Source organism: Falco biarmicus, chromosome 12, assembly GCF_023638135.1.
Source record: "Falco biarmicus isolate bFalBia1 chromosome 12, bFalBia1.pri, whole genome shotgun sequence".
NCBI classification, from domain to species: Eukaryota; Metazoa; Chordata; class Aves; order Falconiformes; family Falconidae; genus Falco; species Falco biarmicus.
In genome coordinates, this window is record NC_079299.1 from 1,157,443 (window position 1) to 1,227,194 (window position 69,752).

The 69,752-nt window shown below is 54.9% G+C and overlaps 1 protein-coding gene across 3 annotated transcripts; it reads right to left on the minus strand.

Moving 5' to 3' along the window:
• Positions 1-1,833: 1,833 nt before the first annotated feature.
• RRBP1 (ribosome binding protein 1) lies at positions 1,834-27,657 on the minus strand. 3 transcript variants are annotated; one of them, XM_056357336.1, is made up of 25 exons: positions 27,514-27,603; positions 25,419-26,349; positions 20,790-21,491; positions 16,927-17,075; positions 16,580-16,702; positions 15,412-15,564; positions 14,969-15,087; positions 14,027-14,180; positions 12,277-12,415; positions 11,746-11,933; positions 11,533-11,570; positions 10,259-10,349; positions 9,481-9,573; positions 9,024-9,116; positions 8,839-8,919; positions 8,648-8,737; positions 8,124-8,216; positions 6,587-6,658; positions 6,304-6,399; positions 5,774-5,857; positions 4,395-4,493; positions 3,472-3,555; positions 2,895-2,993; positions 2,240-2,383; positions 1,834-1,954 (listed from the first exon to the last, which is right to left on the minus strand). In XM_056357336.1, exons 3-25 carry the CDS (start codon positions 21,469-21,471, stop codon positions 1,916-1,918), a joined length of 3,003 nt encoding a protein of 1,000 aa, XP_056213311.1. In that variant the 5' UTR covers positions 21,472-21,491; positions 25,419-26,349; positions 27,514-27,603; the 3' UTR covers positions 1,834-1,915. The 3 variants fall into 3 exon arrangements, with proteins under 3 accessions (XP_056213311.1, XP_056213309.1, XP_056213308.1); XM_056357334.1 differs by lacking the exon at positions 4,395-4,493 and having other exon boundaries at positions 27,514-27,609; XM_056357333.1 differs by lacking the exons at positions 4,395-4,493; positions 25,419-26,349 and having other exon boundaries at positions 27,514-27,657.
• Between the last annotated feature and the right edge of the window lie 42,095 nt (positions 27,658-69,752).

A 69,752-nucleotide genomic window follows, 5' to 3' on the forward strand; every position in this document is an offset into this window, starting at 1 on the left:
GCCTATGCACGTACAACAGGGCTGGGGGATGCAGCAGCAGCAGGGCTTGTAAATGAGTGTGTGGGGTCTCAGCTGCCACGCAAGGGGCTGGGGCCACCACCTGCCGGGGACACACAGCCCTCTGGCCACGTGCGACACTCCACCAGCTCCTGTCCCGCAAGGGACTGCAGGCAGTGATGGAGGGGTGTCACCGAGCCACCCACCGAATCTGGGGAGGCGGGGGTGGTCCTTCTCATGGCTCACCGTGACCCCCCGAAGGTGCTCAGCCCATTTCTGCAATGAGCACTGACGAGCTCAGCACTGATGGGTGCCCCACGTTCTGGGAGCGGCAGCCCTTGCTTGCTCAGCAGAGCCCCAGAGAGCTCGGTGCCTCTGGACAAGGGTGGGAGGCAGGTCTGGAGGGGGGTGGGGGGTGGGGGGCTCTCAGCTTGCCGTTCCCTCAGCCAGAATTCAGCAGGACCCCTTTTTCTTGCCTGATCAGAGACAGGTCACGCACATACCCCACAGCCCAAGTGTGATTTGCACATCCCTTCTCCATCATGACCCCAAAAGCTGCAGTGCTGGGGGGACAGGACACGTGTCTACCCAGTCCTGCCTGCGTGGAGTCTGGTGTGTCTAACATAGAGGTTGAGCACACACTGACATCTCTAGGAACAAAACGGAGGCGGGTCTGGCCTTCATCCCCCTTCCTGGCCTTGGTTCTTCACACACCCCAGAGGCATCAAGTACTTTGGGGGCCTTTTCCCCCCACCAGCTCCTCAAATCCCGCTGATGTCAGTGCCGGGCTCAGCAGCTTTATTGGGAGGAGGCAGGCACCGAGCTGTGACGTGGTCTCTGCCATTTCCTAAGAAACCAACTTGAAATAAAAAAAATAAAAAAAAAAAAAGAGAGAGAAAATAAAAAAAAAAAAAAAGGGAAAAATAGGGGAAAAAAGGGTAAAAGGGTGGGTATGTGTGGATTTTCAAAAGGAAAGCCACAACAAGGGGCGAGCAGAAGGCTGGAGAGCATACCCTTGGGCAGTACCCAAGGACCACCACCACACAGGACCCACAGGGACAGAATTTCAGGGGTGCACTGAGGTTCAAGCGAGCAGGAGCAGCCTGTGCTGGGCTGGCATGGCTGTGCTGCTGTGCCCTGTCCCCATGGCAGGGGACCTCGGGTGCACCGTCAGCGTGAAAACTCACGTGGCTGGAAGGGAAGGCTTCTCTCCTTTATGTATCTTGGAGAAAAAACAGAGGGGATGGCTTTTTGCAGCACAGCAAGCAAGGTGGGGAATAGAGGATCTGCTCCTGGCCACAGCAGGGTCCTTCTTCACTGACCCCAAGCACCTGGCTGGCTTGCAAACTTCATAAAAAATTAATAAATAATAACCGGGAAAATGAAGCAAGGATAAGCTCTTTTCACTACATCATTTTAATTGCATCGACACCCAGAAATACACAAAAGGATACGTGCCAAGAGCCACCCATCAAAGAGAGGCTTCCTTCCATGGTGGGTCTCACTTTCACACTTCTTTCACTCCAACAAACAAACAAAACAAAACAAAAAAAAAAAAAAGAGAGAAAAAAAGGAAAATAAAAGAAAAAAATAATTGCACCAGTTGATGTACAAACACAGTCTTCCCTTTTCACACATTCGTGGGTTCTGCCTGCCCCAACGTGGTCAGTACGGCGCCCTGGGGAACAAACGGTAGTTGTACAAAACAGTATGAAGATTTTCTTATAAACATATGCCTGCACTGTTTACTGGCTGGGTTTTTTTGTTTGGTTTTTTTTTAAGTTTCAAAACTAGGTTTTAAGTCACTAATGGCTTGTAACTTTTATCTACAGTAAATTCAGCATATATTTTTATTTTAGTTTTAGGAATGTGTAAGGCATTTTGGTAAGGTGACGGTAAGGTCTAGGTCACAGACTCGTCAGACTGAAGTCCCTTCCTTCAAACTGTCCTCTTCCCCCTGGAGAAGGAAAAGAGAGGTGGGTTACTCAGCTGGGTCTCAACCTTATCCTCGTGGCAGCTCAAGCATCAAAGCGTTTCACAGATGGGCCAGGTCCTGCCTTTTGAGCAGGGAGAACCATGACCATCATCTCCTGTGCTCCCAGACCTTCCCAAAAGCCACCCAGATGGTTTCTGGCAGCAAGTGCCACCTTGTCTCTGGTTTTCAACCACTGCCTGACACGCGCTCCCCCCTGCCCTCCACCCCAGCACCAAGGGGAGGGATGACTGTGGCCACCACAAGTACCGTTTCCTGAAGTTGTTCTTTCAACTTCTTCACTGTTTCTCTCTCTTTGGCCAGTTGGTCCTGGGTAACCTTCAGTAGCTCCTGTAGCTTGGTTGCTGCCTGGCCCAGGTCCTTTGTTAATTTTTTTTCTTTTTCAAGTTTTTCCTACACGGGAGACAAAAGAAGGCATCTGCCTGAGCCTCCCTTGGCCGTCTGGTGACATTCCCCCCTCCAAAACATCTCAGGTCACCTCAGATCTGCACTGAGCCACCTCGGCAGCCAGAAGCCAGAGGAGCACCCAGCTCCCTCCCTGCTGAAGGAGCTAGGTATCACCCCACCACACCGGCTCCCTTGGAGATGCCATGGGCCGAGACAGCCTCGTGGCAGGAGAATGGTTTCCCGAGATGTGAAAAGCCCAGCCTGGTGAAAGTATCGGCTCGGATCATCCGCCTTCTCTTGGTCAACATGGACAAAGTGGCTGTGACTTGCCCCCTGCTGTCCATAAGCCATGCTGGAGCTCACAGCCAGCCCTGGGCAGGGAGCAACCTGCAGGGGAACCATCCACCTTGCCCCACCAACCCCAGGAAGGATAAGCTATGCCCCTAGTCCTGCCTGGAGACAGCTTTTGCTGTCTTGGTCAAACCCCAAGCACAAGAGAGCAGGGCAGCCAAATCACCTGGAGATGCTGGGCCTCCTCCGTGCCTGGAGCTGCTGCATTTTCAGCTAGTCTCAGCTTTTCCAGCTCTGCCTGCAGACTGCACGCCAAGCTCTGGGCCTGGAAGGGGGACACAGACCCGGTAAGCGGCAGGTGCCTCCCACACCCTGCCCCTCACCACCCCTGGTCCCACTGGCCCTGCCTCGAGGGACCAGGTGGGTCACGCAGCCACTGTCAGACGGCTGGATGCTACATGTGATGCGCCTGTGGTTGCTGATCCATGGGGAAGATGGCACTTGTCACCAGCAGCGGCGTGAAGCCTGGCTAAAGCCCTGAACCTTCAAGGGAAAGAGCTGGCAAACCCCACGGGTGGGCCAGGAGAGGGGCAGTTCCAGGGACCAGCAATGCCACGTGGCTTCAGTACAGCTGCTGCCGGAAGCTCTTCAGATGCGTGAGGGAGTGCAGCCATGTCTGAGATGCAGACAGGGATGGGGAAAAAACCTTCAGAGCAATTCTTCAAATTAATTCTTGAGCTTCATTAGCAGCTAAGAAACCATAATGGCTTTGTAAACCCTTGTATCCTCCTCACCACACCCACCTCCTCCAGCTCCAGCGCCAGCTTTTGCCGCAGCACTTGCTCCTTCTCCACTAGTGTTTCGTTTTGCTCCAGCTGGGTTTTCAACTGTGTTGAGAAAAGGAGAAAACACCCAGAAATAAAATTAAAAAAAAGACCCAAGAGTGAGCTGGTGGGGACATCGCCAAGAAGGCTATACAGAAGAAATGAAAATTGAAGCTTTCCCCAGGGCATCAAATGGCAATAGGTACCAGCATCCCCGCCCCACAGAAAAGCTGGGATAATGCTGATGGCAAGCCCAAGGCTTGGCTTTGCATTGCCAAATTTTGCCTGCCCCTTGGGCAGCGCCAGCTGGGACCTGGGACGAGAGGTACCCCATAGCAGAGGACTTGCCCGGCAGATGCCCATGCCAGGCAGAAGGCTCCACACTTAACTGGATTAAAGGAGATGGAGCCCGGCTCGCGGCAGCAGCACCACTGGTGAAAGGGAAGGGCCACAGCTAATGCCCTCAGCCCAGCTCCAGCAAGACTTACGGAGCCTCTGTAATCCTAATCCCTGCCAGCTGGAAAGGGATCCTGGCGCAGCTGTCAGGCTGTCCCCTTCCTCCAAGAAAACCCAAGCCTGAACCCAATGGGCCACCATCGTGTGACCATGTTGGCCCAAGGGCTTGCAGCATCCCTTGCCTGCCTCCCCCAAAATCCTGCCAGCCTACTGCCAGTGGCAGAGGGCTCCCAAGCGGAACAGCCTGGCAAAAGCCGGCTGGCGACGTGTTCCCAGCAGGAATAGGACGAGGGGCTGGCTTCCCCCCCCCCCCACAGGACAGGAGATGACAACCGTGACAGCCCTGAGCAAAGCCATGTGCGGTTCTCCATGCGGTTAGAGACTGTCAGACAGGACAAGGGACACAGTTAAGGGTCAGGTCAGTGCCCCATGGGCAGCACTCTCACCACCCTAACCTCGAGGGGTGCAGGCTCACTTGGGTAAGCTTGTGACCCTACTTCTCCATCCTGTACATGACTCTTCATCTCACTTAACTGCTGCCTGACCTGGAAGGAGGATCAGCAAGCCTGGCTCAGTTACGCATCTCAACACTGTAGCCGTTACAAGACCCACAAGGACCTACAGGTAAAGTTCGCTAGCTTTTTTGCTTGCACACGAGCTAAAACGTTTGGAAAACCATCTCAGTTTCTGCTGGACGCAGGACAGTGGTACCTAACACAGGCAGCCTGAGGCACAACAGTTCCCAGGGGTGCAGAGCACATGCTTGCGCCTCATCCGCTCTCCTTTGATCACTCAGCATCTTGGTTTAAAGCCACTGCTGAGGCTTTGTACTAACATAGTTGTGTTAAAAAAAGCAATCAAGGCAGGGTAACAGGTCCCGTTTTGCCATAGATCACAGCTGGGGTGGCTGGGGAGGCAGTTACTTGACCACCACCACCTCAAATAAACCCCCCCAACTCCATCCACCAGAGCTCCATCCTGCATTGCAGCAGCACCGGCAGTCACACTGTAAGCTAGCAGCATGCCTCGGCCAGAAGAAAGGGCAGGTTTCTGGATAAGCCCAAATGTGTTCCACACTCAAAGGCACCTGCCCATCTAATGAGATTAAGGCTAATGACAACCCTGCGCCACATTCCCTCAGGAGCAAGAGGCTGAGTAATAGCAGCAAGGCTGGGAAGAGTCACGGCACCCAAGGGACACTGCACTCCCAGCTTGTTCTACTCCAAGTGGCTCCACCAGCCAGCGGTACCCCCAAGGACTTTAAAAACAACCTCCTGAGCCTCTCACAGTGAAATTACGGATTTAAACCCAACAGCTCTTGTGGTTTTGGCAGATCTGGCCCTATATCCCAGTCCTCTCCCCCACTTACCTGCAGAAACCTAGCCCCATCCTTCGGCTCCCTGAGTGACCCCTACACACGGGCTGCACAGCCTCAGCCCTCCCAGCCAGAGGAGGATGGATGGATGGATGCTTAAGGCACCCAAACCCCTACCCCAGGGTGGCGGTGGGGCAACCAGTGTTCAGTGGTGGGGTGGCTGGTTTCTTCTGCTACATGCCAGCTCACACAAGCCTTGCTGCTCTCCCTTCCCACGCCCATCACGGAAGGAAAGGCGGGTAAAAAAAATTTTCTCCTGGGTCTTCAACATCCCCTCTGAAAGCTGGATCAGCCTGGTGCCTGGCAGCACCAGGTTCCACCGTGCCCTGGCCGTGCCTTCCCCCTCTCCCTGAACCTGCAGGGAGGATGCTGGCCCCACCACAGGGCTCGTGAACCAGCCGCACGCAGAGCAGCCAGGTCCCAGCTGGGCAGCTGCAGGATCCCCCTTACCAGGGTCAGCTCCTTGCTCTGCTTCTGTGTTTCTGTCTTTGCTGCCTCCAGCTGCTCCTGGGACTCTGACAAGAGCTGCCTCAGCTGTTGAGGAACAACAATAACAACAAAAGTCCATTTATGCACTTGGTTTTGGAGCCGTTTGGCTCAAGGAAACATTTTTACGATGCAACGTCTTCTCAAAGAGGCCGTGATGGCGTTACTTGCTAACGTAACCTGCCTGCTGATGCCTGCTCAGAGAGAGACAGCTGTGACACAGCTCCGCCTCACCCAAGCCACAGAAATCCCACAGGCCACCGTGGAGCAGCAGACAGCATCTCCTCACAGATCTGTCCCATCACCTTGCCAATGGATCTCCTGAATTCAGGTGTCTACAGCCCAGACTGGAGTGAACACCTCCATCTGTTTTCTCCTGCTTTGCAAAGCTGCAGGTCCCCGATGCACCCCCCAAATCCCTGAAATGTGGATGGGTGGCGAGTCAGGCTTAGAAGAAAGAAGCGTTTAAGAAGGTAAATGGCCGCCACACTTACAACTTCAACTTCTTTTGTGTAGTTCTGGCGTTCGGAGCTGGCTGTCTCCAAGTGATTTTCCAGTTGCCTTTCCAGAAGAGACGTGTATTCCTTTAGCTGGATGAAAAGGGAGGAAAGCATGAGGGGGCTGATTGTCTGTGGTCCAACACATCCCAAACATCCCGTGGTCCAAGCCTGCCTTTCCCAGGGCAAGTCAGGAGGTGGGTTCCGACTCAGCCCAAGCACAGTACGCATCCATCTGGCACCTGCGCGGTGACCTTCTCCCACGCCCAAAAAGCAATACCTGATCTGTGCTCTGCAGATCTGCTTTCAACTTCTCCACCATGTCTTCAAGAGGTTTCAGCTGGAGTTGTGACTAAGCCAGAAAGGATCAGAGAAGGTCAGTGAATGGCACCTCACATGGACACTGAGCATCTTTCATTCAACCAGAAATGGTCCAGCGTTGCACTCCCACCTCCCCCACTTCATCCTGTACCCCAGTGCAGAAGGACCTGACACCAAAGTGGAGCTCCACAGCCTGCAGGGCAGGAGCTCCTCCTCCAGGGAAAGACGAATCCAACATTACATCCGATGCAATTACAGCTTGGGCTGTAAATCATGGAGCAAGGTAACAGCTTTTGCCCACAGGACCAGCTGGCTGTGGTCAGCTTTCAACACCTGAGAAACCGGCACCAAGCTCGGTGCAAGTTCCCTACCGAAAGCACCTTTGGTTTGGAAGCGGCAAGGCAGACATTCCAATGAGGTGTCCGAAAAAGCACAGAGTTTGCATTTAAACCTGGCCTGATTCTTGAAGAGAACTCCACAGTTGCTGAATTTTTTGGAAGGGAGGAATTCACCTCTTCTCCACAGAGAGGCAGGACTGCTCTGGGACCTGCCGAAGCCAGCAGCCATCCATCCCACCACGAACACCCTGCTGCCAGCAGCCACCAGCAGCCACGTCACCCTGCGCAATGAACAGTGCTGCTCCAGGAGCAGCCACCTGCCGGCAGACACCACAGATCTCTCGTACCAGAGCTCCCCCACCTCCCTGCAGCCCCACTTGACTCCAGAATCCCGTGTGAGCGGTGGGGAGCCAGGCTGGGGAAAGCAGCTCCATCTCCGTTCTGCGTTCAAGAGGGAGGAGATAAGTCTGCTCTGCAGAAAAGGCACAGCTGGCCAAGTTCTCCCAGGCTCCAGCTAAGTCACGAGAGCTCGTGAAACACGCTCCTCACTCAACCCCTGGGCAGCAAGGGCTCTCTGGCAGCTGCTGGCTGGCTGGCTGACTAGGGAGAGCGGTACCGAGAGCTGGACAGACAGCTGGACCCAGAGCTATGTGCAGTGCGTGGCTTGGACCTCTCCTTTCCAAAGGCTGAACAAACGCCAAGGTCAGCCTGGGTTTTGAGAACAAGCCAAGTTCCTCTGACAGCGGGAGCCCCTGAGCCCCGCACGTGCTCTCCTCCCGCCAGGCCACCCCCGCCAGCAGGGCTCAGCCCAGCTTCCCAGCACTGGGTCACTGCAGCGGTGACAACCACCATGCCCAAACCCGGGAGCTGCGCCATTCCTCCCGCTCCGCTGGCAGGCTCTCGGCACCCACCAGGCAGGGAGGTGGCATCCAGGAGGAAGAAAAGCTTAGCTCCTACGTGAGGTGGGCTTCTTGGCGGCTGGTTTGGTGACAGGAGGGGTGGGTTTGGGGTGAAGAGAAAGTCCCCGTGTCTCAAGAGTTCGAGGCTGGCAGGAACAGTTAGGGCCATCAGCTGATCTATAGCTCACAGCCCCTCTGCTCCCCCCCCGAGTCTGGCCCCACGCACAACAAACCCGAATGGTGTGCCCTGAACACGCACCTTCTGGAGTTCCTCTTCAGATGCTGTGAGCTTTGCCTTCCACACCTGCTCCTCCTCCTCCACACTCTTCTGCAGGTCTCGCAGCATCCCTTCCTGTTGGCAAAGCCTCAATGAGCCCAAACCTCCCCCGGCCCCCCCCAGGCTGAGCAGTGTCAGGGCTGGAAGCCCTGGCATACCCAACACCTCTCCAAGGATCTGGGTGACAGAACTAGGTGCCTCAGGTGGGGCTAGGGGCTCCCAGCTGCCAGGCTGGCTCAACCACCCTGATCACCAGAGCCTCTTGCCGTGCCATACCCCACCACCACCAGGAAGGTTTCCAACACAATTAGGCTGAAGAAAAGCTTTAAAAATCCAGACTTCTCCTATTCCCCTGTCTCACTCACTGACAAACAGCTTTCCACACAGCACCCACCAATACACCAAGAAATGCCCACCATGAGCTCACGGACAGCCTGGGCTGCCAGAGACCTCTCAAGAGGTATTTCTAGTGGAAGGACACCCCAGCACAAAGGGCTGCAACTTACTGTCTCTGCAAGGATAGCTCTGTACTGCTCGCATTCTGCTTGTAAAGTGCTTTGCGCTTCCTCTGCCTCTTTTAATTTAAGTGCTGAATCCTGAAAAGAGAGGGAAGGGATGGAGAGAGAGAGGTGAGGAAAAGGAACGAGTGACCCTCAGGCATTCCCTCGCCCTTCCATTTTCCACCCCCTTCACTTACCAGTGGCTCTGTTGCAATTCTCTGCTGCTTTAACGCATCCATGGTCTTTTCCTTCAGCTCTTGTAGCCACATGTCATAATCCTGAGTTTGAAAAAAAAGAAGACAAGGAAGAAAAAGGATGCTTAGACACTTGTCCTTCCCATGCGGTGGAGGCTCTGCGGGGGGCTGGGAAAGCCCGTGCCCACCTGCTGCGAGGACACATCGACCCCAGGGAGGACAGAGAGCAGCGTCTCCTTGGTTTGTGTCTGGAGCACATCCAGCTGTTGGGCCAGCTCCTCCTGTAACAGGGAGAAAGTGGCATGGGATGGAGATCTTGGCCGCCTGCTGTCCAGGCTGCCAGTGCCAGTCCTGCTTTTTTACTGGGGTGAGCCAGCACCGGGACACCAGCCAACAGAGAAAACTGCTGCCGCTGAGAACCATGAAAACATTCTTTCCAGTTCAGCCGTCCCCTGGTTCCCCCATGATCAGTACCAGGACACAGGGCCCTCAAGACAAACTCTGGAGATGCTCGCAGGAGGGTTGGGCCAGCGCTGTGCCCAAGAGGAGGCAGGCAACCCAGGGCAAGCATCTCTGGTGGCTCAGGGAGGCTGAATGTTCCCTTAAACCACCAGCACCACCACTACAGAGAAATCCCAGGCTCACCTTTGCTTTTGTAGCAGCAAGTAGTTTTTCCTCGCACACCTTCTCCACCGTGGCCAACGCTTCCATTGCTTTCCAGTTCTTCTCACGCAGGTCCTGCCGAGACCACACACACAGAGGCCAATAAGCCACACATCACGCCAAAGGCCACCAAGCTGCTTGTTGGCACTGTGGAGGATTCAAAGCCTCCGCTCAGGAAGAGAAGCAGCAGCCAGTTGCTTTGGCCAAGGCTCTTCCATCCCACCGCCCACGTGAGCCCCCTTCCCCTCCATCCCTGCAGCCACCCAATGCACCGCACCGTTCAGGGGGGGACTCAAGGGAGCAGAGCAAAGCTGGGTACAGGCAGGAGCCCCAGGAGCAGCTCTCAGGGCGCCTGCAGAGGACACAGGCTAAGTGGAAGGCTGCAAGGCTGCCTCCACACAACCGATACCACCTTGTAGTAGAGGGATAAGGAGCAGAGGGACCCCTGCTCAGGGGCTGCCTTGACCCTGCTGGGGTAGGATCTCCCTGATGTACCACGTCTTAAACCTCCCAAGAGAGCTGGGGGCGGACATCTCCACCCAGGCAGCCCACCAGCTCAAGCTGCGCAGCCTGCCGGGGAGATTCCTGCTCTGGCAGACGAGGCAAGCCACCAGTGCTCCACGGGGCTGGAAGAGCCTCTGGCCGCACCATGGAGCCATCGGTAGCTGACTACAATGGGTGGTCATTCAATCTCCAGAGATCTGGGTTTTGGAGGAGAAAACCGTGAGCAGCAAAAGCTGAGCCCAGTTAGTTCACTCACATTGTTTTTAATCTTCTGTTGCTCCATCGCCTCTCGCAGCTCTGTGGCCTCCCTTTCCAAGGATGACAGTTGGTCCATCTTCTCCTGGAGCCTGGAAGGGCAGGATGCAGGAGTGAGTCTCAGCATCTGCGTTCCTCCCAGGTAGCAAGCTCCTGAGATGGGGACCACAGCCCTTCCTATCCCGGTCTGCTCCAGGATCTATCCACAGCAGGAGGAAGAGGGAGCAGGACAAAAAACCACAGCCATGGCAATACTGGAGGGAGATCTAGTTTTCTACCTGCTTATCAGCAATAACCAGCCAGTGAGTAGCTGGCTGTACACCCAGGACAAGAGGAAGAAGTAACCTGATCCAACGGCTAGAAATTCCAACTTACACAACTGGGACTGCTCCCAACACACTCCCATCCACGGCTCACTAGGCTAAGAGAGCCCACAGTGCTGCTTTTGAAAGCATCACCCTACTACCTTGAGCGACCATAAATCAGGGCTGTCGACCAGCCACCTGAGAGCCTGCAGCTTCCCCCCACAGCCCCAGATCCACCATCTGCCCTGAAGGGAGCCTCAGCTTGAGCAGACCAAGGAAGTTTCAGGTCCTTGACAAGAACCACTCAAGTCTCTTGAGGGTCCCAGGACAACTGAACAGCTGCCCTCCTTTAAAGGAATGCTGCATGCTCGCTGGCAGTGAGGGCATCTAAGAAATCCTCCTCCTGTGCAGACCCTGAGCCGGTGGAGGTGCCCAACACACAGACAAAGGGCAGCAAGCACAGGTCGTGACATGGGAAACTCCAGTGAAATGCCAGGAAACCTTTCTGCACTGGAGGGGAGGGCAGAGGTTGTTGAACACTAGGACCCAGAGAGGAGGTGAATTTCCACCCTTGGAGACACCTGGAAACATCCCCCGAGAGCCTCCTCTGGCTGGCCCAGCTTTGAGCAGGGGCCTGGATCAGAGACATCCCACCCAACACCCCATCCCGCCACCACCAGAACCCCCTTATTCTGCAGGACCAGCCAGCTTCCATGTGTCTGCCAGCAGCTACAGCCTTACTTCGGAACGGACTGGCTGTTATTTGGGGCCAGCACCGGAGCCAAGTTTTGTTTTACACAGCTGTGCTGGCCAGGATTGACCTTGCCTTCCCAGCTCCACAGTCCCCGAGCCTGCCTAACAGAGAGGGCGGGAAGCCCTCACCCATAGGGCTCAGCTCCTGGGGAAGCCTGGGACACAGGGACAGCAAGCTGGAGGTGCTGCGGCAGTTCCCATGTGTAGCCAGACCCACCTTGACCGCAGCTGCTTCATTTCTGCTTCGTTGGCTGCCTGGAAGACAGAAAGCACTCTCATTACCTGTCCTAGGCAGTGATGCAGGTCAGCCTTCTCTGCAGCATCCCAGAGCAAAGAGAACACAGGTACCGCGTTAACCCCGCGTAAAAACCCCTGCTCGAGCGGTGTAACCCCCTCTCCTCCCCCCACCCCAATTAAACGAGCATGTGACCTGCAAGTCTCTGTCTTTTTCTGCCTCCCTCATCTGGCCTGCCTCCAGCAGAGCTTCGATGGATTTGATCCTCTCCAGGAGTCTCATATTCTCCAAGCTGGCATCCTGCAGTTTCCCCTTCATGTTGTCCAGCTCCAGCAACTTGCTTTTGACCTCTGTTTCGGAGCTCAGCAGCTTGGCCTGCAGTTCTGTTGGAGGAAGGGCAGAGAAACACGGTAAGGTAGGTGCAAACAAACCGGGAGACTCCCTGCCCTGCCTAAGCAGGACTCCTGGCCAAGGAAGCCTTGGCTGTGGGTGCTTCCAGGAGGCACAGATGGGGCAGGCAGGGATGCAGGACAGCCCAGGAGAGAGGGACTGGAGTGGCATCCTAGGACAGGACCACAGAGCAGTCCCACATCTTGCTCGCACCAACGCCAACCTAACAAGTCCCTGGGTCTACTGCTTGCCCCAACCAGCCCCACCAGTAAGCACCCGTCCCCGAAAGCTCCATGCCTGCCCCACAGCCCCCCCATGCTGATCCAAGGCCCTCACCAGCAATGCTCTGCTGCTGTCCTTTGGCCTTTTCTGCCTCCGCTAACAAGCTTTTGTAGCTGGTTTGGGTTCTGCAGAGCTCGTCACTGACTTCGTCCAGCCTCTTCTGCAGCGTCGCCTCCACTTCCCTTTGGGAAGCCTGCACAGCAGGAAGAGAAGGCTTTCCATAGCGTGCCAGGCACCCCAGCCAATTTGAAGCAAAGCTCCATGTGTCACAATGTTATTTTTAAGCTGTGCTTTGAGGGGTGGTGGTGGTGTAAGTCATCCTTCCCCCCATGCTCCCCCTATGCATGAAGCATCTTGCCTCATGCTCATGTTTTATCATTTGCCAGCCCTCAAGTGGGAAGCAGACAACACCCCAGCATCTCCGTTCCGGGCCAAGACCACGGCCATCTTCCCCGGCCATCCTCCCCTCCGGAAAGCCAAGCTCTGAAAAACCTCTTAAAGCCCTGCTCCTAGCGCAGCCCCAGGCCAGGAGGGAGAGGTACTGCCACGGTGCTTAGCAGGACAGAGACATCCAGCCACGTGTTTCCACACACGGAGAAATTTTCTGTGCGGTTTGGGCCAGGGTATACTTTTTTTTTCCATCTTAGAAAGCAGTGAAGAAGAGGCCTGGCCAAGGCAGGCCCTTCGAAGGGGAAGGCAGAGGAGGGGGACGAGGAGCATGCTGCAAACCAGCAGCTCTACGAGTAGCGCCCTTGCAGATGGAGGGAAATTGCTTTGCATGGAGGGGACATAAAGTGGTAAACCAGCAGCCCCATCTCTGACTAATGCTTCCAGAACCACCAAGCAAGCAGGACTTTTCTGCTTTTTGAGGATTTGACCCTGTATCCTCAGCTCAGAGCTCCAGGTGTTACTGTGGAGCACATTCTCCCTAAGTGCCTTCAACACATCGCTAGCTTTAAAGTCTTCCAGGTATTATGGTTTGTTTAATTAGTATTAAGGTGTACAGCAAGCTGGAAGCCCTGGAGAAGTTCTCCAAAAAGCATGCCAAGAAGCTGGTGTTTTGGGTCAGGAAGGCGGCTTCTGCCTTCACACCGGCTGCATGCCTACATCACCCCCCTCACTCCTCACCTGCAAAAGCAGCAGGGGCCAAAACCAGCCCAGCAAAAGGAGATCTGCACCCTCAGGCACCCAAAAAATTATAAGGATATTGAAGGCCCCTTCCTTTAGGACCGCCTCTGCAAAACCACTTTGGCATGCACAGATAAAGGCCTCCACCACAACATACCCTTCACTGAGAGGCCAGAGCAATTCGGAGACCACAGTGCAGGAGGGACACATTGCATCCCTTACCATGTCTGCCATCCTTGGGGGAAAGAAGTGAAAGTTCCCGGGTCAGGGGTACTTGGGATCAATGCTCCCAGCCCCTGGCAGAGCTGAATCCCAGCAGGAGTGCTGCTACCCCCCAGAAGATGCTCCTCCCTGCTTGGCTTCAGCCCACCTGCCAGCGATGCGCCACTGCTCCAGCAGCGTGCTCAGAGGCTCTACCTGGGAGGTGTCCTTTAAACACCCCTAAAAACCCCAAATCCAGCCACACCCCGGAGACAACAACAAAGCCACGAGCTCTACCTCCTGCACCAAGGGCTTAAGACTCAAGAGGGAGCACCCACGTCCTCGTGAGCACCCACTGGCAGGGGCCACTGGGTTCCTCTCTCACCTGAGGCTACCACCCAGCACGGTGCACCATCTAGGCTTCCCCCCCACCCTCACACCCGGGGGGGAGCAGGTTTGCAGGCGCTTGCCTGACCTGCAGCTGCTCCATCTGCTTCTCCAAGGCCAATGCTTTGATCTCCCAGCTCTTCCTCTGCTGCTCCTCTTGCTGCAGCACCTCCGACTTCTCAGACAGCTCTTTCATCAGCTTGCTGCACTCCTGCCGTAGCTTGGCCACCTCAGCGTTTTGCCTGCACCAAGAGAAGCAGCGTTATTCCAGCCCGCAGGCCAGTCAAGCATCCCTGGTGTTACCCAGGGGGAACACATCCTCCTGTGGGTCTGATAACAGGGCTTGAGACATCTCAACAGTTGCATTGGCCTGTTTCTGGGACACGCCTGGTCCTTCAGGGATGGGGTGGAAGGAGCTGACACATCAGTTCCAAAAGCTCCGTTTCAATCACAGGAGACATTCCTTTCTCATGAAATAGAAGATGCAAGGATCTGTGTTCCCAGACACAGGAGAAAGCACTCTAAGCAGCTGGAGTCTGCTCTGAAATTAGTTGACCACTGTTAATCACCAGCCATTTCAGACTTTCTACAAAAAGGAGCACCAAATTCTTCCCCCTAGCTCCTGGTTGTTCTGTATGCACCAGGCAGGTCTCGGTTCTCTGCAGCATCACTCCCATCAAACAGCCAGCGACATTTCTTCTGAAGTTGGTGAGCACAAGCTCCCCAAAGTGTGGAGAAATGCTGCAGCGCCTTCTGGTCCCCTCTGCCCCCTCCGCTAGCATCAGCACAGGTGACCCCAAAGCAGAGAGGGTTTCCCCTGCCCTTCCACTTGGCAAAAACATCCTTGTTTCCCCTGCCAGGCCGCCAAAAGCCATTTGGCAATCTCTTCCTCACTCCCTCCTCTACCTCCAGCTAGCTGGGGCGTCTGTAGAAGCACCCTCCAGAAAGGGGGTGGCCAAGCCTGATGGGCAGTCACCCCCAGGGCTTGCCAGAGGGCGGCCCCAGGCTCTGCCCCCCGCCCCAGTCTTACTTGCTCTCCATCTGGCTGCTGGTCTGGTTGAGGGCATCCCTCAGGATGGAGTTCTCCTGCTGCAGGCGAGCCAGCTGCGTGTTGGGGCCGTTCTCCAGCTGCTCCTGCAGGGTCCGGATCTAGGGGGAGACCAACAGCGGTTAATGCCGCCGCCGCCAGCCCCTCAGCTCTCCCCTGAGGAGCCCACTCCATGGGCAAGAGGGACTGGCAAGGAAGCCACAGCGAGCTGTCTGCTGATGCTGACAGTCCCCGGGGCTGCCGCATCCCATGAGGATGCTCCCACATCCCTCTTCTACAGCTCAGGAGCACTGCGGGGCTCTCGCCCCTCCCTGAGGCTCTGGCCCCCTCGTCCACCTCGGTCTTCTCCAAAAGACCAGGCAGCTGCCACCGAGGGCCAGCCGGCAGCCAGCGGAGGAAGCTGCAGAGCACCGCGTGGGGCTCACCTTGCCCTGCAGCTGCTGCGTTTCGCTGACATGGTCCTGGTAGCTGGCCTGCATGCGTGCCTGCACCGCTGCCATCTCCTGCTCGCGGGCCAGCAGCTGCTCCCTCAGCTTGCCCTCCACGGCCGTCGCCTTGGCCCGCTCGGCCGCCAGCTCCTTCGAGGAGACAAGCCACCCGGTCAGTCCTCAGCGCAGGAACTTCCCTGCTTTAAGGGGACTCTCGAAACAAGTGGCCTCCGAGCTCAGAAGACTTTAAGAAGTGTAACCCTTTCGGCGCTGCCCCCAGGCCCAGCTACACCGTTCCGCACTTACATTTCCTCCTGCATTAAGCTTTGGGCTCAGTGGCCACTGGATGCCACTGTTGTTCCACACTGGGCCAGCTAAGAGACAGGAGTGACAGCCTGGAATTTTATTCCCCTCCCCGGCCCCAGGATCAATATCATCACATCAAGTCTGGGGCAAAGCAGGAAAACTAAAAAAAAGAAAACACCCCCACAAACCAAACACACCCCCCCTCCGCCCCCTGCCAAGGCAGGGGTGCTCTCTTGGCCGGCTGGGTGATGCCGTGCCGCTGCCCGGGGCTGCCTGCACAGGCCGGGGCTTAGCACAGCACTCAGTGCACAGGGTGGCTTCGCCCTCTCCTCTCCTGCCTGCAGGCAGATGGACCTGCTGCAGCAGGGTCCTGGCGGCTGCGGGGCAGGAGGTGCTGAGCACGACGCGCCGGGGGTCCCTTCTGACTTCAACACCCAACGAGAGGTGGAGGCAAGGGGCTGAGTCAGGCAAGGGGGCTGTAAATAGCACCAGGCTCCTTAAAAAGGGACTGATCAACACCTCCTCAGCTCAGGGGCTCTGCCAAGAGATGAGAAGGGCTTTATTGTCCTCCGTAAAGCAGCAGAAAGCTGCAGTCTCTTGCGGGCACGGCTTCAGCCCGCTCCTGCTGCGGCTGCCAACAGGACACGTGCCTCCCCGGGCTGGATCAGGCCCAGGAGAGGAGCTCAGGTGGGCATCTCCTCCCCTTTTGGGGGAGAAAACAGCAAGCAGATGAAGGGCCCAGAGAACCCCTGCGCTTCACCTCCAAGGGCGGGTGAGATGCGGGGAGAGGGAGGCACACGGCGAGCCGTGAGGCGCAGAGCCCGTGCCAGGGGTGCCGGGAGGGCTGCGCGGCACTTACCTTGCTCAGCTCCCGCATCTTGTTTCTGGCAGCGGCTGCAGCCTCCTGCTCTGTGGCGAGCTGCTTCTCCTTCTCCTCCAGCTGGCGTTTCAGGACAGTGACAGGGTCACCCTTCTGCGTGGCCTGCCGGCGCAGGGTGGCACATCAGCGGGGACCGCCACCGACCGATCCAACCCCTCCCCCCCACACGCACAGGGTCCTGCCCTCTGCTCCAGGGAAAATTCAGCTCCTGCCTCTAAGGCTGCCCCTCGGGGGACAGCCTGCCCGAAAACGGGCTGCCTTCACCCCTCCGCACCCCCGGAGGCTCGGCCCAGCCCTGGTGGCCACGGCGGTGCTGGCAGCCCTACCGTGTGCCAGGTGTCCTGGACGATGCCCGCTTTCTCCGTCAGGATCTCGATGAGCCGCTGGGCCTCCCCCTCGCTGAACGCCGTGCTGCTGACAGTGGACACAAGCGTCTTGTAGGGCAGGTAGAGGGGCCCATCCGAGTCCGCAGGTGCTGGGGAGGAGAGAGGAGGGGTTGGGAGCGCTCGAGCCAACGGCAGGGCTGAGTAGCATCACCTCAGTTGACTTCAACCCCATAACTGCCATTTCACACCAGCAACCGCCCAGATTTCCACAGCCAAGTTTGATACCTCTCTAATTGAAAGCAACGTGACGAGCGCTGGGGACGGCGCCCACCACAGACAAGTGTTCCCTGAGCCAGCTGCCACCTCTGCCTGGCTCTGCTACTGCTCCCGCCGCCCTGCCACCGCCCTCCATCACACTGAGCGATTGCAGCCGGAGCTGGGCACGCTTTGCTCATGCCAGGGAGCAGAGACATGGTGGGCATCAGAAGCTGGACTCCATCATGACACAGCCTCGCTGGGGGATTTTGCTCCGCGCAGTGGTGCCGGTGATGGCAGAGCAGCAAGGTCATCTCCTGCCTTTCACCAGGCTGGTTCGTTCCAGCCCTTCGCTAAGGGAACGAGATGACTCCAGCCCTTCTCCTATCCCTCTGCTAATCCGGGAAAGCCAAGGAGCATCAGGGGCCATGATGCTGTCGTAGAACTACAGTGCAAGTGGTCATGACAGTTAAGAGGGTGGCAGGCAGTGGTCCGGGAGTTCCTGCACAGTAGGTATGGCCTAGTAGCTTATTTTCCTTAAAAATCCCATAAGAAAGAGCAGTTTGGATTCCAGTCTCTTGAATGCAGAGCTCAGACGCCACAAGCAGCAAGGACAAAAAGGAGGAGGAGGTGCTGCAGGCATCGAAGCAGAGCTTCCCCTGCAGCGCCTGGGGAGGAGCCCACGCTGGAGCAGGTTCACCCTGATGGACTGCAGCCCATGGAAGTCCCCAGGCTGGAGCAGGGGAAAGGTGTGAGGAGGAAGGAGTGGCAGAGAGGAGCTGTTATGGACTGACTGCAGCCCCCAGCTCCCTGCACCACTCAGGGAGGGGAGGTAGAGAAGTCAAGTGGGAAGGGGTGAATTGAGCCTGGGAAGAGGGGTAGGAGAGGAAGGTCTCATCCTCCTTTTGTCTCTGTTTCTCATCTACTTTAATGGGGAAAAATTTAAACTAGCTCTCCCCAAGTCACGCCTGGGTTGCCTGTGATAGTAGTTGCTAAGTAATCACCCTGTCTCTCTCCTGACCCACAAGCTTCACCATCATATTTTCTCCTCCATGTTGTTGAGGAAGGGGGAGTAAGAGAGTGGCTGGGTGGGTGGCTGGCAGCCAGCCACAGACAACCCACCACAGCAACAGAGTAGCAAAGTCTGGGAATGCCTAGCAGCTCCAGCACACACTCTTTGCTCCTGGCTTCTGCTAGATCCATTTGGGATGGCTGCGCTAAGCCCTGGCAGCAGCAGAGTCTGCGTCCCCAGCAGCAGCCACTTCCCAGCAACAGAGTCAGGGCAGCTCCACCGACTTGTGCAACCGGGGCCCAAGTGCTTGGCTCAGAGTTTACTCCTTCTGGCCATGGCACAGGCGCAGGACAGCACGTCACATCCCCTGGCCCAGTCCCACCAGGTGGAGGGCCCCACCAAACAAAATTTTGCCCACCTCCTGCCAGCGCCACGCGAGCAAGCCTTGCACAAGGCAGACACGACACAAACCCCACCTTGCAGCTGGCAAGGGGAGCTGGGGAAGCGTGCCAGCCCGTGGTGAAAGGCAGCCAGTGCTGCTGCCGAGCCTGCTCGCAGAGTCAGAACCCTCCCGCCTCACCGAAGGAAGCAGCGAAACAAGCAGCAGCCATGCAGGCAAAGCTGCATGGGATGAGGGGTCTGAAAAGTTGCTTCCCAAACCCAGGGAGACACAGACAATCCTTGCATGGAGCCCCCCACCTGGGGGCTGCAGCCCGGATTGGGTACCCACGCGTGTTTCATGGCAGAGCATGGCTCCTGCTACCACAGATAATGGGGCGCGAGTACACATGAACCATTTGCGAGCAAGTTTTTTATGTGATGCAGGAGGCTAAAAACAAACCACACAAGAGGAAAATACCCCAAGCTGCTCTTGTCAGGTTTGCCATCTGTTTCAGTGCCGAGCACGTGTCTTTGAACACTCTGAACACCCACTTTTATCTGCCACGGGATAATTTGTTGCTTCTGCCTTTGAGGAGAGACCGACCACAGCCGTCAAAAGGCTGCCCGCTATACCTTGGGCAAACTGCAGCCAGCTTTGTGGTGCAAAAGAGCTTTCCTCTGAAAAATCCCACAGGAGCAGCTAAGACATCACTCTTGGCTTTTAAAACATGCAGGATCGGGACTTCATACCCAAAGGAGTAGATGCTCAGAGCAGGCAAAACCACTCCCAACTTAACACGTGCTAAAAGCCCATCTCCCATCCAGACTCCCTTGGCTGTTACAGCTTGGATTCAGTGTTTTTCAGCATTAAGAGAAGTGCATCCCTGCGTGCATGTGCCAAAACCAGCCACCTACAGTCTCCCCAACACTATCTCTGTGATACCCTCCAGCAGCGGCCGCTCACACTGTTTCAAACCTGGTCACTATGTGGAGATGGCCTTTAGGGAAATCCTTTCCTCAGAGGAGCAGATACGAGGGTTTTAACCTGACCTCAGAGACCAGCAGCCACAAAATGTCCTGCTGAGTAGCAGGGCCCTCTCCCAGAACACGGGTGCGGGAACTGCCAGGTTCCATGGCAGCCTAGGTTTGAACATCTGGAGAAGGCTGGCAAGTAGGGGTGTCTTTTTGTTTGGTTTTCTTGTAAAGAAAGAAAGAAATGAAACCTACGCATCACAGCTTTGAGAACACCTGACAGATATTCTCCCGCGTGTCCCTATGGGAACACTTCTACAGGTCTGAAAGCTCTCATGTTTTACTGCCTGTAATTATCACTTAACCAAAAATAAAACCCAAACTGTTCATGCTGGTGCAATGAGAAGCAAGAATCCAGCTACAGAGCCGCTTCTCCCCTCCCTACGCGCATTTACACCCTGCAGAGTGCAGGACCACCTTCTTTAATCTCTCCCACCTCCGAGTCAACCAAGTGAGGCATGAAAGGCAACAGGCAAGTTTTCCCTTCCCTGTGATGTATCCAAAGTTACTTCCCCCTAACTATCCTATCATCAGCCTCCCGCAGTACAAAATCCCTTCGGTCCTCTCTCTTTCAACAGGCTGGTTTTCACTAGCATTGAAGAAGGAGGAAACTAGCAGTGACCCATCTCCCCGTAGAAGAAGAGTAGTAGAGCTCCTGTGTACTCCTAATAATCAGGGGTGGAAGGAGAAAACACCATGCCTTGGCTTCCTGTCCAGATGTCCAGCACCCTGGCAGCTGCTTCCCCCTCCTCCAGGACAGGTCCGTGCCCCTCCTTCTCACTCTCGATGCACAGACCTGCTCAGAGACCCGCCAACAGCACATCTGAGAGGAACCGGCAACTCCCCAACATCTGTGCGCTGGACTGAGGAGCTAAGCACCAACCAGGGGTACCCGACGCAGGAGGCAACACATTACAGAGAGCAAACGAGTCAATAAACTCTTGACCTTAACTCTACTCCCCCCACCCCAAGAGAACTACAGTCCAGTACGAGCCTTTTTGAGCCCACCTTCCCCTTGGTGCACATGGTCCATCCCACCAGAGACAGCCTTTCTGCAGCTGCCCTGTTTCCAACACTGAAGAAAAACAAAGAGATCTCGGACTGGGAGAGCTCTGCTTTGACAGCACCAAGATGCCCTGCCAGCTTACCCAACAGGGATATATGCAGAGGAACTTGGCCTTACCTGGCTCACTCTTCTTCTTGGATGCAGCTTTCTTCTTGACAGGTCCATTATGCTTCTGCTCCTCATGGGTTGGAAGAGCATTGCTTTTCTTGATGGTTACGGAGCTGACCACCGGAGCACTTTGCTGTGTGCCAACCGGTGGCACGGCCACAACAGGCACCTCCTTAGGGGTCACCTCCAGGACAGGAGAACTTTTGGAGACGCTGACAGGAGGCGAAGCCAACACCGGGCTGGGAGCAGGCTCTACCTTTGCCACCTTCTTCTCCTTCTTCCTCTTCTCCTTAGGTGACGGAGCAGGTTTCTCCTTTTCCTGGGGGGCTACGGACACCGTTGCAACCGGAGATGCAACGGTTACAGGCTCAGGCACCACAGCAGGCTTAACAACCACCTGCTTGGGAGAGTCCCTTGCTTCCCGAGTCAGGGGCTGCTCTGGGATCTTTCCATTAGGCTTCTCTTCCTTTTTCTTTCCTTTTCCTTTTTTCTCAACAGGTTTCTCTTTCTTCTTTGTCTCTTTTTTCTGCTGCTGGGTCGTCTTAAGCTCTTTGCGTTGCTTGGCCAAGGCTTCCTCATAAGAAGTCTCCTTCATGGAGAAGGTGGACACCAGGAAGATCCCGATGGCTGATACCACCATAAAACCTCCAAAGACCATAACACCCAGCGTCTGAGGGTCATAGACATCCATCCTGCCTTATTCTTCTGTGCCTACAAGACACCAGAACAACAGTTAGTGGGGAAAACAAAGAGGTACAATGGCCTTTCTGTGAGCAGCAAGTTTCCTATGTCCATCTGTGTTTCCAAACGGCACCACGCTCCACAAAGTGCTCAGGATTCACACACCTCTGGTGAGGGCAACCTGCCGACACCCCCCGCCACCTCCCAGGTTTGCAATCCCCCGCTGCGCTGCCTGTGCACGACCCTGGGCAATCCCTGCAGCCCTGCAGCAGTAAGAGAGCCCGTTTCCAGACGGCCTGGTGCAGTCTGGCCAAGACCTGGGGTCTCCCTGGGCCACCTGGCCTTATCACTGCGCCCAGGCGCAGGTGGAAGTGCATCCAGGGTCTCAGCTTTGGAATAAAACATCCCCCTGGAAGGGGAAAGCATACACGGGAGAGCTTTCCCCAGCTTTGCAACAGCCCTGGCCGCCTCCCTTTGCCACCCGCACCCTGCGGCACTGCTGGCCTCTGCCCAGCCTGGCAGGGAGGACGCGCGGTGACCACATCCCACTGGGTAGCTGCTCCCAGCCTCCAGTGACAAGAACCACCCCAGCAATGATGCTACAGATGTCATGTCACACAGAGAACCAAGACGCTACCATCTCCTTGAGATGCAAACACCAGGAAAAGGCCTCAGTTCAAGCCAAAAAAATGCAAAGCATGGTCATTAACCATCTCATCTCCCCAGTAGATGCCCGCAGGAAGAAACGAGACTTGCAAAGGGAGCACTGGATATGGCGCTTCTCTTTCCAGCTCTGCTATTAACTGGCGGGCAAACTGGGCACATGGTCCTTTCCCACCCTCCTCTCCACGCTCAGGTTCTCCATCCATAACACATGGAGCAGCAACGGAGACTGTACTGCCTGGTCTGAGACCTGGCAGGCAGGGTGCAGCCCCACGTGGAGGAAGATGCTGCTGCCTCCACTCTTCTTAACCGCTAACCAAACCCCGTCCCGAGTCTGGAAGCCAGGCTCTTCCCCGCTGTCCCACTCGCGCGTTTCCCCCGTGGGCATCACCTCCATGTGGCTCACAACCCCCCCGATGCTGCAGTCAGGCAGTTCATCTGCGCAGGGGCACTCCCCAGGAGGTGCCCGGCTGCGCTTTCTCGTGATCAACGCATCAAGCCCTCGGCTATCAGAAGTTCCCATCCCCGCGCTTAACTGTAAACATTATTGAATTTCCTCTTTAAGAGGTTGCGGGTTGGGGATGGAGGGAGCGGCTGGAAAGGGAGGAGGCAAAAATAAGAATAAAACTAAGGAGATCAGCATCTTTTCAAAACCTCAGTGCTCGCAGGGAGAGACCTCGGAGCTTCTCCCTTTCTCACAGCCGACAGCTGCCGAATCCGCACCGGTGCAGCCAGGAGGTGACAGTGCAATGAAAATGTCACCTCCAACCCCAGGGGGGTTGTTGAGAGCTGTTTCAACCAGCAGCCCAGCTCTCCCTGCCCGTCTCGCCAAGCAGAAGCAGCAGAGCCGGCAGGCGGGCAGGCTGCCAACGCCAGCTGGAACCAGCCTCCCCCGGCAGGGCCACGGTCCTACCCCAGGGCACCGCGCGAGATCCCAGCTGATACTACCGGCATCGCTACCACAGGTCCGTCCTGGCCGTCTGGGATTTCAGCGGCCTCAGCCGGCTCCATCCCAGCACAGCTGGTGCCAGCCCCCTCCCTCCTGACAACGGAGCATCACTTTGGGATGGTCCCCATCGGGACAGAGGGATTATTCCTAACCTGCAGGGTGAAAAGGGCTGGATTTCCTCTTCCTGGCAGGAAATAGAAACGAGGGTCCAGAGAACATGTACCCACGTCCTTCTGCTGGCTTTAGGGCCAGACCAGTGCGCCCTGGAGCTGACCAGGGCAGAACTGAGCGCCCTGCATTCCTCACCTGGCAACCCCAACAATGCGCTGGTACCAACAGAGCTGCTGACCTCGCGCTGCCACCACGTCAGACTTAGGTCAAAATTCACCACTCCAGCTTAGGGCAAGGGCATCACTGACTGCTGGCAAACGCCCTCCAGCCCCGTCAGCTGCTCCCGCCGCCTCCCAAAGCAGCTGGATGGAGCCCACGGAGGATGGGAACAAAGGAAAAAGCCCAAAACTACTGCTACAGAGGCATCTACCATGCAGAGGACAGATGAAAGAGGACAGCATTATTAGGCAGAGGCTGAGGCAGTGAACTAGGTGAGATGGCAGTGCTGGCCTCGCTGCTGTCATCCCCCCCCCCCCCCCCCCCCCCCCCCCGCCAAGCCCAATCACCCCATGCTCCCCCTCCCCTGCAGGCAGCCTCACCCAGCACCACTGCAGTAAAAGCTGCCTGTACCTTTGCCTCCTCTCAGGCTTTACAGCCAGGGTGAGATAACAACGCAGATTAGCCTTAAAGTCCTCCCTAGCTAAACAAAAAAAACCCACCGAAAATTTAAAAAGCAAAACAACCCCCTCCAAAACAAAGCCCACAGAAGAAGCAAGCAGCCCAGAGCGCTAACCTAGAGGAGCTGCAAGACAAGCTGCCGCAGCAGCCGGAGCTTGTGAAAGCAGTGGAGATGCTTGCATGGGCCATTTGCAATGTCCCACTGCTGGACCAGAGAAACCCTGCGCTGCTCCCAAGGACAAACGTTCCGAGAGAAAATGCAAAACAGAGTGAAAGATACTGACGGGGCAGCAATTACTCCCAGCAGTGCTATCACGGCAAAGAGAAACTTTGGTCCTGTCTCAACACACGTGCCCCGCAGCCCCGGTGCTGACTCCGAGGAGCAAGTTCTACCAGTAGAGTTCCTCCTGTGGCCGAGACTTGGCACGGACCAGCCCAACAACTCGTCCAGGGAAGAGCCTATCACTGGAGCGGCGCAGAGCTGGCAGCAGGCTGTGTACTGCCACACGCGCTTCAATCAAACCAGGCTGGCTTTGGCATTCGGGGGATAAGGAAAAATCTTCCTCTGGGAGCTTCCTGATGCATAAATGCAAGAAGCAAAGTGCCGCAGTGTTAGCATCAGAAGCGCAGCCCTGCACTGGCATTTCCTGGCCTCGCTGCCTTTGCCCTTCCAAGGGCTGAAAGTTTTGCTCCCGGATTTGCCCAGCAAGGCACGGCACGGCACCCCTTGCGAGCACGGTGGCAGGAGCGCACTTGCCTTGCCCTTCAGCAGAAAAGCCCGCTGCACTTCCTACCTGCACACAGTCTCAGCCAGGACATGGAAAAGCAGAGCACTGAAGGCACTGTTCCTTGTCTGTTCACGGATGCCTAAAGGGTAGTTTTGCAGGTACAGGTTTGGCTAGACAGCCAGGCTTTGAGGAGGCTTGAAGACTTCAGCATCCTCTTCTCTGTATCTTCTGGTTGTCCATGGGACTTTGTCCCACGGCATTTTTCAATCTGATGCCCAGGCTGTTTTGGGCGAGGGCTGGGTGCCCAAGGGCAGCAGGGCCACCACCAGCTATCAGAGTCCACATTCAAAAACTCATGTTCATGTCCAACACTGAACACGTTTACCCTGCATGAAGTTTCTTGAGCGGGATCATCCCCTAATCCTCACCCAGCCAAAACAGTGGAAATCATCAAATATCTCCACATGCAAACTCCTTCCCCAAAATAGCTTGTTCCATTAAAGCTTTTCACCACCACCAGAACAGGAATAAGACAGACAACTGGTATTGCACTTGGCTTGAAATGCTGTGCTCCGACTCTCCCATTCCTATGGCTTTTCTTCATTATCCATCAAATTTTCCAACATCCCAGATAACAGCCCAGGTGTCCAGGCCTCCCTTGCCACCCTGCAGTCACCTCTGCTTGCCCTGAGCAAAAGTCCAACTTGCTCTAAGGAAGCAAAACCAGTAAAGCACTCAGCCTTGCTGTTTTTTCAGCACCAATTTCCAAGCTGAACCAACCCCCAGACACGCAGTGCAATGGCACCAGTGCCACGCTCAGCGACTTACTTGCCAGAGACAGCTAAGTGTCCGAAACCAGGCCACAGCTTTCCCACCTCTTCAGCCTTTCCTCCCTTCTGCGACCACTTCCATGAAATCCACGGGAATTCAGTATCGTTGAGACTCAGCCCTCCACCAGCCCTGGTTTAAATCGGCTGGGTCAAGCGCCAGGTGGGCAGAGGCAAAGGAGGAGACAAGGTTGTGCAGTAACTACAGAAAACTTCCTTCTTTAGGCAGCCAAAAGGAAAATATTTGTTATCTTCTCCTGGTCTGGATAGGTGCTGCAGATGGGAAAAGATGCTCTTTGGAAGCAGGACACCACTCCTCCTGCAATCCAAGGCTTGCACTTTGCTGTTGAAGTGGCATCTCAGGTTAGAGCCACGCAGAGGAGGAGGTGATGGGGTGGTCAGAGGGCAGAGAAAGTGAGAACTGGGGTCGCACAGCTGGGCGCTGCACAGCCCACAGCAACACCTGCCTGCGAGGCGCCCACGGTTCCCTCCACAGCCCCTCGCAGCAGGGGAAGAAAACACACAAATAAAAAGCTCTTCCCTTCCTAAACGCACAGAGACAGGTCAGGCAAAGCTGGCTGACCCAACACACAAGTTTCACGGCTGAGATTTTGGCTTTTTCCAAAAGGCACCATTATCTCCCGGGCCATCAGGGCAAGCAGCAGGCAGCGCCTAAGGGACCGGCCGCTGTGTGGGGGAGACACTGCCCGGCCCCCCCTCAAAGCAATAAGGTCTTGTCTCCTTCCCTGCCCCCCGGTGCGAGCTTTCCTCCCCAGCGGGCAGAGGCACGGCCGGGGCAGCGTTCTTCCAGCAGGACGGGGCCAGGGAACCGGGAGGCCTGATCCTGCCGGCAGCCGGGCAGCCCGGCCCCAGGAGCGCTGCCGGCAGGGACAACCCCCGACACTCCCGCTCCCGGAGCTCCGCTCTCCGCCCTGTCGCGACAGAGAAGAGACAAGAATTACAATCCGAGGCGCAGAGCCGAGGGGCGGCGAGGGGACCCCGCCCGGCCCCCAGCAGCCGGCCCCACGGTAGGGTGTCCGGGTGCGCGGCCCGTCACCCCGCGCCGAGCAACAGCCGCGGCCCCGCGGGCGCCCCGTGCCCCGGCGGGCGGGGGTCCCCCGGCGGCGCTGCCGGCTCCGTGCCCCGCCGGAGAGCGGGGGGCAAAACAGGAAAAAGGGAGGAAACCCCGAGAACCCCCCCGTCCGTGCACGGGAGAGCGCAGCCGCGCCGTAAGGCAGCTGCAGCTGGGGTAACCCGGCGGCGGCGAGCAGGAGTTTCCCTCCCCAGGAGCGGCGTGTCCCCCCGCCGGTTCGGGGTGCGCACCCCCAGCGGCACCCGGCCACGCGGCTCCTGGCAGCGCCGCTGTGACACTGACACTGCCGGGGGGCCCCGCCGTGCCGCCGGCCACGTGTGCACGCCGGCCCCGCCGGCCCGCGGCGGGAGGAGCTGGGGGGGCCGCCGGGAAACCCACCGGGAAGCTGGTGGCATCCCCACGGCAGGGACCTTGGGGGGGGGGGGGGGGCTTCGCTTATGGGGTCCCCGCCTCTCTCCAAAAGCTTCAGGCATCGCCACACTGTGCTGCTGGGGGTCTCCCAGCGCTGGGGGGGATTTTTAAGGCGGGGGGGGGGGGGGAATTATTAAGGAGTAAATATAAATAAATAAATGGGGAACAACGCCGGAGAGCTGTGACCTTCTGTAACCGCGCTTAATCAGATTAATGAATTTCATCAGGCCGGGCTGGGGAACAGTCTGAGCGCTGCGGGGCGGCGGGGCGGCCGGGGGGGCGCGGGGGGCCCTCGGCGGCGGCCGCGCACGCCGCCATTCCGCACCGCCCTCACCGCGGGGCCATTCATCCAGTCGACCCTCTCGCCCCCCCCGCAAACGTGGCCAGACCCCAAACCCGGGGTCGCAGGCACGCGCCCCCCCGCCCCGCCAGGCGGGACAGCGTCCCACGCGTGGGAGCGGCGCGGCCGCGGAGGGGGTCTCCGCTCCGCGGCTGCTGACAGTCGCGGACGGGGGTGTCGCCCCCCTCCCCACTCAAGACCCGCGCAGAAGGGGATGGGGATAGGGAGGGGTCGGCACCGGCGCCTACCCACCCGTGCGGGTCGCGGTCCCTCCTCAGCGCCGCGGCCGTGTGGAGTCGTGGCACTTTCCGCCGCGGTCTCGCCGGGCTCGGCCGGCCCGGCCCGGCCCTCCCCGCCCCGCCCCCCCCCCCCTCGCGCCGCGCCGCGGGGCCCACTCAGCGCGCCGGGGCGGGCCGGGGCGGGGGGCGGGGCCTCTGCGGGGCGGGGGGCGGGCACGGGGCGGGGCCGCTGCGAGGCCGGGGGGCTGGTGCACCCCGGGCGGGGTGGGGGGTCCCGCTGTGCGTCCCCAGTGCGCGGGCCGGGGGACGGGTGGGACATCACAGGGCTCTGCCCCCGCGGGGGCCGGGGCGGGGGTATGGGGGTGCGGACCCCAGGGTGGGATTGCTGGGGGTAGGGAGCCCCAGAGGGGGATTACCGGGGATAGGGACCCCCAGGACGGGGTTGCCAGGGATATGGGAGTGCAGAGCCCGGACACACAGCTGAGAGAGGATGGGTGGGAAAGCTGGGGAGCTCCCTGCAGGGGGTGGGGGTGCTGGCTCGGGCTCTGGACCCTCTCACAACGGGCACTATGGAGCAGAACCTCACGGATGCCCGACCCCAGCGGGAGCCTTTTCTCAGGGTTCACAGATGCTGTGCGGTTCGACAGCACTGGGGCTGCTCTACCACCCACCAGCTTGCGGGTCCCAGGACAGGGACAAAACCATGCCCAGAGCTGCAAACGGTGGCCAGTGCCACCAGCGTGACAGCTGTCCTCTGGGCATGCACCCTCCGTCTGCCTCCTGGCCTGGCCCCGACCTTCTGTGGTGGGACAGAAGAAATTGGAGGGGTAGCACTCAGGTGCCTGTTTGCACTGGAGGGAACCGGTGCTCTGGAAGCGATCTGGATGCCCCAGTACCCTGGAAATGAAAAAGGGTTGGAAGGCAACAGCTATTAGGCTGAGGTGCTGGAGAAGAGCCAGGGCACCCTTCAGGAGATGCTGTACCTGCTGCTCTGTGCCCTGGGAACACGAGAACCGTGTGGGACCAAAGGCCTGTCTCTGCAGGAATGTGCCTCCAAACCCAGGCAGCCACCCAGGCACCCAGCCCGGCGGGAGCCACGGGCTGGCAGCTCAGAGGTTTCCCGCATCCCCTGTAACACACACATGGTGCTGGCCACAGTTCTCACCCAAAATCGCACAGGTCTGGCCTGGGAGCACGTCTCCCCTGCCTCCGCACCTTCAGCCAAGCTCAAAGCCATCTCTCCCTGTCCCCACGTTGTGCCGCACACCCTAGCTTCTGCAGTCGCTAGGCACCGACTGTGGGGTAAGAAATTAATTTATTATAAAAGTAGCCGGGAGGGAGCGATAATCCAACGTCATAATGCAGGCTGTTGGGACCTTCCAGCCTCCTGCCCTCTCTCTCCTTGCAGCCTGGTGTAGCTGCCTGGGGCACCAACGTTACCGTATCTCAGTGGCCAGACCTCCTGGGGCGGTGGCAGTGGGGGCTGCTCTCAGTGGCGTCCCTGGGGTTTGCACCAGCTGCCGCCCCATCGTCGCCCCTTGCGCGGAGAACAAGCTGTGCTATTGAGGCTGGGCTGGAGACGGGCAGCAGGGCCTGCCCGCAGCCTGGTACATCTCGACACAATGGCCAAGAAGAATAAATGACTGTTTCATGCAGGCTGATGTGACGGAAGAAGAGAAAAAAAGTATGCTAATGGATAAACATTTTGGCTAATTATGATAATACAGCTTCTGCACAGGGAGCTGAAATAGGCACTAACGCTTCTCAGCATTCAGGAGAGCTCAGAGACTTTTTTGAGTTTTCTACAGGCTGCAGGCAAGCTGGGCAGGGCAGGGCTCCCCACCTTGGGCAGGACCTGTGCTGGGAAGGCCCATGAACACAAAGGATGGCCCATAGGCAGAGAGTGGTCCAAGATTCAGCCCTCCAGGCAAAGGCGCAAAGGTGCAGGATCCAGCCCTGCCCCTGTCCCCCCGGCATCACCAGCTCGTTAAACCCACCAAGGAACTTCTCCAAACCAAAACGCTCCAAAGCAAGGTCTGAACAGCAACGACGTCCCAAGCTCCCCCCCCTCTGTGGGTCCTCGTTTCCCCAGCTGCAGCCACGGTGAGCCGGCACCTGCCCAGCCACCTTGCCTGAGCATCACAGGGTATCTCATGCCTGCTGCACATGGGAGACGCAGCGCCAGGCTCTCTAGAGCTCTCTTAGCAAAGCTCTGAGTACTTCATTACTCACTAGGGCAGGGACTGGTATGCACTGCCCCAGCTGAGCACCCGGGGCATGGAGAAATGGGCTCACTCTTGCCATCTCCAGCCAAATAAATAATTGTCTGCTGCAGTGTGGAACAACGAGGGCAGAGTAAGGCACACATGTGGGGGAATGCACGGCGTGGGGTGAAACCCCAGGCAGGCGGAGCTGGGATGTGAGCCTGGGCATCCTCTGCTACCCTGGTGCAGGTGTGCTCAGAGGATGGCTCCCTCTGCTCCACCTCCAGCTGTGTTGCAGGGCTGTAGACAGATGTCTGAAACCTTTGCTTGCCCTCTGCTCTCCGATACCTACGTGGCTCAAACTGCTTTACCCCACACCACTCCCCCTGGCATCCACAATCACCAGTTGGTCTATTCTTGGGTCTTTCTCCCCAGTTTTTAAGACATCAGGCGTCTACCTCCCACCGTGGTGTTTCCCTCTGATTCTTGGACTGAGCTGCTGATCCAGGCCACTGGGTCCTATATTTTCAGTATAATTTGCTTTCACCCTGTATTGCAGGAGTTCTCTCTAACTACTAGTTCTCCAAACTCCTGCCCAGAGGCAGCATCCAGCCCGAATCCAGAGGTCTGTGTATCCTGTTGTTAAAACAACCAAAGTGCTGGCGATCATCCACAGTTGTCCTCACCGCTAGAAAGTTTTTCTTGGGTTCAATTTGAAAATCCCTTGCTTCAGCTCAAGTTTTTTGGTTCCTAGTTATTTTTGCATCCACAAATCTTTGGCTGTTGGTGAAGAAACTGTTGTTTAGCCCTGGAACAACTCCAGATCTTTCCACTGGATGTATTAGTTATCCTAAATTCACAACCCTCGCTGGGGTATTTTTAGCTCTGCGCAGCAGTCGTCAAACAAACCCTGCCGCAAGGTCTGCAGGACTTCCCGGGGTCCCTCGCAGCCCTGCTCCTTCTGAAGTTCCAGGCTCAGTCATGCAGAGATGACCATGAAATCCTACCTGGGGGGCCAGCTGGGACGGTGACCATCCCGTGTGCCTCGTCCCATCCCCATGCGATCCACATCCAGGCTGCGGCTGAGCACGCAGACAGGCTCAGCTTGTGTTTTACAGGAAAGCGGTCAGCTCTGCCTGGGCTCAGTGGTGCGTTTTGCTCCTGAGCCTTTGGGGAGGTGCCTGCCACCCTCACTCCCACCACGGAATACTTACTGCTACAAAAATATGCCCCAAAAATAGTAGGAATAAGAGCAGAGGAGTCCTTTGCTCCAGGTTTGGCTGCTGCCTGTGCTACGGGCCCAATGCTGTGTTGCCTACCAGCTGGGCTGATCCTCCAGGCAGCCCCACATCCACACTCAATCCCTTCAGAGGCTCTGGAAGCAGCTCCCCGTTCTTTATAAAGCAGGAATTGGTACGCCTGGCCTCCCCTCGGCTCCCTGGAGGTCCCTCCCTGCCTGCACGCCTTGCCAAGCGCTCGCCAGTCTGGGTTTAATAAGCGGTGGCTCTGCTCCAGCGATGGAAACTGGAGGTGGCTGCTGCCTCACAGCACGGCGTGGGGCAGTGGTGCGGCCGCAGGGAGGTGGTGGCAAGAGCTGTGGGATTGTCCCTCCTTGCCCATGTTTCTGCGGTGGCATGGCTGAGGTTTGGGTTAGAAACTGCTCCATGCCACATCTGTACCTCATTCTGGAGCAGGGTATGCTCCTGTGGGATTGGAAAATACTGCCTGAAAATGAAATAGAACCAGGACCTCCCAGATACCCCCACTTTGGTGGGCTGGCAGGCAGAGAGCTGCCCAGGTCCCAGAGGGCACTAACACCCTGTGTCTCAGCAGCTGGGCTTTGCCCTGGCTGTTTGTAAAACAACACTTTTCCAGGAGCACTCACGGTGTTCACCCCTTAGATCCCTATTGCACTGTTCCCCCATCCCCACAGCCCTGCTCTGTGAGATGCCCCACATGCTGGCAGGAGGAGCGCTAGCCGGGGAGTCATGGGGTAGGAGATGGGAACATCCCTTGGGAGGTCCGCACAGCCTCTGCCATTCCCTAGCGAGGCATTCCCCAGTGGGCTACCAGCCTCCAAGCAGCTGGTAGCCACTTAGCCAAGGAGGTGCACCCACCCAACTTGCCTTTTCGGTGAAAAAAATGCAGTTGCACTGCTGCTGCAGATGGGCATCATGTTCCTGCAGGACAGAGCTACCCCAGGGTCAAGGAAGGGGTTTGGTGGAAGCCACGTTCCTCAGGTGGCTCCCGCTTTGGGGATCTCTTATGAGCCAGAGGAAAGCTCTGATACAGCACAGGTGAACTTGGGAGGTGAGGCCAGGGTAGCGGGCAGTAACATCCTGCAACCTGCAAATCAGCTTTGCAATTAGACATGTATAATCCCAAGCCCTTTCCCTCCGAGACAGGAGTGACAGCTGTATAGAAAGAGAATTGCCCTTGGTCTCCTGGGGTGCCATGTGGAACCTGGGGATGGCTGCCTTTCTCCTCAGCTGGAGAAGGGGGGACACCTTGTGAGCGCAGCAGGCAGACCCTGGGGACAAGATGAAATTGAGTAGTCCCGAGGGTGAGATTGTGCACCTGGAGACACAGCAAAGCCCAGGGGAACCCCTGCAGTGGAAGGGGATGGGGGAGAGAAGGACCTGAGTGTGCTCGGGTGGGGGTGTTCAAGGCACAGGGGCAAAACCTGCAAACACAGAAACCCCTCTGGACACCGGTGGCATTGCCCTTGGAGCCCTCCAGGATGGCGGCTGCAGCTCCAGCTGCTCCTGTTCAAAGGAGGAAGCAAATCCCTCCAGGAGCAGCTGCTGGGTGAGGCCCGGGGGCCATCGGGGAATGGAGACACGGAATTACGAAGAAAACCAAGAGTTCAGCTAGTCAGCCCACGCAGGGAGCGGGGTGGGAAGCATGCTAGGGAGGAGCGAAGGGCTGAGTCTGTGCTGGCACAGAAGCAAGTGGGTACCAAACCTGCAAAGCAAGGCACCTGGTGATGCACATGGCGGGGTGGGCACAAAGCCCCTAAACCCAGCCGTGACATGACGGAGCAAGCATCTTTAGGAAAAGGATGCCAGAGTGCCACCCTTCCTCTGCCGCGCGAGCCAGAGGCTGCTGGCCAGCCCCTGCTCTCACACTAACACCCCCACTTTGCCATGAGGAGCTTATTCCTCCCCTTTCCAGCCACTCCAAGCCTGCAGAAATGGCAACCAGAAGCCAAAAGTTCAGCGGCTTTGTCTTTGGGCCCACTGACGATCAAACTATTACAGAAGCAGTTGGTGTTAATGAGGAGCTTGGAGTTAGATTAGCTGATGAAGGCTTTGAGAAGGTAACTTCTTTCTTTTCTCCCCAGCAACTTCCCGCCTTGTCCACTGGCCTCCTCAAGAACTTTATGGTTTTGTGGCATCCTTTCCTCTCCCCTCCCAGCCATAACAAGGCTCCCACTGCGTAAGTCCATCTGAAAGCTGGTGGGAGATTGCTCCAGGCTGTTTCAAGGCATAATGACATGTGCTTTGCAATGGGGCAAGGTCAAATACCCTTGTGGTTCATCAATTCCTCCATCCGCCTTTGGAGATGTTTTAGGCAGAACTTAAATGTGTTCCATCAGAGAGTTTACTTAAAAAGGCTTATCTCCTCTGAGGGAGGGTTGTGAAGCTACACCACATTCCATGGCTCAGCTGGCAGAGCTAACCAGCTGGTTTCGGACCCCCAGACACATCTTCTGGGGATAAGGCTTGACACCAAAGAGACGTGCCAACCACTAACTTCAGCTTCTCAGTTGCACGCCCGACCAGCCCAGCTCTGCAGGCAGCTCCAGGGCACTCAGGAGCCCCTGATTAATCACTCTGTGTGTGTGTCTGTCTGTCTGTCTGTCTATCTTGTTGGAACTTATTTCACATTCTACTCTTAATTTTTTCCCAGAACTTCGCATTGTTTCAGTTCAGAACGATTCTTGGCAGGAGGAAAGTAGAAACGGGTGAGCCACTGGCAGAGGGATGTGCCAGGTAGGCTTGGACCTACCTAGCCAGGATGGCTTAAGATACCAGAGCTGTGCATCTTAACCACTGCCAGAAATTAATGCTCCCTCTGCCACCATGGCAGCAAAGGAGGTGCATCCTTGTCCCAGCTGCTCCTAGTCTCAATCCAGCACATGCCGTGGTCCCCCAAGCCTCGCATCAAAGCTTGGGCTGTTTGAAAGTTTCCGCCCAGCTACGCCAGGCACGGGCGAGCTGCAGCGCAGTGGGACCAGCTCTCTGTAGCCTCAGCATCAGCCCGAGCTCACTCAGAAGGGCAGCTGGTGCACTGAGCGTTAGCTGGATCCATCCTGACACAGGCTGCGCACTGCGATGCTGCGGCACTGCCTGCAGAAAGCTGCATCACCCTGCCAGAGCAGGCTTGTAACAGGAAAAGCCAGCCTAAGGGCAAAGCCAGGAGCACGGGCTAATTTGGGAACACAATGGCTATGCTAATCAGAACACCTTCCAGAGGAGACAGGAAGGAAATTACCTAATCCTTCACCATGCAAGGTGGTGTCCCGGTGCCCACTCTGCAGGACCAGGGCTATATACAGCTTGGAAGAAAGGGCATTCCCATCTCAGCAAGGGGAAAAGCATAGGGACCTCTTTCCTCCAGACCCTCTTCATCCACGCTGGATGCAGGAGAGCCCCGCTCTTCCCATCCCCAAACTGGCTTTAAGGTCCAGGTGACTTCACACCTCTCTCGAAAGTTTGGCTGGACGCAAACTCAGGTGGCTGCAGGAGCTGGGGCTTAACAAGAAACTTCTTCAGGAGTTGGAGAACCTGGCGAGAAGGGTTGCAGTGACTCAGGGACCTGCAACTTGTCTTGCTCCACCGTCAACAGATAGCGATGGGGCAATCGCTGGTTATATCAAGGGAACTCTTCTCACTTCCCAAGTATAATCTTAACTCGGTTCATGCTCGTTGCCTGACTCAGCATCTGGAAATTCTAAGCCAACTGAAAACAGCCTAGGAAGGACCTCCTTGCATGCCAGGAACAAACACAGCTCCCAGCATTGACAAATCTCAGGGCATGGTCCAAGATGGAGAATTTAAGGTATTTTGGGGATGCTAGCACCACAGAGCACAAGAGGACACGAATGCACTTGCAGGATTAAATAAAAAGCCACAAAGTACCTCTAGCTTAAGAGAAACACTGCTTCTGGGAGCAGGTTTCCCTGGCCGAAGCTCTCCCATGTTCACAAGCCTCCTCTGCCTATTGCCACCACACCTCAAACATGAAACTCATTTGACACCGCTCCTTCCCTGGCTGAAGGACCCCTTGGGGAGAGCAGAGGCGTTTGCTTCTGCGTGTACATTTTGCCTGGTGCAACCTTCATAAAGCACCGGGGCAGGGAGAGAGGGTGCATCCCTTCAGCTGTGCGTCAGCGCGAACCCCTCCGTGCTGATACCGCGTGCAGATGGCAGCATCGGTGGGGGACAGCCAGAAGGGTGACTGAGTGGCTGGTGACACCAAGAAATTGCAGGCATGGTTGCTCTGTAGGGGTGGACACGCGTACCCCTGCAGGGCAAAGGGAAGAGGGAGCTCGAAGTGTGGCAGCCATCCCCCTGCCACACCGGCTCCTCTGCTCTTTGGGCTGGTTTGTCGGGAAAAGTGTGAACCGTGTCAAGAAGTTTGGAAGCACCCGGAGGGACGGCAGAATCTTCACCCAAGATCCAGGAAAGGAAAGGAAAGACCTGAAGGGGTTTCTTCTGTTCCACTGCTGCAGACAGAGATAATGCCTTCTGCCCAGACCCTCACCGCCAGGCAGGTAATTTGTTTTTATGCATTTATTTATAACAGCCACATCACTCTGGCACACAGCATGAGCCTCTCTCACCTCAGGTTCTGCCTGGCAATGAGAAGCAGGAAAAACAAAGAGCACCTTTCTAAAGCCGTCCTCCCGGGCTGCTCAGTGGGACTTCCAAGGGAAAAAGTCTCCCTGTGGCTTTGTGTCACGTCTTTATGGACACACTGCTAATGGCAGTTTCCAGTATGTCAGTCCAAGCCCCTGCAACACACTTTACGTGAGAGATGCTGGTAGAGGGAGGGTGCAGCTCCTCATAGCTCTCTCCTGCGTGGAGGCACCTCCCAGGCCCCAGCTAAGTGTGCTGACCCCCTGGTCGGCATCGTCCCACCATTCATGTCTTTCCATGCACAGTAGCTTTTCCCAAAAATCACGTTCCACACATATAAAAAAAAATACGCCCTCTAAGTGGCATATTTTTCTGGAGGAGAATATTTTACTGTTTTGAATATGGACTATTCAAAATGTTTGAATATGAAATTCCCTTCTCATTCCACTACCCCAAATTCTTAAGGGTCTTTCTATGGGGAAAAAAAATACTGCAATTTTTTTTTCCCCCTTTGATTTTCTCCCATTTGAACGTTTCTCCAGCCCACAGACACTAAAGGGACAGGTCTGTGAGTCGGCAGGTGGGATGTCAGTGGATTCCTTGGCTGGGGGAAGGACCAGGGCAGGCAGATGTCCTGGGACCCTCTCCTCCAGCGCAGGACAGGAGTGCTCCCCCGGCTCCCACAGTGCAGGAGGGAGCGGGGGCCCTGCCATCCCTCTGGTCTGCTCGGGGGGGGCAGAAACCTTCAGCCCTGGAGCTCAGCACCACCTGAGCTTACACAGCATCCACACCGCTGCTTATTCCTCTGCGCCCAAGCACTAGCAAAAAGCATACAATTCCTCCACCTGCACTTTGTTAAATCTCTTTATTTCCATGTCACTTCAAGCCTCCTCCCCTCCACACACACCTCAGGATGAATTTCTCTTGCCGGGCACTGGCACCCAACATGTACCTGCTGTTCCAAAGGGGGCTTTGCAAAGGGCCAGCAGCCCCTCTCCATCTCTGCTGGAAAAACTTTGATTTAGATGCCCTGGGTTCTGCCACATCAGCACTGAAATGTACCAGGTCTCTCGACCAGAGTCACCCAGGGATGGTTATTTACCCAGACAAGCCAAACCAGAGCACTCTGAATGTGCCGACTCTGTAACAGGACCAGTGAACCACAATCCTGAGCAGAAGAAGAAGGAGGGGGAAAAAAAAAGAAAAAAGAAAAAAAAAAGAGAAAAATAAATAAATAAATGAAAAGAAATATTTTTTTAAGCTGCTTTCCTTGCAAAAAATATAGCAGGCAACCTCAGGCTTGAGGAAAAGTTAAATCTGTGTGTGAGGTGACACTGAATAATGCCAAGGTAAATCCTAACTCTGAATTACTCTTCTGAGGGCAGAGCCCTGTACCTGCACACCGCTGCCCAGGAACATGCTGTGCTCGCCGCCTGCACACAACACTTCATGCTCAGGATCCTGACTCCTAAAAGAGCAGGGATTTTATAGCAAATAAAAAGAAGGCGGCTGCTCCAAGTACATCCATAATTACACCAAGGTGCCAGGTTGACATTTCAGCCAGGTGAGGGGTTTGACGCAGCGCATGGCTCAGCAGCATCGGACCACGTGAGCCCCAGAGCTCGCTGCAGCAGCACAGTGCGGTGCTTGATGTTGGGGTGTCAAAACGCCAGGGTTTGGGGGGAAGTTTTTGGGTGTACAGGGGGGAGCTGGGCATTGTGGGAGAAATTCAAAGTCCAGTTTCGGGCTTGCCAGAGGTACCTCATTTGTCATGTCTCATCCCCTGTCCCCCGTCCCCCCCTCCCCAAGGCAACAGACTGGTATTGAATTAACACATAGGGGTGGCTGGTTGTGCCAGCCCTGTGGTAGCAGCGCTGAACTCTGGCAGGGGAAAGGCACCCTAAAATCCAAAAATTCCCTGCCCTGTGTCTCCAAGGGGAGCTCTAAGGGATGCTTGCAAAACACCTCTTCCCTTGGGCACTCCATCGCTCAGCCCCTGCCGTTTGCCTGGCTCACCCGGGAGCATTTTAAGAAGTTCCCCAGATACTCACGTACCACCTAAGAGACCAGCCCCTTCAACCTGGCCCAAAACCTCGGTGCTATTACCTGGTCCTCCAGGTGTGCTGAAACAAAAGCCACTCTGGATGGGGGAGGCATGTCCCCCACCACCCGCGCTTCGGGTTTGCTCTCCCAGCACAGCCACGAGCGCTCGAAAACCATTGCCTGCGGCTGTACTGGAAGAGGACTTCTAGCCAGCATCACCTTGGCAAGGGGCAGCATTACTTGGTGTTTGACAAGGGCCTTAAAAATAAAACCAGAGCGAAAGGCTATTGAACAGGAGAAAGCTGGGGAATAAGGTCATGCCGACACGGGTCAGTGTGAGCGCTCTGACACAGCCGAGCTGTCCCGTGGGCAATGGTCTCTGCCATGCCCATAGCTCCGGGGGGCCGAGCGCCCGCAGATGCCGAGCGGATCCGTCCCAGCCAGCAGAAGCGGTTCCTTTTTCCACTGCCGAGAGCCGTGACTCTCAGAAAGGTAATTAATCTCTTCATACAGCATAATTAACCTGCGGGAATTGCTTATAAAGAAAATGTCATAAAAGCCAAGTGTTAAGATGTGACATAAATGCCAAGATTATCTTAAAAATATATATTATATATTATCTTTAAAATGCCATGCTGAATCCCTTCAAATAATACATTTTGGGGTCTTTCTGACTCAGCAGTACGTGCTTAAAACTTAACAGAGGGCAGGGGGGTCAGGCTCTCCGGACTTTTTCCCAGCTGTCCTGTTTAGAAATGATCACACACGCTGTCATGCCACGTGTCCGTGTGCTGTTGGAGGAGCAGGCTTCCAGCGGAGCTTCCCAGCAGCAGCCGCCCGTGCTAGAACTGCGAGAGGTCCCTGCAGCACGGCAGAAGAGGACAGGGCAAGCACTGACCCAGAATAAAGCTGCCATACTTGCTGCTGGAAAGCTGCAGTTTGTCCAGGCTTTGTGTGCATATACACATATACATACAGGGGTTTTTTCCAAGCTGTATTTTGACCCTATATACCCAAGGGAAATAAATACCTTGAGAGCAGCAATGTAAAGCTTTGCATACCTACTCCTGCTCCTAATTGCATACTATCTCATGAACCTTTGAAATGCCTTTGAACCTTTGAATCACCCCACTCACACACAAAAAACACCTCCAGGGAATAAATGTTGTATGCAAAAAGGCTATCCTTCACGTGGGAGTGCAGGTCTACCTCTGTGTGTGTGTGTGTGTGTGTGTGTGTAGCTCAGAAATGCTGGAGAGAGAGGGACCTGGTTTAAAAGCTGGGTTATTTTTCCAGCTGGTTCCCAAAATTAAAGGATTATCTTGACTCCTGGATGCCATGGATATTCCTAAAAGAGTCAAATTTCCATTAGTACCTAAAGAAGAGAGAATAGGTCCTTGTCAACCTGCCCTAGTTCAATGGATAAAGCAAGTTACACGCTTGTTTGCAAGTCTGTAGATCCTGCCGCATGCGCTGTGCCCCAGCCAGCACTTTGGGACTAAATGCACTTTGGTAGCAATTCAGGCAGGATCATCAAAGCCTTGCTCAACCATCAGCACCTGAGCTCCTGAGTGAGAGGCTGGAGGTGACACCACCACCCATCTAGGAGATGCAGTGCAGTGGACTGCTCTCCACCATCTGCTGGGGCTCCAGGGAGGAGGACCCACAAGCATCACCATGGCTCAGCCCTGCTCCTCCCCAGCCTCTGCTCTCCAAAACACACCCTCACTTTGGGTTCCTCTATTTTTAAGTGTCAGGCCACGTTACCCTTCAGAAGGTGCTAAACACTTACAGCCAGGGCTTTTACCCAAAAATTTTCCTCATTTACTAGGAATACGTTAGTACTAGAAAAGTAGGGGGAAGAGCCTGGAGTATGGACTGTGCAAACTCAGACCCTTTTTGCTCATAAAACGGGTTTTCACCCTTACCTGATCCAAAAGATATCACTCCTAGCAGCCAGGTCTCTGTGCCTGCACTGCTGCTGAAGACCACAGCACCAAGCTGTTCTCAAGGTCACGGGAGGGCCCAGCACGAATCCCCCCATCTCCCAGCCCAAAGGGCAGGTTTGGGACCACAAGGCTATGCTTCCTCCCCAGTCACCTCCAAAAAATACACCGTCCCCCCCAAATTTATCTGCATCACCCTGCAGCAATTCAAATAAATCCCAGCCAAGCCAATAGAATGTTTGATTTATCCATGCTCGTTTATTAAGTGGATTGATGAAGCCACATTCATTAATCCAGCTAATTAAATATTCTGCCCTATCCATGCCACTGCTCAGGAGCAAGGAGCTGTGTGCTGACATGTTCCCGTTTTGTGGGGAGAGGCAAGGCTCACATGGAGACCCAGGGGTAATCACCAGGGTGGGCAGGGATGGGCACAGGCAGCTGGGGGGGGGGCTCTGCCTGCTGTGAGCCGCCTGCCACCGAGCCAATAATAAACACAGAGCAAATGCATCTTCTGGGCAGCTCATGCCTTTGTGACAGAGAGTCTGAGGCTCAAAAAGAAAAGAAAAACATTAACAATGCTGCCTGCCACTCCTGAACCTTCTCCAGCCACACCAAATGGTTTGCAAGAGGCACGCTGGTGGCGGGTCTGGTGCTGTTTGAAGTTACACGGGGCCAGCTGGCAAAGGGGGTGCCCGGGGACGTGCACAGCAGATTTTGTGGGAGCAGCTCCGCTTCTGTGATCAGCAGCTGCCGGGAACTTTTTGTAATCAAACGCAGGAGTTAAAGAGAAAAGCAGCCCGGCAGTAAATATACTTAGCAAATTCAAACAGTGAACAAGTTCCAGGAAACTGAGATAACCCTGTAGGCACAAAGATCCTGATCCAAAGCCCACGGAAGTCAGTGGAAAAGAAAATCGTGTTAGCTTTTAGCAGGCATGAAGCCCAAGGAAAGTCAAATAAGCGATCCAGTCCCAATGACTAATTCTTCCCAATTAAACAGCCACACAGATCTCACACACCTTCTCTGGCAGCTCCCGGCTTACAGCTCGGTGCCCACGCTGGGCGATTGCACTGAGTGTTGCCCGTCTGTACGCCTCTCTGCTCACTGACTGCTACGGGGTCCTGCTCTCCTGGCAGCCCCCTGGTGCCTGTGGCTTTATCACACGACTTGAGCGTTCTGTGTTTCCCCTTCAGCCTCCTGCAGTTACAAGGACAGTCGAAGATTTCAAAAGGCAGCAATCAGACACTGAGCAGCCCCAAAAGTGGTGAATTCCCAGGAAACCCCAGGCGTGGGATCCAAGGGTCACCCAGTGGGGACCGCCATCCCACCCCATGGAGAGGGCACATGACAGGACCAGCCTGACACTTGCCAGCCTGAAGAAGACCTGCTCCCGTCACCCTGCGTCCATCAGAGGGTGGAAGCCCCCAGCCTCCTGCAGGCACCCATTTCCCAAGGGAAGATGGGCCCAGAGGCATCCATGAGAGACAGCAAAAGTCAGCTCTTCGTAGACCCAACCAAGCTCTGGTTACGTGCTCTACCAACACCGAGCGGCTTTGCCTTGTGCTTGCTGGGAAAAGCATCGCAGGCAAGCTGGCCACCCTCCAGAGGTCCACGATCCAGCAGGGAAAGACGACCCAACATCTCCCCTCTCCCAGAAACATTCAACCATCCCATCAGTTTTTAAGCCCACCAACCCTGCCTCAGTCATGTTGAAGGCTAGTGGTGGATGACGGTGAATCATTTCATGTCAGACACCCTGCAAGATAACCCCATGGCTGTGAGTTGGATCCTGACCTGGGGCGGGAGCCCGGTGCCCATCCAGCCACATCTGCCCACACTGGGCCTGCCTGGGGAGTTCCCCCAGCTTCAGCCACCCCAAAATGCTGCATCTCTCACCTAACCTCGCCGTTCGGCTCCTGTTGCCGGCAGGCAGGCACCTGCTCCTCCAAATAACAGCCGTGCATCTTCAGGGGAGACCTCGCCATCAGACTTCCCACCGCCGCCTGGCAAGCAGGGTTCCACTGGTGGTGTCGCCACCCCTTTAACACACCCGTGCTGTCTAGGGGTGCAAAGCAGGAATTTGGGTCTGTCAATAGAAAGATCCTTTTGGAGAGTTTCACTGATCCAGCCTACATTGCCCACAATTTTCTTCGCTGAACCTGGTCTCTGGTGGCATCCACCAGCCTCCACGCACTGCGCATGGTGCAGAAAAGCCTCCGCTGGAGCAGCTGCCTCTATGAATACTGAAATTACTCAAAACAGTAGGAATAACCAGACCTTACAGAGATTTGTGATTTGCTGCATGTATTGCAGATTCCTGACATGCTCACCGTAAGGTCATCGGGTTTTTCTTTTTCCTCCCTCCTTTTCACAAAGCCCTTCATTCATTTAGAACACAAAATCCAAAGAGAGAAATTATAAATCTCTCTTTAAAAGAGGACAGCACAGTTTTCCCAGGCGGTGAGCAGTGCGGTACCTCTCTGCTTTGGGGGGTCTGGCGCAATACCCTGCTTTAAGCAGGATCCTTGTTTCAGCTGCTCAGCAGCCGGCGGACCTGGCCCGAGCACTTTCCTTCTAAAATAAAATGTGGGCTTGTTTTCTTCACTCCCTTCAACTGCAACTGTCTGGGTTAAAAAATAGCAGTTACACAGTCCCTGCTCCAGAGACCACTGACATCAACAGCAAATTGCTCCTGCCTTCAGTGGGCTTTGAATCAGATCCTAAAAATGCAGCCCAGCCCATCCACATCTGCAAGACCACAGTCAGAAATGAGTTCAAGCATCCTAGAAATCCAGAGGGGGTGGGGAGGAAAAACCCAAGGTGACATCTAGGAAAAGAAATGTGCCGCAAGGCATCAGCTGTGTTAGAGCTTGAGGGGGGCTGGCGGAGGGGATCGTGTGGCACTGCCGCCGCGGAGAGAGGGGGACAATTGCCCTGTTAACACCAACGTTATCCCACTCCAGCTGGGCCACTCAGTTGCTCCACGCTGACAAGTTTTACTGTCCCTGGGCCGTCAGGGCAAAGCTGAGCAGCCGTTTTCCAACAGAAAGTCCCTTGTCAAAGGAGAAAGTGTCTTCCTAAGAACGAAATGTTTATATGAGAAAATACAGACATTTTATCTCTAAGCTCTCCCTTCCCCCACTGAATTTATAACATTAAAATGAAGTGGAGAAAAAATAAGGCTGTTGGGGTTTTTAATTACAGTATTTATCAAAGAGTGGCTTTCATGACGCTGGAAAGGAAATCAAGCTGAGACTCTGGAAAACTTTTCCTGGAAACAACTCCTTTATTTTTAACACCGTTTTAGTATGGTTTCTTAAGGCCATTAAAACTTAAGCAAGAGCTGCATCTGCTCATCATTCCCCCTCCTCTAACATTCTAGCCCTCTGAGCCCTTTCAAATGGATTTGATAGGGGTAGGAGCTTCCAAAGACAGTAAGTTCCAGTGAGTTTCCTGGGGAAAGCACTCTGGAAGAGCGCTCCCACAAAGCCTTCCCTCCCCACTGGAGAGGCTGGAGTGTGAGCTGAACCATGATTAGCCATCAGAGAAGCCCTCACAAGGTGCAGATCCATCGAGACCTGCCACATAGGACTGGCACAACCATTTGGGATGGGTCTCTGTTGCAAGAGGCCTGGAAGGGGTTGGTGGTTTATCCTTTGGAAGCAACTGGGAGGCAGCTCGGCTACGAGGGCATCCAGCGCTGTAGGGCAGCACAGCTTCACCACCCACAAGACCCATGGACAGCATGTGGGCAAGGAAAAAGGTTAAGGCTGGATGATCCAGCCTGCTTCGAGGTAGAGATGTTTCATGGTTTCCGTGCCAAGCGTCAGCTCCCTAGAGGTCACGTCCCCACTGAAGGAAGCAGGGAGTGGGGTGCGACCCCCGTGCTGCCTACCCGTCATGCTGGCAACAGCAATGGTCCAGAGCTGACACCAAAAACCAGCCCTGTTCAGGATTACTGCCGGGAGCGTAACGCACCCCGCCGCTGTGGCGTGACCTCTGCAGACATCTGACAAGGGATGGACCATGCCCTGTTCTCTCCCTCCTGGAAGGGTTCAGTCTTAGGCCAGCTCTTAGTGTGACGGTTGAAGGTCTAGGCTGGGCTGTGCTAATGGTGCTCCAGAGCAGCATCCCTCCGTACGGTCCTCACTGGGTGCCACGCAGGAAAACCAGGCGGCAGGTCAGATGCACACGCTTCCACCTCACGGCAGAGCCCATACCTGCCTGCACTTCCCCCCACGGAAACTACCGCTTGTCTGGCAATGGGGAAAGCCGGGGACAGCCACTCCCAACTGCTGCTGCAGGGAGGATGTGGGTTACAGCTGTTTTATGGGGACATCCCCTGCTGCAAACTCACATGCCTCTTTCCACAGGTTTTTTTCCCCCACTACACCAAATTTGATTTTCTTATCAAATCAGAGGCATCAGATCTTCCTTGGTCTGGCTGGGTCTGCTTTGCAGAAGGTGGTGGCGATGTGCATAAAGTGACACTCCTCTTCCTTGTGCCATCTTCACCCCAGCACCAAACCCTCCAAGGGTCAGCTGAAGGGCACAATGCTCGGACTCTTCTCCAAGCCGAGTGACTCTGGGGTGGTTTCTTTCTGCTTCCTTTACTGAGGCACAGTAGGATCTTCTGGCATTCATCAATGTTACAGCTGATCTTCCTATTGACTTCTCCATTCACAAGTGGAGCTTCTGATTCTGCCAGCAAGGGCTGGGACATGCACGCCTGAGGGCCATCAGCGTTACAGGGGTGTCTCCTATCCTGCCCACTCCCAGGGCTGGAGATGCCTGAATTTTGCTAGAGGAAGGGTTTGAAGGATCCATTTCCCAAGCTGCCCCTCGGGGGTTTTGTCCAAGGACTAGAGATGTGCTGGCCAAGGCACAGAGCTAGCCTAATATTCTGTCCAAAGCAAAGCAACGTCTTTTGATGTTTGACAGACGCAAGTTAAGTCCCAACTACACTGATGCAGGCAGAACCAGGCAGAGAAATACAAGACGACCACCTAGAACTAAAGAAGATGGCCTGGAGGAGACAGAGAGCCATCTCTCCATTAGAGGACAGATTAACACCTAGTCAGAGCAGCTAGTTCCCAGGCCTGGTGCAGTATTCCCTAGGCAAGACAGCTCTCCATCGACACAGGCGGGTGTCAGTAAGGCTGCGGATAGTCTCCCATCTCAGCAGCAGGTCAGATCAAGTGCATGCCAGAACTTAACTCCTCTGGAGGCCAAGACCAAAGGGCTCTGTCCTTTTTCCCCTGAAGGAGACTCTGGGCATGGCATCTCCTCCAGTTTCCCAGGCTCCTAGTATCTGTTGTTGTAACTGCCTCTAGGTGCAGCTTGGATTTACCGGTTTTCAGCTTTGAGTCTCCCTGTGCCTGCACAGAAGAGTCCTGGGATCCCTCTGGATGGAGATGAGGACTGGACAGAGCACTTCAAGTGAAAACTTCAGCGCTCTGCAGCACATGATCCCTGTGAGCGCAAACGTCCTGCAGAGACAGGAGGGGAGTGTGGTCACCCACTGTCTCAAAAGTGTTTCAAAGGAAAAGAAACCACCCCTACCCCAAAGCAGAGGGTTAAAGTGACCCATACCTTGGGAAGTGGGTGGCAAGGATTCAAGTCTTCAGCCTGGCTTTGGAGCTCTTGCACTTGTAAGCAAGAGCTGTAATCACCACGCTCTCAGCTCTGCAGTGGGCATGCACTCACCATCCTCATCCCCCCCTTCATCAAACTGGACCCTGCATTCCCTGGAAAAGCTGGGCTCCAGCTGAAGCGTCCACACACAGCCTGAGGTTCTCCCGTGAAGCCTCGGTGCACCTCCCCTTCCAGCGAGGGCTCGGTGGCGGTGGCAGGTCTAATGGGAAAGGGAGGGAACAACACGGTACACTTCCCGAGGCTTGCTTTTTGAGCACATTCCTGCTTGAAGACAGAGGTTTCCAGCTCCTTGCGGCATTTCAGGGAGCCACAGCAGCAGCTGTTGGACGCCCCCGGGCCAGACCGCCTGCAGCTGCATCTCTGCACCTCTGTAAGCTGATGTGCTCCTGCTCGCCTGCCAGATCACCCGGGGAAGACCTGCTTTGCTCGACTTTCCTATAGTTATTTCCTCTTCCCCATAGCATTTTGAAGAGTCAGGAGGTTTCCTCTCTATACAAAACAATGCTTACCTCCCATCCTCGGGCAGCTCAACACCTAAGAGTAATCCTTTTACAGAAGCCTAGTGGTTTGAATTACGTCACGTCTGTTCTGATTGTCATTAATAATATTGGATTAGCTGCTCTGCAGCCAGTCCTGTAATGAGGACAAGGTCCCCCCGTACCCGCTGCTGTCCAGATGCGTGGGCAGACACGGGACCCTTCACGTTTCGCTCCTTGGGAAGCTGTTCCGAACCAAGGCCCTGGCCGGCAGCAGCTGGAAACTGCTGTTAATGCCCCCCGACAGCAGCAGAGGCTGTGCCCCCTCCAGCCCCAGCCAGGGATGTTTGTTTTTTCCAGCAGCTGAATTATCTCAGCTGATGCTGCCGATCTTGCAGAGACAGCACAGGCTTCCTTCGCACCCCTGCTCCTTCCAGCGACATCGGGAGAACGCTGAGTAAATAACACAATAAATAACATCCTGGGCAGAAGCTGCAGGGGAGAAGTGCTGTGTAGGAGTGCGCTGGAGACTGAATCGTCACAGGAAGGTACACTCATGTATTTTTCCAGCACAGATCTCGCGATCTCTCCATCTCCTGGGGCTTTCCCAGCCAGCCTGGAAAGTCTCTGTGCTGACATGCGTTAGCCAGCACACGCTCTCGGGTTCAGCACAGGGCAGCGTGTCATTGGGGCGTATTAGCAAGGGCCTGTCCCTCTGATGCTGCAGGCTCTCCTGGCTCCCGTGGGCATCCAGGGGACACGACAGCAGCCCTGCCAGCTCCAGGAGCCTCTGCTGCTTGAGGAGCACCAGTCAGTATTTTTGGTGCCGATTTTCCTGAGAAATTTTAGGGGGTGATGCAAGGAGTGGAAGACACCACCTCCCTCCCAGACCACTTGAACCAGCTCCTGCTGCCGTAGCTGTGATGGACAGAGCAGGGCAGCTGCAGTCGCGATGGCCTTGGGATGCAGGAAAAAGTGCAATGACTCATGGGGCCAAGTGGAGGAGAGTTGTTGCCTGTCCCTGTCTGGGTCTGGCAGTGCTTTTGGTAGCCAGCCTACCTCCTGTGCCTCCCCATAGCCATGGGCAGCACCCCCTGCCCCGCTCCGGACCACCCGCTGCGGCTCACCCTGTCCCTGGCTGGAGGGACAGCCTGATCAGGGAATGGATCCAATCCAGCTTTTCCCCAAAAAATACCAAGGAAAGAGAAGGAGCAGGGATTCCTTTACAGAGGCAGGACCTCCCCACGCCTCCTGCAGCGATGGGAGCTGGGGAGAGGCCGTCTGGGCTGAGGGAAGGAGTTTGGTGAGGCAGACGAGAGATGCCAAGCGCCTGGTGAGTACGTGCGTGTCCCAGGCCGGCTGCCGCTCCAAAGATTCCCGTTCCCCAAGGCTGTGCTTAACTCCTGTGCTCACAATTTCCTATTGGAAAAAAATAAAGAGAGAGGGAAGTAAAGTAGGTCTGAGGGAAACATCCTTTCCTCCTTGCCAACTGGCCAAGAAGAGCTGGCAATAAAAGGCCAGTTCTGCTTGGTGCTCGGTTTTATTTGTCTTTACAACACATGGAAAGAGACTTTTGGCTGGCATGGAAGCATTTTGAAAGGCTGAACTTCCAGCCTTACCTAGCTTTCCACAGCAGGGGAAGCACACGACCCACCCCTGGCACCAGCGGGGACCCCCCGATCTGTGTGGGGTCAGGCTTGCCTGTCACCCTTCTTCGCAGCTAGAAGCACCTGCCCAAACATCTCCCTAAACTCCACCAAGCTCATTTTTGTCTTGGACTTCAGCTCACAAGCTGACACAACACCAGAAACTGCGATACTAGCCCCACAAGTGAAGCCCCACGTGGTACGTCCTGAATGAAAACGGCTGCAGAGCTGAGCGAGGACAGCGGTGGCGGGAGACAGCAGCGAGACAGCAGCGCAAGGCTCAGGCTCAGCGCGGGCTCCACCACCTTCCTGCTGCAGCTTGGCCACGTCGCTCAGCACCTACCACAAACATCCAGCCGGAGGCCTGAGGAGGATGGCGGCATGGCCATGAAGGTGCAAGACCTCAGGATGTCATAGTGAGGGGACAAATCCAGCCCACTGCTACCTCTGTGGCCGATCTGCATGACACCCACAGCACTGCCGGTTTGGGGGGCAGGAGGCAGAAAGCAACACCCCACCTGCTGCAGAATGGGCTGATGGAGCAAGAGCTGATGGTGCATCACTGAGATAGTGAGTGGCCCTGCTCCTCACATCCATTCGGTTGGACTCAATGGTCTTAAAGGTCTTTTCCCACCTAAAAGATTCTGCGATTCTAAATGCCACCTTCTAGCAGCTCTGAGCGACCGGCATGTTAACACGGATGTCTTTAAAAACACAGGTTAAACGTCCATCAGGCAGACACTGTCCAGAGTTTAAAACAACAAAAGGTCAAGGGCCACACAGAGTGTTGCCCTGGTTTCAGCTGGGATAGAGTTAGTTTTCTGTTCCATAGCTGGTACAGCGCTGTGTTTTGGGGTTGGTGTGAGAATGAAGCCGATAACACGCTGATGGTTTTGGTTGCTGCTAAGTAATATTTATACTAAGCCAAGGACTTTTCAGTTTCTCAGGTGCTAGCAATGAGGACACTGTGGGGGCACAAGAAATTGGGAGGGGAAACAGCCAGGACAGGTCCCCCAGACTAGCTGAAGGGATATTCCATCCTACGGGACGTCACGCTGAGTACATGAAGGGGGGGGCGGGGGTTGGCCAGGGGCTGCTGATGGCTGCTGGGGACTGGCTGGGCATTGGTCAGCGGGGGGTGAGCAACTGCACTGCGCATCACTTGGCTTTGGGGTTTTTTTTTCCTTTTGGGTTTTATTCCTCTCTCCCTCTCTCTCCTTTTTAATGCAATTGTTGTTGTTATTATTATTATTATATTTAATTTTATTTCTGTTATTAAATTGTCCTTACCTCAACCCAAGAGCTTTACCTTTTTTCTGATTCTCCCTCCCTCCACCCCACCCGGGCAGGGGGACTGGGTGAGCGGCTGTGTGGGGCTTAGTTGCCAGCTGGGGTTAAAACATGACAAGGGTACCAAAGTGAGTGCAGCCCCCACCAGCGATGTTTCTGCACAGCTCTGTCTCCGAAGGGATGCAATACACATACACGTTAGAAGACACTAGAGCTTTGTAGGGATTTTTACCCGTCTGAATAAAAGAGTGTGAATATTAGTGCTTAAACTATCGTGTTGCAACCAGAATCAGCACCAATAACCTGTCCTGTCAGACACTATGAGCACACGTAGCAGAGACAGGGAGCAAGCTGAACATGAAACAGGCCCAGGGAATGAAAGCATAGGCAGGGAAAGGGAGGTGAAGTGCCTCTAAGCAAACCCAGCAGCACGGGGAGGTTTCCTGAGCCCAGCCCTGCACGTCCAGGTTTCCTGGGAGGGCACATCCTGCCCACCTGAGGCTGCAGAAGGACAGACCCGCTGTCTGTGCCAGCTGCATGAAAACCAAGATGCTAACCCCACTGCCGGGCTGTGGAGCACCCCAGGAGCAGGCATTTCTGCCGTCCCAGTGCATCACACCCTCAAAGGCAGAGCTCACCAGAGTCAGGCTGTGGCCAGGTCACGCCAAAGCGCGCTGGGGACTGCCAAAGAATAAGATGTGAAATGCTGACAGGGCAAAATCTCCCCGTGGGACACATGATGTTCCTTTGGCAGCACAGCCATGTCTGGAAGAAATTCAGACAAGCTTGGTGGCTGTGGGCTCAGGTCCATGGCCCCGCCAGCAGCTTTGGGGAACCATGGCCCCAGGGCTGCCTCCTTGGGAGCGCAGAGGTTTCCAGGCGAGCAGGCTGCTGAAGGAGGAGAAGCAGAAGAGGGAGACTATGTTGCTTCACCACGCTCCACATCCCACAGGGTAATGGGACTCAGCTTTCCCCACCCAGGCAGCCGCCCTGATGGGCATCCTCACTCCAACCTCATGCTCGGGCTCAGGGCTCTGTGGGCTCTTGAGTGTGAAGTCACCCTCGGGCTCCTTTCTCCTGGCCTTGGAACCAGCCCTGGACTTCCCAAGGGTGAGTGACCGAGAACTAGGGAAGATTTCTATTTGACTTTCGTGATTCATGCCACCACACCATGACCCAGAAGCAAGAAGATGCAGAATTGATGTCAGTTTAGTAGCTGATGGTGTGTGTCCAGGGGCTGGTGCCATTCGACCTCCTCGTGGTGACCATGCCAGGGGTCTGCCAACTGCCTGGTCTTTCACGGTGGTCACTGGCAGAGCCAGGATTTCTGGAGTCACTTTTGGAGACAGCTGTTTCCCTGCTGCCTTCCCCCTCCTGCCTTTCAGAAGCACTCCTCTGCAAAACGTGGAGGGGCACAGGGGGACAGAGAAAGGACAGCTGATCCTGCTTAGCCCAATGTTGTCTGGAAAGCGTTAAGTTCACATTATCAGATTAAAATTGTCATTAGTGACTTCTAACAGGTTGCAGCCTGTAACCCACAGGAACCATCCAACTCTGCTAGCAGGACTAGAAAAAGTGATTATTATATCCAACTCACTTTTTGCATGTGTTTTCATTCTCACTTCATAGAGAATTTCAAATGTGTTTTGATGGGAAAAGGACATTCCCCAAACTTATTTTGGCTAATGCTCCAAAGCAGGTGGATTCAAAACATACTGCAACAGTGATGTACAGGTATGTAGTCTGATGCTCACTTATCCCTATCCTCCAGAGAAGATATCCTCTCCCAGTTGCTCCGTATAAGCAACTTCATGGTAGTGTTGCACCTTCTTCAGTGATAAAAGCAAAGCACCTCATGGAAGATACGGTCAGCCCCCTGGAAAGATGGGGAGAAGGCAACACCTACCATGCAACTCTTGAAAGGCAAGAAAAGTTTGAATCAAAAATACTTTTTTAAAGTGGTTTTTTTTTTTTTATAAGACGCTTGCACTAGCCAGGCAGCAGCTTCCCTTAGGGCAAGAGCCGCTTTCCTCCTCCCTGCCCAGGAGGGACCGACTGACCAGCTGCAGTTCGTGGCTTAAGAAGGGGAGTAGGAGAGGGAGAAGAGCTGCAGTTTCAAATACAGAACAATACTCGTCGGTGGGCTGTACATTCCTGTGTCAAATGACGTCATTTAAGCCATTGTCCAAAACAAATCACATCCGCAGGTCCAGTCGCAGGTTGGCCAGATTCACGCCCAGCCTGTGCCCAGCACAGATGCTGGTTCATGTGGGTGTACCAGAAAACACTGCAGCGCAGCACTGCCCATTTCTCTGACCAGTTCCTATATTAAACATAAGTCCTGGGGAAAAGATGCACCCTCTAGGGCTGGGCAGGGTATTTATACGAAAGCAGCACCTCAACAGCAGAGCACAAAGCCAACTGAGCTCTGGTCAATGCTGCCAAAAGTCTTGGCTACCAGAGAATCACAGCACTGTTGCTGGTATTCCCAGGAGGAACTGGCACATAGTGCAAGAGCCTTCGTACAATCACACTGCCAGCCCAAATCCTGGCCTCTGCCCACAGTCACTGACACCCCAGTTACAGCAATTTGCCTTTCTGGAAAGGGGAAATGGGAGCTGAAACCAGAAGCTCATTGCTGCCGGCAGCCGCAGCCATCACCGGCTGCTGAGCTCGTCCGCTTTCTATGCTGCAAAGGGCCAGGCAAAGCCAGAGTGGCCAAGACAGACGGGACCGAGCTCAAACAAGCCTGCAAGCAAGCAGGTTACCAAATCAGCAAGGCCATCCTGCAAGAGAACTGGGGCACCCTGCCTGGGGCGAGGGCAAGCCAGGCTGGGGAAGGGAGCCCTGGGCTAGGAAGAACCGAGGTCTAGGGTAAGGGGAAGGTTCCTCAGAAACACAGAAAAAAATACGAACAGGAAATAATCTAGTTAGCAATGCAGTGTTTAGCTAGTGAAAAGCACAGAAACGGTTCTGCCCAGATAACTATAAGCAGCAGGGGATATCGCCATAATTAATAAGAATTGCAGGTTACACTCGGTAAACACGAAAGGAGGCAGGCGGGCTCACGCTGGGAATGTCAGTCCCTAAGAGGAGCTGCTGCCGAGAACAGCGTGTCCTGCACCTCAGCACTGCCTGAGCGGGGCCGTATCCCCAAGGTGTGAAAGGCTGAAGCTCAGTTTCTAAAAGCACAAAAGCCTGTGTGAGGGGAAGCCGCCTTTCAGGAGAAAGGATGCCTTTTTCCTGGGTGTCCAAGAGAGGACCTGTGCTGTAACAGCTCCACCCCGCTCACCTCGAGTTCTCCCTCAGACACAAGCAAGATATCTGCAGGGAATGGGGGTGTTCACCTGCCCACAAAGCGAAACAAGAGGGTTTGTGCTTTGGTTGCACTGAACCGACAAAGAGGGCTTGGGCCACCACATTGCATCAGTAAGGAGAGCCTGCCCTCCGGCTGCTTGGGGAAGGACAGGGTCCCCAGCAGGGATAAATCACTGCTCCCCACCGGTGTGCGCAGCCACAGCCATTGCTCCAGCTGACATGGCTGCAGAGGGATGGCCAAGCCTGCATCGCACAGGCACAGAGATGCCCCCGGCACCACCTTTGCTCAGGAAAAGCTTTCTGAAAAAAAGAGTGCTGCTGACAGCCTTGCCCCCAGGGCAGGGGTAGGTTTTACCAGGGTCTGGTGCTGGGTACAGCTGGAATTAAACCTTGCAAGAGGCGTGTTGCCTGTAAGGAGCTCTTCCATCCCACCCTGCGCTCGGCTCGTGCTGAAATTCCAAGTGGCTGCCAGCGACCTGCAGCTGAAATCACCCCCGTGATGGGAAAGTCTGAAGGTCACAGATGCAAACAAATATTTGATGAATCGATACAAGGCAGCCTTGACCAGTGCACCCCCAGCACCAGGGAGGACCCCCTCCGCCGCGCCTGTGTGTGAATGCCCTCCAGCATGCCACCCACGCTGTGTTTGAGCTGCCCCGCCGTGTGCACATCGCTTGCTTTGTTAATGTTTAGATTTTCCCTGAAAGGCCTGTCTAGGCTCAGTGAGCAGGAATCGGCGGCATAAATTAGTTGGAGACAAAGTCTTTAACCTCAAATGCTGCTGTCATGTCTTTTTTCTACATGTGGAGGAGCCGTGTTTCTCCTGAGCTTCCCTAGGTGACTGTTCCTCCACAGCCCACTGTCTCCCGGGCTTGTCTGACCGACATCCCACCTGCCCTGGGGATGGCCACCAGGAACCCCCTGCCCATGCTCCTTCCAACCCTTCCAAGCCCGACCGGTCTCAGCCCAGCTCCTTGAAGCATCTGAAGGGTGCTGAGGGGCAAACACATCGTCTGACTAGGGGCACCAGCTGAGAGAGGCTCAGGACCAAGCCTTTGGGTGAAAGCCCTGGTCCATATGGCAGCAGGACATGGGTGTGCCACAGGGCGACAGCCCGACGTCGATGGACCTGCTGTGCTGATGCATATGTGGCTTTGCCCTCAGGATGCATGAGACTGTGCTCACGGGAGGATGAGGGACCAGGGCAGTCTCAGCGTTGTGCTTAAACCGCTGTCGCTGATAAACTGTGGATATTGTCCCCGTAAAATCATGGGAGGTTTGTACACGATGCCAGGAAACTTGATTTTGACATGCTCAATAGGCTGTTCAGTGTCTCAAACAGCCTCTCCTGGTACCCAGCTCTGTCTCTCTCCATCTCCTATTTGCATCCTCCTTCCCTGCCTCCTTCCAAGTCCTGTGGGATTTCTTCCAGCCCAGCCCCAAGGAAAAACCAGCAGCCTTGGATCCTGATGCAGGAAGATCATCACTTTGGGCCAACACCTTTTGCTCCTTTAGGACCTGTGAAATGGGGGGAATTTTCCTCCCCTCTACATTTCGTTGCAGAAGGCCTGCAAACTGCATGGCACAGTGGAGGGAAAGGTCTTCCATGAAGGAAGAAGAAGAAAGTGTTTTACTGAAACCTGAGACTTGGTGGGATGGAGTTTATGTCTTGGCTTCTTTGTGGAGAGAGTCTCCTTGTCTCAGCAAACCTGGGTGGACCACCTGTATATGCCCCAAGCGACTGCTTGCTCTGCTGGGAGTTTTGTGGAAAGCTGGGAGGGCAGAATCATTAGGGTTGCTTTTTTCCCCCTGCACTGTACGTTTTCATGTAGAAAAATAAGCTTGGCCATCCCACAGGCCCTCTGGCCGAATTTACTGCCCCGTCACAGCCTGGCAGGAGACTGTGAGACCCACCAGCCCTTCCAGCTCCTCCCTGCATCTCAGCACAGCTCATTCACCCCATGCAGGCTCAGGGCTCTGCTGCAGCTATCCCGAGGAAAGTTTGGTTTAAAAGGAATTAAGAGGATATTGCAGCATTTTTACAGGATTAGTTTAACTGAGAGCTGTGCCACAAACAGCCACGAGCCCCGGCGCCGCTCCTCCGAAAGAGGAACCTATAAGACAGATCCGCTCACAAATCTCTCCCACAAAAGTCAGTTAGTTATTTCCCCCAGATAGCTTGGCAAAGGCGAGCCATTTCACAATGCCAGATTAAAACTCCACTCCTTTCTCAAGAGCTCAGCTTTCATTCACTCAGGCTCCGTGTACCACCTAAATCGAGAGCCACAAGTTGCTACTTGCCCCGGTGAGCTGTGAACCCCCCTTGATGCAGGAGCTGGGCATTTATCCTCACTAAATCCCCCCAAACGCTCCTCAACATGGATGTGCAAGAGCAGCAAAATGCTCCATTAATGATTTTTTTGCTGGCGCTGCCTCATCTTTCCAGCAAACCAGGTTTGCAACAGGTTTTGTTTGAATTCTCCAGCCACGTGGCTTTTCCTTTTTCAATGCCTGGCTGCCCAAGCACAGCCACAGGGCTCAGCGAAGCAGGCTTGACTTTCAGCCTTCGAGGTGGTTTCGGACCTAAAACACTTAAAATCCTGGTGCTAAAAATACACCCTGCCACTTTCAAGAACTAAAAAAGTGGCTAGTAGTCATATCAATGTACTTGTCGGCCAGGCTTTAGCATGCCCATATGTCTGCTAGTGAGCTATTTACCACTTTAAAGAGGCATGTTATCTCGTGTCTTCTTTCACTTCAGACTTAAACTTACGATCTGCAGTGAAGGGGCCATTTAAGAAACAGCATCATGCTCTTCTGCAGCAGTTTCAGGTGCTCCAGTTCCTCCCAGCCGTACAGCTGCGTGAGTTTCTGGGCAGAGGCCCACATATAATGGCCATTTCTCTAAAAAGCCTCTCAAAAATGCCAAGGGGTGGTTCAGCACCAGGATTTCCAGGCCTGTGAGTGGATGTGGTCCCATCCCACCAGCCTCAGGTTGCTCCAGGGCTGGTGCCTCCCACCTGGGCTTGGGACAAACCTTTCGGTTATGGACCTTGTCCAGTCCAGAAACGTCAGGACTAACTAACCTGAGACAGAAAGAAGTCCCAGGATTTTTACTGTACGTTATAGCTTGTATATACTTGTATATAATGTGTATTTGTATATACTTTCCTATATACTTGTATATAGTGATGGTTTGTATATGCTGGGAGGTTCAACCAAAGCTTGACAAGGTTGATGTTCTCGGTGCAGCTCCAGGGGATGTTACCCTTAAAGAAGGGGAGAGCCATGTATGGGTTTGTTCCTGCACGCCTGAGCAGCACTCTGCCCAGCCAGGCTTGCTCCTGAAAAGGCTGAGGACGTGTAAACTTGGAAACATAGCAGCCTGGGAATCCCATGAGTGCCATGTCCAGCCATGCAACCACAAGCACAATTGCCCATCTCCTCCTATATGGGCACCAGCTCCCACGCTGCGGCCAGTCCAGCAGCACGATGAGGTCTGTGCCCACTTCTTCTGGTGCAAGAGCTGGCCCTCAGAGTCTGATGTTGTGATCTGGGGCCTAGAAATGTCCCTGAAGCTGCAGGTACACCTACAGAGCCACCATCGGGGTAACAAAGCTGCTGCACTGAGACCGAAGCAGGTACCTCTGCCGGCACCACCTGCCTGTCCTGATGCCCCCACAACCATCCTGATGCACTCACACATTGCTCTGAGCCAGGATGCGGTGGCAACTGAAGGACAGGGACGCACGACTGTCCACACAGCAGTTCGTCACCTTCTCCAGGAGCCCTGCATACAGTTTTCTGAAGTCCTATCAGGATTATCTCTATTATTCATACTTCCTCTAAGCAAAATGCTTGGCTCTAGGGAAGTTCACCAGCTGGGACACCCCCACCTGCGTGGCTGGGAGCTGGAGGCGTAGGTGAACAGCCAAACCAGCCGACGTGCACAGCCGTGAGCTCCGACCCGAGCGTGCCGCCGAGGCTGGCAGAGCAGCTCACACTGGAAGCTGGGGGTGCGGGATGCCGCGCAGCCCCTGGCTTCGAGCGGTGCTGCAGACCCAGCCCTGGGTCCATGCGACCATCACCGTTGCACCCAGCTGCAGGGCACAAGGAGGACGTGAAACCTGGATCAAGCTTGGGATCTGTCAGCAGGGGTATTTCAACCTGCCGATCACCGACACCTCTCACTCTCACCTGGGCACCAGCCCGGCACCGGCAGACCTCAGCATGACTGCTGTAAGCATTGCTATTACCCCACGAGTATTGCCAGAGCATCTGGCATCCCTGCCTTTGGGCTTCTAAGCGTACCTAGAAGACAAATTAGCCAATCTCACCTGTTTCTACACATGTTTAAGGCTGGGTTCATCTTGCATCACTCCAGGCTTCCTGCCATGCAGTTACTGAGGTGACAGCACAGAAATGATGGAGCACTAAAACGGGACTAATGCATCGAGGGGAGCAGGCTGGCTGTAAACAGTGTTTTAAAATTCTTGTCTTTTAGCTCCTTGCCTGGGAGTTGTTGTGGAGCTTAGCGGAATTCAAGCAGAATTGGGCAAAAGCTGTGGAACGGGACATTTCCAGCACCTACGTTGCAATAAGGCCCATCAACAGGCGGGTATCACCCCAGCATGATGCAGTCCAGCCCTTGAGGGAAGAGGGATCAAATTCTGGGATCTCCTCCCAGGAGAGGAGTTGATCAGCAGCGATGTGGAGTAGCTCCCCTCCTGGAGACCCTCTGGCTTGCACGGTGGGTCCCAGCATTTGCTGCCCCCGTAGCACTGCTGGGGTGGTGGGCTTAGGTCTTCGGTGGTCTTAAGAGGCAGTGAGCTGTAGAGGCAGTCTCTGTGCTTTATCACCCTGGCATGACATCGGCTGGAAAAACAGCAGCAGGTGTCCGCCTGGTGAGGCTGAGGGAGAGAAATTAATGTGCTCATGGCCAACAGGGTGGGTGGCGAGGGGGACTCTGGCCCCCAGGTTCCCCAGCAAGGCGCCTTGCACGAACACGTGAGCCGTGCCACCTGTGCAGAGGCACCGGGAGGAGGGACATGAGATCATCTCCCATTCTCGTTACCCACAGAAGTAAATGGATGAGAAAAGAGTGAGAAACCACCTCCACAAACAGTAATCCAGAAACCGTTTAGTTCAGGCAAACCAAAAATCGATATTTTGGTTTGAGAGCCAAGCTGTAAAAGCAATCGTTCATAGTTGTCCCTGCAACCAAGAGGGCAAGCAGCTGCAGAGGGTTTGGTGCTTTTTTTGACGTGAAACTGAGCGGTGGAAGTGTGAACAAAAACCTTGCAGAGCCAAGATTTCACATATTTACATGTAATTAGGAGACTTTTGGCAAGGTGTGCTTTCCCAGGTGTTCCCCCCTCATTTCTGGGACCCCTGATGCCAGCTTGCAAGGGTTGCAGCCTTGGCACCCAGTGATGCGCCTGATGACCCTGAAGTGCCATTACGACCACCGTCAGCTCGGGGCTGAGTCAGACCCTCGGTGCACCCTTCGGGCACCTACCCCGGTCGGACACGCTGAGAATTAAGCATCCCGGGGTCCTGCTTCCCCACCCTGGCTCACGCCCTCTCCCCGTTTCAGCCCCTTCAAGGGACCCCACCAGCAGGGCTGCTGCCCACCTCCCGCCGGCTTCGCCTGCACCTCGCACCACGTCACCCCCCCACAAAGAGGGGCCTGTCCAGGAGCCGGGGCTCATGCCGTGCCGAGAGGAGTCATAAAGCTCCTTTCAAGCTGGCCAGCACAAAGCCCAGCCTGTTCGGCCGCAGGTTGGGGGCTGCCGCCCGCCCTCCCTGCCTCTGCCAGGCACTGAGTCACCCCCGGCGTGCGCGGGGCTGCCCGCCCGGCGATGGCGAGGCGGCCAGGGCTGGCCGGCGGAGGGGGACCTGCCCGGCTGTCGCAGCAGCCGACGCGTGCCTCAAGGTATCGCTTGTTCCCAAAGGCCCAAATCGGAAATATCCCAGGTCTGCCTCGGAAATGGGCAGCCGTGCGGAAGGGGTCATGCAAAATCTTCTTTGCGTTTGTATTTTCCAGCGCAACCCCCTCTCAAAACCCTTTTTGACACAAAGAAGGAAGGGTTTCTACCTGCTGCCTTCTAAGAGACAAGGGAGGGGAAGGATGGGAGATATTTTCCAGCTTGCGACGCTCACGACTCCTGCGGCAGGGGCTTCTCCAGAGGCGGGACTGCAAAGAAATCTCCACTGTTGTCTAAAGCAGCACAAATACCAGAGACACACAGTCTTCTCCCCACAGAGAAGAAAAAGTTGTAAGAAGTGGGTCTTGGCACTTCTGCAGGTTTTTAAAGCACTTGTATGATTCTGAGCCCCTCTGGTTTCCTCGACGCTGAGCTGGCAGCAAAGCCACGCTCACAGGTCAGGGGCTTTACTGGTGCCCCAGGAATCAAGGTGTTGGTTGTCTTCAGCTCCCTTGGAAAGTTCAGCCCAATCCCCTACGGGCAAATGGAGCTGCAAGCCTCCCGCAGAGACCTGATGCATATCATTAGCAGGCAGGGAGGAGAGCTAGAGGTACACGTTGGGACTTCAGCCTACTGTCTCTGAAGGCACAGCAATATAAAAATCGGATAAAAGGCAGGATAAAGCTGGGAGGGGGGTCTCGCTCAGAGCCAGGCATATGAGGTGGGTTGGAGAAACGTAGTCGCGACTCCTTTACCCTGCCCATGCCTGTGATCCAGGTACACAACCCCTTACAGGCCAGTTAGCACCAGCAGGAAAGAGCAGCAGCCAATTTAAATTGAGGGAAGTAAGAGACTTGGAGCCAAAAAAATAAAGCCCTTGAGCGCCTCACCTGTGCCCAGCTGTGCGAGTTCAACAGCTGGGAGCCCTGGGCACCCGCTGCTGCGAAGGCTGAGTCACGCTGCTAAAGACATCCCAACATGCTGGTTTCGCTTAGTAATTGCCTTTTTAGAGCGAAGCAGAAAAAACGGGGGGTGAAGAGGAAGACAAGCCAAACAGCTTAGAAGTCTGCAAGTTGAGAGAAAAATAACTTCAACACAGGAAAACAAGACTCTGCAGGCAGAAGATTCATCCTCTCTATTTTGAGTCTTCCCGACTCTGCCTTTCCTCTCCCTTTCTCCTCCAGGTTATTTGAGGCAGAGCCGCAGCCAGTGTCACCCCGATGTCCTTCTGAAAGTCTAAAACCAAGGCAAGTGCCAAGGACAGATTTGCAAATTGGCATCAGCACTGGGCAGGCTGGCAAAGGCTTCCCACACCTCCACGCTGTGCTGAAGCCAAATTCACTCCGTTTCTGTCCCCATAGATATTGTGGGCATTCTCCAACAAAGAAATGGTTTTTCATCTGACACACTGGCTAATCATGCCATGATCCCTCCTGGACTCGCTCACGGGTCCTGTTCTTCTTACAAGCATCACAGATTTTAGTATTGACTTCCCTGGTCACAACAGGCAGATCAGCTCCAGCTTTTACACGTGTACTGAGCTGAACAACATGTATTTGCTCTCCAAGGAAAGCCTAGGATCTTGACCGGCAAGCAGAAGGCTCTGAAGGGATGAGCTGGCTTAATCAGCACTGGAAATGGCTCGGACTTTTGTACCAGCACAGGCCAGCGCAGCACATTTCAGCCATGTTGACCCAATAGCTTCAAAGCTGTAAAGGGAAGGGGTCAGATTCCTTAAAAAAAAAAAGGGGGGGGGGGGAGGGGGAGAAAAAAAAAATTAAAGGGAAAAGAAACAAAAGCAAAGCCCTCCAGAACGAAGAGGGTCCCCTCTCCTGCCTGGTCTGGCTGGTTCCTTCTGCAAAGGTGCTGCATTCCTTGGCCACATCGCAGAGATGCTCGCTGCTCCGGCTCAGCCCACAGCCAGCCTCACACCAGGCACTGCCTCTCCACTGCCCGACCAGCGACCACGGGGCAGCTCTGTGCCCCGACCCACCCCTGGTCTGGGGAACCAAGCCTTCGCAAACACACACATCTTTTTTTTTTTTTTTTTCTTCACTGAATTAGTTGATTTTGCAGGGATGTGGGCTGGAATGGGTCTCACCAACAAAGCTATTTTAAACTAGGCTTCCCTTTGCTTTTCAAGGGCCAGCAATTCCCTCCTCCCAGTAGGATGCTCTGCCCACGCAGCCCACAATGCGCTTGAGCACGGAGACACAATGGGGAGGAAGCACTGTGAAGCCACCGGCCCGCCGGGACTCCTGGCATGGCTCTTGGCTCAGCCACCCCTCCCCAGGCCCCAGCTCCGCCGTTTGCTCTGAGCCCTGGGGACGCTGGCCCCGGCTGGGCATCTCCTGCTGCAGGCATGCCAGCATCCCTTAGCCCCTCCATCTCAGCCAGCTGGGAACAGCTGGCAAATCCAAGCTGGAGAGTTTCAGGCAGACCAAACCAGGGTTTGCTATTGAATAAGCTCCCTCAACAGCACTGCAACGTGTTGCAGGCATTTGAGAGCAGGCCAGCCAGCTGAATCCCCCTTGATGCCCTCCCATCAGCCCCCAGCCTGGTATTTGCCCGAGGACCAATTTAACCTCACCACAATCCTTCCCCCTCTGCAGCTTCCAGAAATCACTGCTCCCCAACTCCTGGCATCCATCTCTCCCAAGGCTCCTCTCAAACAGCATTTCCTTGCAAGGAAAAGCCCAGGCGACTGTATCCTTTCCCTCCCTTTAAACGCACTCCTGTTTAACCTCATACCCCTGTCGGGGCTGGCTGGGCTCCACAGCAATGCCGTGAGGGCATTCCCACCCACGGGCAGTGCTGCACCTCACAGCAATGACCCAGAGGTTTTGTAGGGTGGTCTGTGCCCCTCAGAGCCAAGCACTTGCCAGGGGAGTGAGGGAGGGTGGCTTCCCGCTTGTTTTAAGCTTGCTCCAGGTGAGCACTTGGGAATCAAGTTTACATTAAAAAATACTCGATTTTGGTGGCAATTCTTTCCTTTCCCCAGTAATAAAAAGTCAAGCCAACCCTGCTTGCTCATGGGAGTAACTTTTAACACCTCTCCTCAGAAATGGGCTTGCACACATATTAAATTCCAGGTGCACAATAAACACAGAAGCCGGATGGGAAACTGCTCAGCGAACCGCCAGGCACTGATGCCCTGGGAAGCCCTTACCCGGCTGAGCCCCCCTGCCAGGACCTGACCTGCAGCCTTCAAGCAGCACCGGCACAGAGGAGCTGCCAAGCATCAGTAACCACTCCTGACAGGCTCATACAAAGTCCTCGTCAAGACATCAGGACCAATTAGTGAGCAAGCAGGAGCCAGGACAGAGAGCACTCCCCATGCTGGGTAGATGCTGTCTGCTTCAAGGTGTCTGCAAGCCCTACACAAAGCGACCGAGGGACTGCCACCGCTGTGAGATGCTCTAGCAGGACCGTCAGTGAGGAGAGCCTGCTCCATCACCCCCCGAGGAGCTGCAAGCTGCCAGCAGGTGGGGAAGGACCCATGGCTCGGCAGCCCTGAGCTTGGATTCCTGCATGAGTGACTGGTTTTGCAGGGTAAAAGCCACCAGTGGACATGGGTTCAATGCTGAGAAACTCCAGCGTTTCTGTCCGGGCACTGCAAGGGAAAATGAGCTGCCCAGGCTTGGCCCTCGTAGAAGCCACTAAGGTAAGGAGCTCAATCCGTATCCCACAGAGACGGTTATCGGCTAAGGAGGGAGACGCCACCCCCACCCCTCGGCCATCTCTCTTCAGGATACCCATCTGGGAGCCCTCACCCAGCCACCAACATCCAACCAAAGTCAGCCCTGACCTCAGGATGAAGAAACCTGGACTCCTGCATCCCACTCACCTAGAAAGTCCTTCTACCCAAGGGAAATAAGAAACTCCCACCCAAAGCGACCACTACATTCTCCGTGTCCCAGAGCACCTCCTTCAACTCCCATATCCATCGTTTTTGTTCTTCCCCCCACCCCACCCCACCCTCAATCTTTACTTCTCACGCAGTCTCAGCCGTGCTCACTAGGGATGCTCTGGCTAACCAAGACCACTTTGGCAGCTCAGGCACTCTCAGGGGAGCAGGAAACCATCTCAAGGCAGAGCTGGGATCTGGAGAGAAGCCAGCATGCCCCCACAGGGGTGCGGAGTCCTGTGGGACACACGTCCAGTATCTGTCCGACAGCAAAGCCTGGTGTGTGGCAGACCTCGCCCCACCCTTCCAGCGTAGCTGGTATGAGCGGCACGGCGGGGATCCCACCGCGACCCTCCCGCTCATCCCCTAGGATAAGGGTGGTCTGTTCACAGCCCAGCCTCCCTCAGATCCTGCTTCTGGGCAACAAGTGGAGTGGCCGGGTGCCTCTCCAGCTCTGGTCCAGATGCGGTGGGGGAGGCAGCAATTCGCCTGCCGTGAAGAGGTGCCGTACGCCATCCTCATCTCCGGCTGCCCGGAGGTGGGAAGGAAGGACCACGACACCGTGCCTGTCAGCCAGAGCCTTCCCTTCCACGTCACGCTGACAGTCACCCTCAGCCTCCCTTCCTCCCTCTGCCTGCATCTTCCTTTCTCTTTTAAAGATTTCCTTCCCCCCACTCACCATCCAGCCTTCAGATCGGCTCTGTGCCTCGCTGCTGGGCGGTGGAAGGGTGTCAGGGTGGGGGCTGAAGGCGATGGGACGGGGCAGAGGTGGCTTTTCCCTGCACAGAGGTGTTTTTGCAAACCAGCCCTCACACGTGTTTCAAAGGGGCAGACGGCCACCAGCAAACGGTGTGGTAAGTGCCTGCAAGCCTGGCCCGGAGAAGCCATCCCAGTCTGTTCGGCTGCAGAAGGATCACAGGGTTTATTACAAGAGCTTATTAAGCTCACTTTGGTTGCACTCCAAAGCACGTTGATAGTCGGGGGAAGAGTCTCCCCCTGACGTGAAGTGGTTTTGGATCAGGGTCGATACCATTAACCTGTGTGCTGGGGAGCTGCTGCAAGCCCAGCCGAGGCTGGGGGTTATTACTGTGCATGTGAGCCATCCCTAATAAAATAAAGACGACAAACTGGCCTCCTGTATTTAATAATCTGTGATGACTAATGAATCGTCTGTGTTTGTTAATATCCACCCCTTACACAGGCTCGACTTTCCCTAGCAAGCGCCGGTTCATCTTTTGTTACTGCAGCTGCAGCCAGCTTTCCTGCAGAAGGTGAACTCCTTTCAGACTTGTGTTTAATTTTCTGCAAGCTACCCCTTTAAATCCGGGCTTTTACATCCAGTTACTCCAGAGAATATGAGGAATGCCTCTGCTGGTTTTTCACTGAGCCCATTTAGCCTTTTTTGGACAGAAGGAAGCATCTGAGAGGGAGGGCACATTTTTCCCTCTTTGAATCACAGAAGGAACACCACAGCTCATTCCTCAAGTCTAGGCTGCTTAACCCTTCCCATGGCCAAGCATCGCTCAGCTGCTCCTCTGTGGCGTCGAAGCCCCTCGCTACCACTTTGCCTGCTGGCCTGAAAGCCCAGGACACATATTGGGTACCCCAGGAAACAAAGATGTGGGGTTCTCCATCCTTTGGGGCTAAAGCCAAGGCAGTCGCTCCCACCTGGATCCCGGGATAGGAACCACAGCCTGAGACGCAGCCCCACAGCTCCCCACACAGCAGGGCTCTATGCAGAAAACCCAGAGAGATGCTTCTCTCTCTCCAAAACAAGAAAAAAGTGTTTTTTCCCTTCCCACTCATTTATCCGCTGCCACAACAGCTGGTCTCCATGGGCTTACTGTACAGCCCTCCGGCTTAACTTGGTTTTCAAGCGCACTAAATTTGCATCCACGCCACATGACCTAGGCATTAAGCCTGCCCACGCGGCTGGCAAAGAGTTCGCTGGTATAGTTTGGCTGCAGGGGCTGACTTTCTGATGATCATGACATTACTAAGAGATTCCCTTGCCCTCTCCTCCTCCTCCTCATGCTCCCATGGGATGACGTGGCATGCCAGATCACTGGGCTGGAGAGCACAGGGAAGGTCAAAGCACAAGGCGTGGGACGCAAGTTTTATGTATACACAGAAGGTGTCCTATGTAAATTTTTTTTCTGGTGTTCGAGTACAGGTTAAATTCACCATATAAGCAAAGCCAAGGACAAAAGCAAAGCAGATCACATCTCTCTGCCACTGCCTGGAGAGCGACAAAAGCTGTTTGCATTTTTACAATCCTAGATGCTGGGGTTTTATATGCCATCCTTAAGTTAAAACATTCCCCAAGACGACTTAGGTAAGCTGACCTTTACGCGTACTTCTTTAACTGAGATGGTGATGGAGATGCTTGCTTGGTAAAAGCCCCGCTTTTAATAAAAAGAAAATCCCACATAAAGCACTGAAAACATCACAATCTGACAGCTGTGCCTACTTGGAAGGCTGCAAAGTGAAATTACATAGCAAAAATTTTACAGTGAGAGAAACAATTGATTTCAGATGGTAAAAAGCATGTGTACTTAGGGAATTATCACATCTCAGCTGAGCCACGTCAGCATCTGCACCTGCACTCCCAGCAGCAGAGGAGACCCAGTGATGGAGCAGTGGTGCCGATCCCAGGACAGGATTACAGCTGGTCGCCTGTCCCAGCAGGCTGTGCCAAGGCACAGGGAGAGCATCTGCGTGCACGGGCTATGCTTCCACCACCAGGAATATAGCATCTGTGCACCAGACCACTCAACAGCATACATTTAGTCTTGGTTTTGCATGAACAGAACATCTAATTTCTACGCAATTAGCCATGGCGATGGAGTTTGTGCTGTCTCTGTGCATGAAAACAGGCAGTAAGCAGTCCAACATGCAGTTAGTGGGGCACAGAGACAGGCAGCTCCTGCTGTGGCACAAGGCTCTCCAGTCAGCCTGCCAAAAATATTTAACAAATCTGAACCAGAAAAGTGAGTTTGCATCGGTCATTAGTGCCTTGTGCCACAGGGCTGGGATATTTTTTTATGTGGTTTCCAGGAGCCCTGAAACCACAGCCTCCCGCCCAGGGCACGAACATTGCAAAGGACAGGAGGCGGCACAGGATTCTGCATGTGCTGAGCAGCACCATCACTCTTCTCTTCGTTCTGGAGAGCACAGCCTTGACATATGGTTATGTGAGGACCACACAGATGAACAGACAGATCTCAGCTCCTCCAACATGCTTCCAGAAAAGTTGAAGAGCCCAAGAAACTTAAAACATGATGGTAAAAAAACACCATGGAAAAAAAAAGACCTATATGGTTTAGTGGTACCCAAGATGCTAGAAGAGCCACTGCGCAAGGGGATAGCAAAACTTTTTTAAACCATCCAGACATACTGCTGCCGTTGCGATGGTTTCTGCACATGGCCAAAAGGACAAGAATATTCTGTTTCCCTCAACAGCTTCATCAGCCTACAGGTGTGCCAGGACTCACAGCCACTTCACCAGAAGTTTAATGTTCTCCTTGTCATCGTGCCCGAGGCCAGGACCCCTTTCTGCAGCACTGCTCAAGCACACACAGCAAAGACAGCCCCTATCTCAGGCAGCTCACAGGCTGAGAACAGATGGATTGCGTTGTGAGGAATTAACTGGTAGCCTTTGGAGGAGAGTAGAGCACGACAGCTGTTGATGCAAGGTCTCTTTGCCCAGTACTGACATAGTTCTGCCTCCGGGGAGGAGCGTGGCAGCTGCTTCTGCAGGGATCTACAGCTGAAGCGGGTGGTGGCAGCTCATAGCAAGGTGCCACATCATCCCGAGAAACAGAGGACATCTCAGCCCAGACACCAGCCAGGTTTTGCATTCGCCGAAAAGCACATGTTTGCACATCCACCAAACATCTACGAGGGCAGAAAACACATGGGAATTTACTCCTTACCTGTAACTGAGGCAGGGCACACATTTCTAGTGGGCCACTGGCCACATGCAAAGCCTACAGAGGTCAGAAATCAATTCCTACCCACGCTACAGGTCTGGTTTTCCAAATATACAACAGGCCAAATGGATGAGGAGCTACTGACACAGGGCAAAGGGAGGCAGACACCACGTCCCGCTCAGTGAGGTGCAGGCACCTAACTCCCTTCTGGTCCTCGGGAAGTCCCAGCTCTCTCTTCTGAAGACACGCGGAGATGCTGAGAAGCAGTGTGCTGAAGGAAGAGGCTCTCCCAGCACTTTCCCTTTCAGAAGTCAAACAAGGTCTCCTATAAACACTGAAGCACTGATGTGAGATGCAATTAGCCAAGAGATTTGGACCTCCTTAGTCCCCACCATTTTTTGAGGATGGGCACAGAGCAGCCAAGCTGGGAGATAAACAAGAAAAATGAAACCAAGGAAAGGGCACAGTGCTTCTCCATGTCAAACTGTGACATCCCTTGGTGGATCTGGCTGGTTGGGAGGTGCCTGTGCTGGATGGCAGATATACATGAGCTAGGGATGTGCAACGAATTCATTATTCAGCTCAGTTAAGCTAAAAGATGCTGCCCAGCACAGGTGGAAACGATCCCATTTTCCTACTAGAGAACAAAAGGAAGGGTTACCACCTCCAGCATACTCTGGAATCTCCTCTGGAAGAGGAGAACCTGCTAAAGAATGGCAGTAGCACTTCCAGCTCCTCCCAGGGGTTTCCATGCTCCCTTTGATCCTAGATGAAGCAAGTTTGGGGGCCAACCCTATGTGGCCAAGGCAGAGATGTGGCTTAGCTGTGCCATGCTACAGCAGGCAGGAGTCCCTCCGAGCCCCACACGGTGCTGCTGGTCCCTAATTAAATTACCATTCCCTTAAATCATGTGAAGGCTACAGCCCTTCGTGCAAGTGTGTTTTATTGACCCAGAGCGGGGGTGGTTGAGGGAGCCAAACCTGCAGCAGTCACAGGCAAACCACCCCTGAGCTGCCTGCTGCCTGCTACCCCCTCCAGCTGTGCCCCAGCTGTGGCTGGGAGAGCATTACTGGCCTTCACTGGGCTACGAACCAAGCCACATGTGCAGCCAAGCTGGAGACAAACTGGCCTTGTCTCATTTGGCAGGACATGCGGAGTGGAGCTTTCGCACACTGGCCAGTCCGTCCTTCCTCACATGCAGGCAAGGGAGAAGAGCCAGGTCCTCACCCAGGTTCCCCAAGGTTGAACCCACAAGGGAGGTGAGGAATGGGGATTAAGAAAAAAAAAAACCCCAAACACACAAAACTTTACAAAAAATCCTTCCAGTGCCCCAAGACAGGGAGATACGGGCAGACTTGCCAAGACAGAGCTGTCCTGCACTGTGCCAGACATGCCAGCCCGTTCCTGAGCGGGCAGCACCCCCCCTTTCGACCCAGCAAAGCCATTAATAAAACTGCTACTACAGTCAAAAGAACAAGCACTTCCTGAGGAAGTGGGAATGCACAGTGTGAAAACGCACCAGTGGAGGAGGCAGGGACTTACCAGTGCAAACACCAGCTGCCTCCCCGGGGTCTAACCCCAGATAACCCCCCCACTGCTCCCTTCCCTTTTGCCAGCTCCAAATAAAGAGTTTCGAACTCTGCACCAGCATTACACCCTCTAACATGGGCAAACAGCTCCCCAGCAAGTCAACCAGAAAATGGAACATCAGAGACTGGCTGGTGCATCACTCACACTCATTTTGGCCAGTTCTGGCTGCGACTGAGAGTTTGGGGCTTTCTTGCTTGGAACGATGCTGTTATTGCCTTCAAGAGCTGGCACACCAGCAGGAACAGCAGCATATTTCTCAAAACCCTTCCCTGCCTCTGGCCTCATAGCTTTTCAGACAAAACAAGCCTGTACCCAAAAACTTAGGTGGACTTTACGAGAACTGCTCTAACTTCTCTGACCACAGACGGTGTTTGACAACCGGTGTCATCAGCAACACCTAAGCCATCAGTTTTGCCAAGTTATTTTTAGCCTGGGTCACCTCCGTGCTCCATTTTACTCCTGGCCCCACAAACTGGTGCTGCGGATAAACAGGGAGGCAGGAACAGGGAACATGGCTCAAGGCCATATTGCTGCAAGAAGAAAAATTTGGCAAATGTTCCCCAAAAACCTTTGGGAAGCAGGGAGAGGGTGGTTATTCCTGAACAGCATGAGGGGAAAAAGCTAGAAATGAAACTTTGTCCAGCAGACCCTGGCAGAAGCCAGCAGCACATTAACACCCAGGGACACGAGCAGGGATGCTTCCCTTTGCTCCAGAGGGATGAGGTACCAGCACACACACCCCCGGCATCCGTAGCCATCCTGCTTGGGATGCTCAATGTGCTCTGGGCTGCTGCAAGGCTGGTATTAGCAGTCCACAGACCAGTCTGTTCCAAACCAGATTTGTCCAAAGACTGTAATGTAGATGTGCCCTGAAGGTGCACGTTACAACTTCAAGTGATTGCAGCAGTTTAGAGATTACGAAATTAATTACTTTCACTGTGCCTCATTTGTCTCCCCATCTTTGTCCCTTTTAACACCTCAGAGTGGGATCAGGAGAGCACCACAGTTTGAAAACTATCAGACACTTTTGTATGGTGGAACAGAGTCTGTCTGGATTTTTTGGGGATGATTAAGGATCCATCAGGATGGAGGAGGGCTTTAAGCCAGAGCAGATCCTTGGTCCAATCCACTGCACCCCCACTGACGGGGCAAGACTGGACAGAAACACATGGAACCGAAGCAGTGTTGATGAATCCATGCACGTGATGGAGGGGAGGGTGGTGGTCAGGCAGGGGCAGCTAGGTGAGGTCCCCCAAGGAGTTAAGGCTGCTGAGACCCCCAGAGGGAGCCTCAGATCAGAGCTGCGTTGCCCTGTGCAGCAGCACAAACCCACCCACTGCACTGGGAGCGAAAAGGAGGGCAGCATGGTGGGGATGCCAGGGGCCGTGGCTCTGCAGGAGGGCCAGCAGGCCACCAAGGGATGCCTGCCCACCTGCACTGCCACTGTGAGTCTTAAAGACTCACACGCAGTGAGTCTTAAACAGAAACAGTAAATCTGTAACCACTGGAACAGGTTGACTCAGGAAAGCATTAACAGGTAAGAGATTAGACACATCATTAGTTTACAAAGAGCTCTGTTCTTTGCAGCAGCCTATGAACACTGGTGCTTCAAGCCAAAAGCACCTCCTGGGCTGTGGGCAGTTGCTAGATAAGCTCAGTGCCCCATAAGTCCCCAGGTGAATGTTGCTGGGACCATGCCCCTCAGCAGCGTCACGCAGCAGAAGGAGCCACCGCCACTTCCCCTGCTTTGCTACACCCCGGTCCCACCAAGAAGCCTTCCTCCACCGCTCCCAGGAACAGGCCACAGAGAAAAATCAATTCTTCAAACATTCGTTACCTTCTCCCTGCACAAATACCAGGCTGCTGACGGACCAGGGAAGGATACAAATATTTGCAGAGAAAGGGAAGGTGGGAGCTCTGCCAGACATTGTGCTTGTGGGTGGTGCTGGGCAGCAAAGGGAGCTGCCAGGGTGCCATGTGCCTGCTGCAGGGACAGACCCAGCAGATCCCACCTGCAGCACCAAAGCACATTTTTTTTCTTGGGCTGATTTCAAGGCATTTTGGTTTAAAGCAGAGATGCTGATCTGGATGCCACGGAGGGTGGGGGAAGCAATGCCGTTAACCTGCCAAGCAACCACAGGTCCCGGTTAGGTATGCAAGGCTCTCCAGCACACGAGGCTCACCGCAACAGCCCACACTAGGCATCGGTGCCGTGACAAGCCTGCTGCCCAGCAGGACAGGCTGGCACCGCTGCAGGAGAGACAAGCAGACACAGGAACCCTCTGCCATCACCTCCCAAGCAACGCCCGCTGCCCCAAACACCCTCCTTTAGATAGGTGCAGACTCTTCCTCATCCAGCACATCCCAACGCTAGGTACAGACTTGGCCAAACCCAGTCACAACTCACTCCTGCATACCTTCAGCTTCCTTACGGCTATGTAACACCCTGCC

What these genes read in the sequence shown, in the direction of transcription:
- RRBP1 (XM_056357336.1), bottom strand. Translation starts at nt 21,471, where the DNA reads ATGGATGTCTATGACCCTCAGACGCTGGGTGTTATGGTCTTTGGAGGT. An exon ending in TTGCTGCTACAAAAGCAAAG is followed by an intron (nt 9,117 to 9,480) that starts GTGAGCCTGGGA and finishes TCCCTGTTACAG; the next exon opens with GAGGAGCTGGCCCAACAGCT. An exon ending in AGAGCAAGGAGCTGACCCTG is followed by an intron (nt 4,494 to 5,773) that starts GTAAGGGGGATC and finishes TCCTCCTTCCAG; the next exon opens with GTCAGGCAGCAGTTAAGTGA.